The sequence below is a fragment of the Netta rufina genome, assembly GCF_964035555.1.
Source record: "Netta rufina genome assembly, chromosome: 2".
Classification (NCBI taxonomy): Eukaryota; Metazoa; Chordata; class Aves; order Anseriformes; family Anatidae; genus Netta; species Netta rufina.
In genome coordinates this window covers 153,214,566-153,286,654 of record NC_140124.1, presented here as the reverse complement: position 1 = coordinate 153,286,654, position 72,089 = coordinate 153,214,566, and positions in this window count along the sequence as shown.

Below are 72,089 nucleotides of genomic sequence, written 5' to 3'. Positions count from 1 at the left end.
TACTTCAGTGTTTTAAGGATCTGATTTGTACACTCAGATGGACGAGCTCTTTTCACTCTTTGTAGGTCTTAGACAATGGGATTCTGGGACAGGAGATAATAGAATAAGCAGTAGTATGAAAATTTACCACTGCAAGAATAAACCCTAAAAATATTGCAGGGGTTATGGAAAACATTGGAAAGACAGTTGTTGCTTTTAGTGGGTTTTGAATTAATGCCTATCAGCCTGCATTGGCCTGCTGCTCTGCTGGAAGATCTGGGAACTTTGACCCAGCTAGTGGTAAACCCCAAGAAGTGAAAATGCTGTTCATACTGATTGTCTTGAGAAGGCTACAAATATATTTGCCATCATGGCAAATGAATTCTGACCGTACTAAGAAGGAACTTTCATGGAAGACCATTGTGTCAACTTTTTTTAATACCACCATTGTGAAAACAGATAGGAAAGTTGCAGTCTACTCATGCTACTAGAACATCTATATACTTTGTAGATAAATCCTTCCAAGAAAGCTGGCATTGTATATGCTGACCTTGTGAGTCCCACAGGAATCTCTCAATATGGTTAACATACATGTATGTTGGTAGCTAGATTTGCCTTATAACTATTTCAAGCCTTCTCTGACAAACTTTGTCTTCAGAGACATTGTTAGTGCATTGTACTGCTCTGAAATTAAGGTGACTATATTAGCCACTGTTATGGTATATATCTCTTCCAAATCTGTCACATAAAATATTGCCATAGTAACTGTGGGCAGAGCTTGGAAAACTTACCTGGAGCCCACCCAAAGGACCCACATACTCCAGAAAGCAGACTGTGGTAACATCTCCAGGATGTTACCACATTTCATATGCTGTATCATTATCATATTATATCATATGCTGCCCATTTCATATGTTGTATCATTACTTCATCCCTCAACAAAAATACGGTGGGATGTTCCTGCAGCAGTGATGCTTATTGGTCAGAGAGCAGACTGCACGGGCAGTAATGCCCCTCTATTCCTACACTCCTACTCCTGCACTCTACCATCCTTCTTCTTTTCATAGCAGTGTTCAAAGCCAAAAGAATTGTGGCCAGCTCTGTCTACAAGGGGATCAGGGATCTTGAGTCCTGTGTTTTATTTCATTTTGTTATACAGAGCAGTAACTGTCAGTTCTCTAGCTGGCAGTAGCATAAATCTGGAACTTTCTATATCACGGATCATAGACCAAACTGATTTGTGATTTGTTTACTTACAGGTGGAGGGGTTGGAAACAAAAGCATGTGTGTTCCATACTAAAAAAAATACACCAGCTTTCATCACTACTAGAGCTGTCTCTCCATATATTTGCAAGTAACTTTTTTAATGCAAGTAACTTTTTCCATAGTATAATTTGTATAGGCAGATCATTTTGATAGAATTTTTGTGGGTTAAAGATTCTTCATTGACTTCCAAGGAGAAAGTATCTTCTGTTTGTCTTTATGGCATTGATGGTTACAGGTCACAAGGGATTCATGTTTGAATGTCTGAACTGCATAATGTAAACCAAAGGAAAAACCCTGATTCTCTCACATTCCATGTGTACATCTATGAAAATTTTCAAATATATCAGATGAAAGGTAAAAGGAAATATATTTTCTTTATATTAGAAGACAATTTTTTATTTATTCTATTCAAAAGGCTCTCATCAGTGCATTAAGATTATGTGTTTTAAAGGTAAAATATTTTGTATTCTGTGGATGATACATTTCTTTCAGAAAAAATATTTGATATACATTTAAGAGAGAGAAAGAAAGAAAAAAAATCAGTTTGCAGAGGACTTTCACTACAAAACAGATTCATATCAATGAATTACTTGTTGTAATAAGTGTTTCATCCATTTCCGCTTGCATTTGATGAATAGAAATATTTGACTTGAGGCAGACTTATCTGTAAACATCACTGCAATGACTATCTCCTTTTTGTTTTTCTGCTCATTGTATTTATCAACATCAAATGCTTACACATCTGAATGTGCTTAAGTGTATTACTAAAATGAAGAAAGATTACAATGTAGGGTCTTGGAGGGAGTTCATATCTGATAGATGTAAAGTTCCTATTAAAAACAGGGAGTTTAACCAGTATATAGAGCCAAAAAGGTGTAAAGTCTGCCCGAAGACAAAATGTCATATCACATGTGAAGGGCAGTGGGAGCAGGAAGTGTTGACAGCCCCACAAGGCAATTCAAGCGTGCACTTCTGCTATTAAAGCTGACTGCGAGATGTTACTCTTGATGGTGCTAGATCTGCAAATCCTTTTCTAAAAGAAGGTGGAATAAGATCATCTCTATTGGATCGTGTAAGCTCTTCTGAAAGGATTTACTTCCCCGACCAGTATGAAAAGGACACTGGACCATTTTCTTCAGAACTCTCGTGTTAAAGAGTTTTTTACCTGTCAGGACATCCAACAGGTAGCACTTCAGTAACCTTGTGTTGTGACAACAACGTATTCTGCTGCTAAGCTGTATCAAGTGCCTGCAACCTCTGCCAATTTAATCTACCCGAGATAAAACTATCAGTAAAGTTGTTTGTGAAGGCTTTGTTTATAGCAGCACTGTGTTGACTGAATTTTGCTAAAAGACAAAGTCAAGTGACAAAATGACCAAACATCAGCTGTCTGTTCTTGGTACTACTTGCCAGAATATGTCTTTCAATTGTCTTTTTTTTTTTTTTTTTTTCTTTCCGGTCTTTAGGGAATATCTGTCCATCTTCTTAAGGTAGTCTGAAGATTTGTCTTCTTGATTCAGAGAAGCATCCTGTAATCTGATCCAGCATAATGAAAAAGTAATTGACTATTTTACTTTCATCACTATTTTGATTCACAGTAACTGTTTGTAATCAATTCTTCAGCATGTTAACCACCTATCCTGAAAATGTTTTACAATTAACAGACTTGATGAGAATGAGATAAGCAGTTTTGGGAAATATATTACTCATCCAAGAATATTCATTGGCTCTATTGCAAGCATTACAATGAACTATATATATATATATATGTATATATAAAACAAACAAACAAACAAACAAATCCATTCTGAATCAGACAGCACACTGGCAAGCTTGAGAAAAGAACATTAATTCTGGTGGCCAACAGCACCCAAAGGAACAATGTTACACTATTTGATAGTCTAACATGAAAGATAAGGTATCCATTTATTGTTGGGTCAGCTGGGATAGCATTGCATTTGATAGAACTCAAGCTTTAGAATCTTAGAATTAATCTCTGAATTTCAATGTGAATATTTAGACTTCCAGTATGCCATACTGACTATTTTTCACAGCATCGCTGTAATGCATTTTGCTTTACCCTACTGCTTGGGAAAAAAAAAAAAAAAAAGAGCTTTAGTAAATAATATAGAATGTCTGAATATCCATTCTTTTAAACAGGGAGATTACCAAGATATAGGCAGTACAATGGATTTGTTTTTAAAGAAAAAAATCATCATACTTATTGTTAAAAAATAAAACAATAAAAATTGTCTCTAAGGGTGGCAAGTGGCTTTGCTCTGTCACTTAAAAATCCCCAAATCAAAAACAGGAACAAAATCCTCAAGCAACTGTGCTAGAATAACAGTATGTCACTTGGGAATAAAAATTTAAAATCCTTGTGAAAATTCATTTTTCAGAACAAAGATAAAAGAACAAAATATGATTTTTTTTTTCTAATTCATACATGAAATTCCTAAGAATATATCTTACCAGATTGTTAAGAAATCCTGAAATTGTTTTGCTAAGTTAGAAAGCAAACTCTTACTAGTTGTGACAACATATACAAACATTCTGTATTTTTTATGAGGACTCTTATTTTAAATAAAATGGATGAGTTCTGTAACAATAATCATGACTAAATATTGTTAATCATCGAAAAGCGCATTTAATGTTGTAAAAAATAAAGCAATACGAGCTGTAGACATGTTCAGCATGGAAATAATTACGTCTTCACTGATTCCTGTGTAATACACAATAAATGTTGTTTTGCCAGTGGAAACAGTTATGTTGTGATGTCTCTGGTGTTACTAATTAATAAAAGCTACCAAACAAAACAAGGTGGATAATTGAATAAGAAGAAATTATGACTGCTTTGTAGAGAAAAACTGTCTTGATGAAGGGATTCTTTGCTGAAATGAAAGAGACAAAACCTGATAACCTAAGTGTGCTTCTTCTTAACACGACTGTGTTGCTTTGAGAACCAGAGCTGCTGTCTCTGCCTGGCATTTGCATAAGAACAGCCTGTGCCTGCACACACATGTATATATCAGAGATGCCCTGGTATTCCTTTATAGTCTGTGAAAGTTCCTGTTGACAGAGGCAAAAGCATTCATGCTATAATTCACATGATGGCTTACAGACCTGACGTTCAAGCAGAATAAATTGCTCTCTAGACTCCCTTGACTCTGCATTAATTATAAATGCTGTTTAGGTTTATTTCTGATATTTTCACTGGATACAACCACTAAACCAGATGGATCCTACCCTTTGTTTAAACGTTCTTCCATCCTCTCTTTAATAATTGTATGAAAGAGATCTTTCTGACTTGGATTACAAATTGCATCCATTCTTCAGGATCTTCTGTGAACCTTTATCAAAGCATGGACACTGGCTGTAAATATTATGGGCATAATTACAGTTAATTGAGGAGTGAGAAAAAAAAAAAAAAGATCCTTTCATGATTTTATGACTTATTTGTGGTGGTTCCATAGTGTAGTGGTTATCACATCTGCTTTACACACAGAAGGTCCTGAGTTCGAGCCTCAGTGGAACCAGCAGCACTAATCTTTAGTCCAAATGCTACGTCTCCACTGAGGAGAGGTTGAGATAAGGGGGGACTCTTAAGCTTGGTAAAGCAAAAGGTAAAGGGGGATCTTATCAATGTCTATGAATATCCAAAGGGACGGGGGGTACAAATGAGATGGACAACACTCTTTTCAGTGGTGCTAAGGTCACAATACAACAGAAGAAAACGGGAGCACAGGAGGTTCCTTATGGACCTCAGGAAGCCAGCAAAGGAGGCTGGGGTTGCACGAAACAATGGGAGGGGGCAGAACCAGGACAGCTGACCACAACAGGGCAAAGGGATGTCCATTATCATACAGTGTGAGAACACTCCTCTGGAAGTAGCTGGGCATCAGTCAGCGGGTGGTTAGCAATTGCAATGTGCATCAGTTGCTTTATACATTCTTTTATTCTTTTGTTGTTGTTATTATTATTATTATTATCATTATCATTATCAGTATCATTATTATTATTGAACTGTCTTTCAACTCACAAGTTTTAACCTTTTTTTTTTTTTTCTTTTTCTTCTGATTCTCTTCCCCATCTTGCTTGGGGGAGCCAGCAAACAGCTTTGTGGTGCTTAGTTGCCTGCCAGGTTAAACTACAGTATCCTGGTTGAGCAGGGGCTGGAGCATATGACCTTCAGAGGTCCCTTCCAACCTCAAACATTCTGCAATTCTGTGATCTCATCTTAAACAAGACACTTAAAATAGGTCAGAAGAATCCCAGCTGCCCCATATCTTTCCACTGACAATAAAGAAACTTAAAAGAGACTATATGAGATGTTGATCTTTGTTACAGGTATTTTAAAAGGAGATTCAATTTCCTAAATACAGAAAATCAATGTAACCTGAGATAAGCACTGCATATCCCTGGCCTGTATCTTGTTCCACAAAAGGGCTCAGGTCCCTTGTAGGTACTGTAGGTCCAAATTGATGAAGATGCCTCTGATATCCAAAAACATCTCAAGAGTCTCTGGATGCCGATATTTAGGCAGTTTAATTCTGGCCCTGAATAATGAACAAAATCCATTCAAAGCAGTTTCGAGATTACTTTGACAGTACTTTGCAGAGCAAAAAGTCTCTCCAGTTTCCCCTTGTGTTCTTAAGACACTCCAATATGAGAGGCACGGGAAATGTGCATCTTGGAGTTCCTTCTTTAAAAATTTACCTTCTAGCTTTTTATACTATTCTTTTGCTGCTACCAGAAATGTTGCTTAAAGGGACAGTTAGGCAATATCATCTGCAGTAGTTTATTGTTGTAATCCTTTGGGTCAATTATAAGAGGAAGAGAACATTTTGTCTAAGATTTTTAACATTAGTAAAGCATTTAATCTTAATTTATTTATTTTTAGAAATAAAATCTCAGCTTAATTCTTTTCAGAATACATTTAATTGTCTGAACACCCTTTCACAACAAAGGAAAATGCCATATAATTAGTATTAGAGATTCAAAAGAGAAGTATCTGCTTAATCAGAAGTAGATATTCTGTCTGTTGGGCTTTTAAATAGAGATGCCAATGGCAAATGATTAGTTAATTATGATAGGAATCATATCTAATCTCTACTGATTTATGAGAGTCTGAGGATGCTTAATTCTTGATCTCTGTCATTAAAAATCTGCATAAAGTTGAAGCTCAGTTGCTTTCTTGCATCTTGGCTTGTATAAGAAATAGTGTGACCAGCAGGGCTAGGGAGGTGATCGTCCCCCTGTACTCAGCTCTGGTGAGGCCGCACCTCGAGTACTGTGTTCAGTTTTGGGCCCCTCGCTACAAGAAGGACATCGAGGTGCTTGAGCGGGTGCAGAGAAGGGCGACGAAGCTGGTGAGGGGTCTGGAGAACAAGTCCTACGAGGAGCGGCTGAGGGAGCTGGGCTTGTTCAGCCTGGAGAAGAGAAGGCTCAGGGGCGACCTTATCGCTCTTTATAAGTACATTAAAGGAGGCTGTAGTGAGGTGGGGGTTGGTCTGTTCTCCCACGTGCCTGGTGACAGGACGAGGGGGAATGGGCTTATGTTGAGCCAGGGGAGTTTTAGGTTAGATGTTAGGAAGAACTTCTTCACTGAAAGGGTTGTGAGGCATTGGAACAGGCTGCCCAGGGAAGTGGTGGAGTCACCATCCCTGGAAGTCTTTAAAAGACGTTTAGATGTAGAGCTTAGGGATATGGTTTAGTGGGGACTGTTAGTGTTAGGTCAGAGGTTGGACTCGATGATCTTGAGGTCTCTTCCAACCTAGAAATTCTGTGATTCTGTGATTCTGTAATGCAGATTCAACTTCCAAAAGTCATTTTGTTAGTTCCACATTAGAGCTGACAGATATTGCTTAAAGTATTTAGGCTTTTATTGTAAAATAATATTTATTTAGTTGTTTATTTTTATTTATTTTTATTCCAAATTGGATAGCTAGCTAAGCTTAAGACAATGATATGCTTAGAGTTCCCTAAACCAAAATATTTGACAGTCATATAAACCATCTCTTCAGACACAGTTAATAGATCCTGCAGTGCATTAATCTTACAGCAGAATTTCTACTCCATTTGGGTATTGGGAGCATTGGGTAGGGGCAGGGGTGAAAAACAGGATGGTTGTAGATAACATGATTGGGAAATAAATAGAGAAGCTTGTTTGGTGCCTCTGAGGATGACAACGTAGCTGAGGACAGCTGTCCCACTGTGGTCTGATCAGTCACCCACAGCGAGGTGGTGACAGCAAGTGTTAAGTGAAGTGAATTAGGTGGCAAGAAGTCTAATCTTGACAATGATTTATACATTAGGGAGATTAATCAAGGTTCCAGTGATCATCAGCAACACTGTGTTTACTTAATCCCTACATCAGCCATTAGTTAGTGAGACTTTTTCTGTATTTAACTGCAATATAGAAACACACATGGTTAATTTTAGCTTCTGAAAACTAGCCATACAGTTTTAAAGGTATTGTAAAAATCAATATAATAAAAAAGTCTGCAGACATAGCAATACATTCCAAACTATGAAGTGAAAAAAGGCCAAACCAAAAATGACAATAACATAGCCTTCCATAGATGCCATTTTCTGGAAATAAGTGTTTGAACTGAACAAGAACATGGCATCTCCATTTACTATTTTAGCTAGGTGTACTAGGACCATATTAGCTACATTAATCAGAGCAGAAATATGAGATAGATACCTTCTAAAGATAGCACTTTATCTGTCATTTTACTAGAACAACCTAGCTTGCATTAAAACAAGATTCTTCATTTGTATTTACCATGTTTGGCACTTTCCAAGTATTTTCACATCTCAGCTCTGGCTTCTTGGTCAAATAGATGTTGTAGAATGAATTGCAGAGTTATGACAAGATTGTTCTAGATGTCTGTTCTGATTTTTTTGACTTTTAATTTTCTAGTATCACCTGCAAATCTAATGCTATTGCACTCATATGTGTGTGAGAATATGTGCATACATATATATGTAAACACATATATCATCATAAAACATGGAAACTATAAGTACAATGTAAATATTTACAAATAGTATGTATATAAGTAGATATATATATCATAAATTCATACATATATTTGAATACAATTATACACCTCTCTCTCTCCAAATATACATGTATGTAGAAAAGCCCTGTGTTTTGGTCCAGCTGGGTTTTTCTACCTACCTACAGATTAACAAAGTTTGTGAGCAACAGCCACTTGTAAGACTTAGATAAATTAAGGTCTATGTCTTACATAACATTTATAAAGGTTTTTTGATGATGTCTAACAATGACTTAGCAATTTGTTTTCTCCCTTTTTCAGTTTTACCCTTGCAAAAGTGTCTAACCTGTGTGATTGATAACCATTGGTCCTTAAATCAGAGATAACAAGAGAAGTAAGAGATAAAAATATCACAATGTTTATTTCTCAGCTTTTTTAGTGCCACTAGTTTTGTCATTTCAGATTGCATAAACCTGACAATTAAACACACTGACTTTCCTGTCAGTGCATAATCTACTGACAGGCAGCCCAATCAGCAGAGGATTATTAGTATTCTGATGTTTTTATTAGGCCATAAGTATACTTAGCAGTTAGCTTCAAACTTTCCTAATAGCAAAAATAAAATAATAGCAGTAATATAAAATCCTAGAATTATTTATGATATATTTGTTTGTTTCACTAACATTTCATTCTGTTCATGTTAACACTTCTCTGGTTCAAGAATCATAATGCACTTGAGCATCTTAGCAAAGCTCTGCTGTGATCATTTGTGGTAAGTTATCCTCATTAGCTCACTTTATAAATCTCTTCAAGGAGACAACATATATTTGTCTCACAGTGTCAGACAGACTGGCATCATTTGTGCCTGCTGGACCACCTTGACTATTACTGCAGCCATTGGATATATTTCTGCAATTTGTCTGCTTTTTTCATAACCCTCTGCTTCCCATTTTGATAAGTGAAATCAATGAATTATTGAGTGGTATTTTATAACTTGACACAAGGACTTGATTTTGTGGTGTTGGGCACTGGTGGCATCACAGAGGTGTGATGCCACATAGAGCTTGGTGCTTCCACCACCCTAGAAGACATAATGCATAATCTCTGCTATTAAATCCAACCAGACTACAAGATACAAAAATGAGTTCAAAAGTTATACCAACTTCTTCTACCCTGTAATAAAGTAAATAATATTACTGACATCCAATACACACTCATTAGGAGAAAAACTTCTCCAAATAGTTGAGGAATTGCACTGGCAGGAATACTTGTGGAAAAACTTTAATGTCGTTAGTACTACAGAAGACCAGTCAAGGACTGACATCACTATGCCATGTACTATAAGGCCATGCAGCATAGCACTCAGCAAAGTGGGTGGAGGATATGCTGAAGATTTGTTTTTTTCCCCTCTGGAAATTACCAGTTTGTCTAAACTGAGCAATTATGCTGCTTTCACTAATCACAACTTTTCTCAAGATGTTTTAAATATCAGCCTTTCACTTTATAATGACATTTTGGAATGTAAACTAGCAACTAATTACAGCAAAAATACATGAAAGGTATCGCTCCAGTTACTGCTTCAGTTACTGCTTCAGTTACTCCAAATCATCTGTTAAAAAGTTTTTACTATATGCATGTTTCTGATAGTTTAACTTTTTATACTAATTTTGGAAGAAATTGTTTTGAAATTGCAAATATTTCCTAAGGTAAGAAAACTGATTAGCATTCACCTTTGTAAGTCAGTCTCTGCCAGCATTCACATTTCTTCCTTAGAGATTAATTAATTAATTAATGCAAAATTAGGATCTGTGGTCAAGGGCTCAGTGTAGCTTTGGTGAAATGGTTATATTAGAAAATTTTGAATATCTGTTCATTTCTGAAGATAATATTTTCTGCATGTGCTTTTAAATTAGTAGATACATATATGCATATTCTAATATTCTCGCATGAGTCAATCTCTATGGTAATATATGCACACAAGGAGAAAAGCTTAAGCAAAGATTACAGAAGGAAAGTCACAGTTATGTAGGAGAGCAATTACAATAAAATACATTGTCATCATGTTTTATTAAAATAGATAACCTACTGAATTTATGTAATCATTTCTTAATTTTATTTATAATTCCTGGTTTCATACACCTTGCTCAGACTTTTTTTTTAAACTTTCAGGAATATTCAATTACACACACCTTAATAATTTAAGATCTACCAAGGAATGACATAAAAATTTGATAAGTAGCAGCTAGCTTTTTTATTACTATTATTTATTTATTTTTATTTTTAAGCAAGCCAAAATAATTTGCTAGTTTACCGTGAAACAATTTTGTTATAATGGTAATATTTAAAATTTATTTTATTTATTATTTCTTAAAATTTAATCTTCCTAACTCTGATTTTTGTCTTTAAATTTACTATCATAATTAACCCTCCGTTGCTGAAGGGACTTACAGATTTACAACTGATACTGATTTTTGAAGTTCTCATTGAGTAAAGATCATGATCAATATTAACTGCATGCTTTTATCCACTTGTTTAAAACTTAACAGGTTTGTATTCAACCTGAAATGATTTGGCATGATAAACTTCAATATGGCATGATATGTATTTAAGTGTCTCAAGTCATAAAGTCATATCACCTCTTTTTTTTTTTTTTTTTTTTTTTTTTTTTTCAGGCCACTGCTCTAATTTACCAAGATTGTTTTGAATTATAATCCTCTCATCCACCACACTTGCAGTGCCTTTCAGTTTTGTGTCAGGTGAAAACTTAACATACATATCCTGTATTTTTTCATTCAAGTTATTAACAAAATGACTTAATATTAGCAGACCCAGGAAAAAAACAAACAGAACATCAATCAGCATATTCTGACAACTAACCATTAGTGATAAACTTTTGCATGGGAATATCGAATTGAACTAAATTCTGCCTTTGTGCCAAAGACCATCATATTCAGACAATATATAATTCTCAAGAACATCCTTCACTGGTCTGAGTACACCGTGTTCACCTACATGAAAGTAGGTGAAATTACTCTTTTCATTGGTGCCCAGCAACACGACAAGAAGCAACGGGAACTAAAAGTTTTGAACAGAAAGTCAGCTGAACATGAGAAAACACTTCTTTACCGTGAGGATGACAGAGCACTGAAACGGGTTGCCCAGAGAGGCTGTGGAGTCTCCTCTGGAGATATTCAGTGTAACTTTTTGGCTGAGCAAGGACCTGCTGGTCAAATGGAGATACAAGAAGGAAATGCACAGGCAATGGAAGCAGGGACATGTGGCCTGGAAAGAGAACAGGGATGCTGTTCAGATGTGTAGGGATGGGATCAGGAAAGCCAAGGCACAGACGGAACTGAATTTGGCAAGGGATGCAAATAATAACAAGAAGGGATTTTACAGGTATATTGGCCAGAAAATAAATGCCAAGGAGAGTGTACCCTCCCTGATGCATGAAAAGGGAGAACTGGCAACAACAAACATGGAGGTACGCACAAAGTTCTTTGCTTCAGTCTTCACTTCCCACATCTCTCGAATCCCTAGGCAAAGGCTAGGTGAGCAAAGGCTCTCCCACTACAAGAGAAGAACAGGTTTGAGACCACCTGATGAAACTGAACAGGTACAAGTCTAAAGGGCATGATGACATACAGCCCAGGAGAATCCCCACCTGAAGTACTGCGTCCAGGTTTGGGGCCACCAGCCCCAGTTGATCAGAGGGCTGCAGCATCTCTCCTATGAAGAAAGGCTGAGAGACCTGGGGGGATGTTCAGTCTGTAGAAGAGAAGGCTCAGGACCTTCTCAGAAGCCTCATTGTGGCCTTTCAGTACTTAAGAGAGGGTCATAAAAAAGACAGGGAGAAGTTTTTTACACAGACAGATAGTAATAGGACAAGGGGGGGGAGGGGGACGGTTTGAGATTTCAGCCTCAGAGGTAGCTACGGACAGATGTACTCTGTGCATGTGCATATATATTTTCATATATTTATGCATATGATTTATGCATATGATTCTGAACACATTTCAGAATCCATTCCTAATATCAAGGTATTTGATTCAGAGCAACTGTTGCCAACATAACTGAAGGAAACTTAATTAGCTTGAGATACCAACTTATGCCCCAGACAAATTCAAACAGAGGATTTGAGCTCATTGTTCCCTGGATATTACTTTTTTATATCATGAATCTGATTTATTATATACTGTATCATGAGACTACCATTTACATTGCAATGAGATGAGATTCATACAGGCATACAGCTCCTTTATCTAGCTATCTGTATGCTGTTTCTATATTTATATTCAGGGGATGCTATTAATTTGAGTGTAAGAATTTGCTGAACATTACTGATGGAAAATTTTCTTGTGTAGCAAACACCGTTTTTCAAAGGAGTTCTTTTAAATTTTCTATACTTTTTTTTTTTTTTTTTTTTTTTTCTCCAAAGCATGACATTCATGCTTGAATGAAGGATTCCATTCAACCCACAGCCATCCACCTGACTGATCACCTTGCTCAAAGACACAACAAGAGGTGGTACAGATCTAGTAGAGAAGTTAAATGACAGAAAAATCAAAGCTCTAGTAAATCCCTTGGTTAAGCAATTTGAGAGGTCAAAACTCCTTGGGTATGTTTCCTAGTAATTAGTTTCATGTTATTTCTAGACTTTTTATAACTTTATGGAGCTAATAGGTGACAAAATAAACATTTGAAAATAGTTGAGGGGAAAAAAAGGAAAAGCACAACAGTTAATGTTATTATAGCTCCGCTTACAAACATTATATTAAGTTCAGTAGCAACATTGCTTTTGAAATATTATACTGCAACAAATTATTTTCTGTGGGAGAATAATAACCTTGTAATACAGATCTGAGACAGTGTTCATTATGCTCACCCTGAAAATGGAAGGCTTTTCCCAGCAGTGCAAATTCTAGTGTTTCATCCAAACTAATTTTGGAAGTTTCAAATCACTGAGTTGCCAAGACCCCCTTGGAGATTTCCTTCTCAAGCTGAGGAGTTGTAAATATCAGAATATTGATATTTGAGCCAATTTTCCCCTTTCTGTGTTTCATTGCACTGCTAAAGATTATCCCTTTTCATACAAAGGGATGGATGTTAATGTCAGGCAGAATCAGATTAGGAAAAAATAAAAAAGCCACAAAAATAGAAGTAATTAAGCATTGCAATCAATATCCAAACAGGGTGGAAGGTGGTCTCTGTAAAAGAGTTACTTAACCAGATCAAAATTAGTAGGCTGAATACCAGGATGGACTTTTACCAACTCCTGAGGAAGTCACAGGAACTTTGAGAGGATGTGCCAATTAGCACAGGACAAAATCAGTTCTAGTTTAACAACATTGAAAGTTAAGTTCCACTGCCTGGAATACTCCCGGGAACTGTTTAATTTACTGTTATGAATGTAATCATTACATCCTGTTTGGTACTCTGTGCTGTACGAGAGGTCAGGTTAGATTAGTTTGTTGTCCTTTCTGAATTTTAGATCTGTGATACTCAATTCCTAATGGAGATCACTGTGGAGATGTCTTTGAAAATCTGACGGTATCGAATAGTGTTGTGAAGAGTTTTACTCCTTACTGAGTTCTACACAGAAGTAAAATACTGAACACACTGAAAAAAGAGACCTGAGAGGAAGGCAATTTAGAACGTCTGTACAAGTGATACATTTCAAAATGCTACTGCTTCTGGTTTATCTCAGTTTTCTGCCATTCTGATCTCCTTTATCAGTGCTTCTTTTCCTTCATGAACCACATGATGTATGAGAGCTACATTTTTGATGTCAAAGGTTTTCCTTGAAATAAATGCAATCATTTGCACAATAATTTCTTATGCTCGACCCCAAGCCATAGGGCACCGGTTATCTGAAATGTCAAGTGGCATAATATAATGAATGGAGAATCAGTGTGAAGTAAAACCAGTCACTGTAGTTAGCAAGAAGGGCTACACACCATACTGACAGCTTTGTGAAAGTACTCTGCCAGGTACACTCTGCCCTGATGATAACACCAGCATCATGGTAACAGAAGGAGTATAGCCAAGCCTGATTAGAGATGACATTTTTGTATGAAGGAGGTGGTGATCAGCTATAAAAAGTGAAAACAACAACAACAACAAAAGAGGGGAAAAAAGAGGAAGAGATTAGGCAAATATTGGCAAAGTAATAACACATCAAAGCTTTGTCTTTCTGGTCCGTGAGGTCAAGAATGCAACAGTGCACCATTGTCACAGTACTTTAATTAGCTTTAATTCTCACCTCTCTTCATTAATCTATGCTCTCCCGTTCAATCCAGAAACAATCAACAGAGCACTATTATTATTACTATGATTATCACTACACCAATAGCAGCACAGCACATTGTTGAGTTGCAAATTTCAAAACCTTTTAAGTTAATTAAATTAAATGAAGCTTACAATGTTGCAGACTGAATCACTTCTGCTGTTCTCACACTACCTCCCCTGCCAGATTTTAAAATTTTCTAAAGAAATGTGGGAGTCATATTTTGGGGTAATAAATTAAAATTTTAACCTCTAAATTGATTTTTAAACAAGATCTGTCTCCATCTGTTCCAGTGAGGCTCTTATATTAAAACCCTAACGAACCTTTCTAGATACAAAATTTTGAATTAATTAATCAATTAATTAAATTATGTATAGCATAGCTTAAGTTTTGATAAAATTTAACCCAGGACAGAGACAGACAGAGAGAGATTTGCAATTCCAGTTCTTCTTCCTTCAAACACTTACTCATATTTAACTTTAAGAGTAATAGTAATGTCTTTGTATGTATTCTATGCATGCATGAAGTTAGAGAGAAATACGTGGCTTGGTTAATAAAGAGATAAAGAAAAACAGAAATTCAGAATGGCCCCTTGTTTCTCAGCATCCTTTCAGGACAAGAGTTTATCCATGAGGGATATCCCACCTGCTAACCCTACTGCAAGCACAGAAAATGAAAGAAATAAAAACCTCATTCATAAAATTCATTAAACTTGGCTGAACTGAAAGGAAGCTTTCACTGTTCCCCATCTTCATTTCCTGGCTTTTATTTTTTTGGGTACATACCAGAAAATAGACTTTCAACAAGTTGTTCTATCAAATAGTAAATAACTCCGGATCTGCTACTGTTACATCTCTGTACCTTCCCAGTTACCTGAGAAAAAGAACATGCAGTTCTGGGTCTGAACATAGTGGCTGTTATAACCATCTGTTCACAATTTTTACCAGACTACTCCGAAAGGATTATAATAGCTCTTCATTAATGTACTAACTCATCCTAAAGTAAAGATGAAAGCTAACTTACATGTACAATTCTTTATTTTTGTTTTCCCAGGCAATAAAAAGAAAGCACCAATTCCTAAGACTATCTGATCTATTTATATTTCTATGCAATTATAACAGTAAAATTACTTCTCAATATATAATGTATGTGTTATTTTTACCTATTATTGTTACCGAGGTTGTATAGATGTCTTAGATGCAAAAATACAAAAGTCTTAGACTAACCCTCTCCTGTAAAAAGTCTAAGGGCAAGACATCATTCTCAAGGTTTTTCCATCTGAATTTCAGAAACCTTAGAAGGAGATAGAAAAAATGATAGAACATGAAAGAAGCCATCGGATAATATAACGGGCAATAATTAGAAGTAATACCCCTTAAGAGGCATGGGAAAACTCATCTGCCACTTGAGTGACTCAATTTGCAAGAAGAAAGAGGAAGATAAGCACAAGGAAAAGCAAATAGGCAGGATATCCTGCACACTAAACAAAAAGCATGACTAGAAAACCCCATAACAAAGGGAGCTCTGTCAGCAGATCTACCTTTGGTGGGGTATAAAAATATCAGGAATGAGCAAAGAGAATATCGAAAGAAGACATCTACTTTTGTTCTGAATATCTTTATGAAAGAGCTCTCAAGTCTGGTCACTTTGGCCTAGGAGACCAAGAATCATCAAAGACTGTAGCCATCAGTGCTACCTACACAGCATCTCTTTCACGGTAATGCATGGTCACAGTTAATTAGTAGCGAAAGTGTCAAAGATTAACAGTTTCAATGATAAGTACAGATAGAGATTAGCCATCTCTAAAAGTATGTTACTACTGAATGAATCTAGTGAAATTGACTTTAAAATTTGAGACTGACTGTATTTGTCTGTCTTCTAAATACTTCTATCTCAGTGATTTCTAGTTGCCCAATTGATAAATACATATATATGCACATATAAATAGATTCAGTTACAACACAGCCTGGATGCATCTTCACGGTGTCTCTGTGAAGTAGGATTAGTCACAAATACTGACTTTTCAAAGGGGTTAGATGTTCTGTAAATACTAAGCAGTTTGCTTATGGATAATTTATCTTTATTCAAATTCATCTGTGCTTATACTCCCCACCACTTTTGCGTATCCAGTTGTCCAGACTGGGAGTCTGATAGAGCTTATTATAGCTGCTGTGCAACTTGTGCTTCCTTTGCAAAGAATATGGTAGACATCCAGTTTTCACTTTGATATACATAAAAAAGTCAGCATAAACATTCCAATCAAGGAGAAATATAGTTTTAATATTAATTATTTGTATTCTTAAGGGCACAGGTTTTTAGTGAAAAAAAAAAAAAAAAAAGAATTTTAAAATATGGACTGGTACTGCTGTTAAGGTTCATAGAATTATAGATTCATGGAACCATTAGGGTTGGAAAAGACCTCCAAGGTCATCTGGTCACCCTACTACCAATGTCACCCACTAAACCATGTCCCTAAACACCAAATCCAACTTTCCTTTAAACATCACCAGGGGTGGTTACGGAACTGTTAAGGTAGAGGTCTTAAAGAAATACACAATTTGTTCTGAAAGCCAAAAAACAAAACAAAAGGTAGTTCAAACTAAAAAGGTTTTTAGAATCTGAACTAATTATGAATCTGTTAATCCCTGGCTTGACTCAAAGCTTCATTTGTTTTCACTGAATTCTGGTCTCAGGTTTCTGTACTTAGTATAAAGAACATTTTGTCATTTTGCACAATAAAGGACCAAAAGATATGGCCAGCTTAAAAACAGAGGAATGTTATAAAGAAAAGAGTCTAAGAGACCACTTTTTTTTTTTCAGACTTGACTAATAAACCCAATTATACCAATCATACCTTAGATCCTAATTTATTTCATTAGACAGAAATATCTCTACCCATATTGGAAGTAATAATCGAGGGCAAAAACACATTTCCACACTTCCACTAACCAAGAATTTTAAGATATTTCATAAAAATAGCTTGGCAGTGAATGAGACTTAGAAATATAAAAAATATTTGGACCTGTAATTGTGTATGAGACATGACATTTAATTCTCTGCAACACGTATTTTATTAAATACTTTGGCATGTTTGTGTGTTTGATTGATCAATTGCTTCCTTCCTTTTTTAATAGAAGAGAAGGCACTATGGTAGGATGAAGGAAATCTAAAATATCTTCTTGGACTTCTTTGATATACTTGTGAAATTATGATGCTTTCCTGTGGCACTGTTTCTCTCATCATTGTATCTAGGTTTATCCAATTACTTTATGAACTTTAGTAGTAAGGATTTTAGCTTATTCTCTCACAGAATCATAGATTATGTAATAATATTATATTACATATAATTATGTAATTCTAAGTTGAAAGGGCTCCACAAGGATCACCCAGTCCAAATCCCAGGTCCACACAGGACAACCCAAAAATCAAACCATATATCTGAGAGTGCCGTCCAAACACTTGTTGAACTCCACCAGGCTTGGTGCCCTGGGGAGCCTGTCCCAGTGCCCGACCACCCTCCGGGTGCAGAACCTTTCCCAGTTTGACCCTCCCCTGTCACAGCTCCATGCCGTTCCCTTGGGTCCTGTCGCTGTCCCTACAAGAGCAGAGCTCAGCGCCTGCCCCTCCGCTCCCCTTGTGAGGCCTACATGAGGTCTCCCCTCAGCCTCCTCTGCTCTAGGCTGAAGAAACCAAGGAACTTCAGGTACTAGAACCTTCTCTAGCTTTGCAGCTCTCCTTTGGACACTGTAATAGTTTTATATCCTCCTAATATTTTGGCGCCCCAAACCGCAAACAGTACTCAAGGTGAGGCTACACCACTGCAGCATAGATCAGATCATTTCCCTTGACTAGCTAGCAATGCTGTTCTTGATTCACCCCAGAATATGGTTGGCTCTTTTGGCTGCTGCTTGTTGTTGTTGTTGTTGTTGTTGTTTTTGCTAGTTTTTTCCCCACAGAATCTAAGACAGTGAAAAAGTAATCTCTGTGTGGCTAGGAACTAGTGATTTCTGCAATGATTGTTTTGTAGACAGTTTCATGATAAACAGGTTATAAATTCACAATAGAACAGTTTCATGGTAAATTTTAGTTCAGATGCTGAGAGATTATTTTATGTAAATGAAAATAGATCACAGAAATAAGCATTTACATGTATTGTATAGCTACTGTTCGAGCAGGAAGAACTAAAAGGTAAAGTATTCTAATGACAGAAATTATAGAAATTACCAGTGGAGTTAAGCAATCATTGCTTTAACTTGTTTATTATCCTTTGGTAATGATCTCATCACCATGAAATAAATAAATAAATAAATAAAATAAAGGCTCTGGCAAGAATGAATTAAAAAAAAAAATAGCACTTGCAATACAAAGTATTGCACAAAGCTCTATCCACAGGGTTCATAGGGTTCATTGCTGATGACATACAGATACTTTAAAATGACCCTTGGAGAAAACAAAACAAAACAAAACAAAACAAACAAACAAACAAAAAACATAAACAAAACACTTTTCACTGAGACCAGCTCAATATGGCAAATATGCCTAGTGCTTGCTGTGGCTTATGATGCCATTTGTGTCTTGTGCTTGTGGCAGTCATTTCCCATGAGGCCACACCATCCTAACGTTATCTGGGCTTGCAGGTGCAATGCTGTGAACATAACAATAGTACAACATCATGAAGCCCCAAGGAAAGAAACTGCCATAGAGACATTAAAAACGGCCTTAAGAATTAAGGGAAGGGTTCAGGAGTTGCAAGCCAAATGCAGGCTACAGAACTGCAGGTGGAAGCCCTTAATATCACAAAGATTAAGGTACATAGAACACTTTGCGAAAAGGACTAGGATTTCACCATAAACAACTGCAGGACCACAAGAACTAAAATTCATATTAATTCAGTACTACAGAATTTCAGTAATATGTTTATGAGAAACCATCTGACCAGCTAGTCATCTCAATTACATTTGCATTCAAAAGAAAAGAATGTGCACTTCTGTGACACATTTTCCTCATCCTAAAGTAGACATTGAAATAGATCAGATGAATTATTTCCTGAATACATCTGTTTATTCCTACTGAGTATCAAAGAACTCCAGTGTGATTACTTCAGATGCAGTCATCTCCACTAAGGTTCATGTAGAAGGTTCCCAGCTTTGGAGACAAATAGCAAAATATTGCCCCAGAATTTGGTATCTCTTTCATTAAAATTAATCCAGAAATAGACAGGTGAATGCATTTAAAGGCTGGCACATACTAATTGGGTTCACCAATGCATAACACACAAAATCTTACTTTTGGACAATTAAAAAACACATAAATATATAAAGTCAAATAATTTATTGTTGGTGTAATCTGAAATCTAAGGAACCTAATGTTACTAATCCAGATTTATTTTTTACAGCAAACGGAAAAATTAGAGTTAAATTTTATTTACATGCACTTTTTATTTGCTATTTCATTTCCCTGTTATTATCCTTATCCTCTCACTTTTCCTCCACTATGATAGTGGTTTTATTCTGATGCTGGTAATGGGGATGTTATGGTGAGACATCTTCATCTGAAGTCCTTTGCAGGAAACAATGTGGTGGTTTCCTTTTCCTAGAGTTATGGGCTCAGTTAGGGTCATTTAGGGTGTTTGCTAACATGCTTTTACACTTTTGTTTTCTTTACTGTTGTGCAGCTCCACATTACATCCAAATTTACCATATATAGTTCTTTTTATATATGTTAGATACTACTTCTGTGTTCTCTTTGTTACTCCTAAAACCATTTTTTTCCAGCTTCATGCCTGCATTTCTTTAACTAATCACAGGTGAGTTTCTTACATGTGTAAGAAAGTTGTGTACAGGTGTGTAAAACAGTGGAAGTATCGTACAACAATAAGGAGAGTAAAACAAATAAATAGCCACCCATCCAAAACAAAACAAACCAAACCAACCAACCAAACAAAAACTTTTAATAGGCAAACCAAGTTAAAACAAACAGATAGGTCAAGAAAAGTTCACACAGGGTAAAACTGACAAGCTTCCATCCAAGCCTTGCAAAATCAGCACAAAGCTTAGCAGTGTATTACAGGACTACATGGTAACAAAAGTGATACAGCAAAGAGAAATGCAAATGCAAGGTATTTACCTGGAAAGTATTTACCTATTAATATCAGTGTGAAATCTTAGTTCAGGGACTTTCTGGAAAATGTGTGCAAATTCTTTTCAATATTTTTAATAAATACTAATTGAAATGCAGAAATGAATTCCTCGGGTAATCAAGTGAATGAAGAGCCTATGTTGCATGAGTAAATGAGAAGAGTATGACTTGATTACTTTAGTAAAACAAAGGCTAAGAAGGAATGTGATTACTAATGATAAATGTGGTTAGAAAGAAGGATGTGTAGGAGTGCACATAAAGAGAGAGCTACCTGAGATATACAGCTGTGGCAAAAGAGCACATAAAAACAATGTATTTGGAAATCAGAACAAAATGCCAAAATTTCCATGCTGTGGCACTTGGGAACAGTGTTTCAGAAGACAAGAGATGGAGACAAGAAATGTAATTTCTTCTGAAATAACATTATATGCTGGGACTTCATGGGACAGAGCTGCATCGGTCACTGTGCTCCCAGTCTGCAACTCCTCAGTTCCTATGACAGAGAAAATAATGGTTTTAACACGGACAGCTAATGAGATTTCACAGAAATTAAAAATGAATGAAGGGTTGAGAAAAAGATCCCCATGGAAACAGGACAGTTCTTAGAAGAGATTTATCTGGGGGAGAGTTAATGAACTCATTTCCGATGCTGTCCTTTGAATTACTTAAGGTCATAATAATTTTAAAATATTTTAAGGGAAATTGTTTGATTTGTTTTGGTGTTGATTGTTGTCTTAATTTATAACAGGGATTAGAATGGCTGCATTTTTAAATGTAACTGGATTTTAATTGAAAAAAAGATGCAATAAAAAGATTGTTTTAATGTCTTTATTTAAAATGGTTAGTTAAAACCTCAGTAATTAAAACAAAACCTTTACGCTTTATTTTCTTATATTATTTACTCTATGAATAACTTGCTGACCCATCATGATAGTATTTTAGCAAGTCTATTCTATTTCATTCTGACATTTAACTTATTGCAAATAGCTCTCTGGTGTTACCGGCTGACAAAGCTTATCTTTTCTTTTTGTATCACTATGCTTCTTGACTTTGACACTGACAAAAATGAAAGGAAATTACATTTTTCAGGTCTGTTTAAAATATATTCACTTAGGCCATAAATTACATCACTATGTAATAATATATCTAATCTTCCAGCCAAATCACAATTAAAAAAAAAAAAAAAAAAAAAAGATTTCAAATATAAGGACAGTGAGATACAAAGTGAGATGCTCAGATGTTCTGGTAATGTAGTAAATATGTAACAGAGGCAGTCAGGTAGAGAAGATGCACTTTTAGATGCTTATGTTACATTTTAATATGTAACTGAAATCATAGTAGTATCGTACATCATACTTGTTTTTTTTTGCAGTATTATACACTAAATGGCAAATCTTATTAGGAGTAACAAACTCATCTACTAATACTTGTATGGGAAATACTACAATGTAGAGAAGAAATAATGTTTTAATTAATGCAGAGTTGCACCCACACATTCTGATCTAATAAATAAAACATTTCAAAGGAGAGTATATTGTCCTGTCAGTAATACAGCTGGTATAAAAAAATAAGAAAAAATAAGAATTTACTGTAACATTTTAAATGACGTTGAAATTCCAGAGTAAAATATTCATATGTGATTTTTCTTTAAAGCTATATATTGTGGAAATTCTGTTTTTCAGGCAATTTTAAAAAGATTAATTAGCTCTTATTTGGAAGCAAAATGTCAATTCTTTATGGCATATTTTAAATTTATTTCACCTCTGATTTACATGTGTTTCTAAAGAGTTTTTCTCAATAACTTTTGTTAATATATTATATTAATATATTAAGGTTATAATTGTTTTCTCATAGTTCTTGGCAAAGATAATGTTTTTATATATAGTAGATGTAAAATTATACAATGATGTATAATACTTCTTCCTTTCATTGAAGCATAATTTATTTAACCAAGCTTTTATTACTGCTTGTAGTTTTCTTTTCATATCACATTGCCATCTGTGCTGGGTTTAACTTTCACGGTATGAATTCAATTTCTGAATCACCAAAAGTAACCAAGAGTTTGAGTGTCACTCTTGGTTATCCACAGCCACAGTCACTTCAAGGTGTACCTGCAGCCTTCTCCATTAGCCACAGTCTCTTCAAAGGTCCATTCAGACACCTGCTGTGTATTGGTCTTCTCCACGGCCCCAGATGCTTTGAGGCATTCTGACATGCCCTTATCCCCAGATATGACCACTGCAAGGTGTATCTGCTACTGCACAGACTTCTCCATGGCTACAGATGCTTTGAGGTGTACTTACTACAGTGTGGACTTATCTATGGCCACAGATACTTTGTAGTGTGTGTGCTTCCACGTGCATTTTTCCACAGGTCACAGTCGATCCAACTTGAGGTCAGTCTGGAGTTCCAGCCTGTCTGGAACAGCAGCACAGGAACAGCAGTGATGCCCTGGTCATCTGTCAACCCAGGCTCATGGCTGTAATTGTTATCAAAATGTTCCCAGGCGCAGTAAAGCAAGATCACAGAATCACAGAATCATAGAATCATAGAATGGCTTGGGTTGGAAGGGACCTCAAAGATCATCCAGCCACCCCAGCCATAGGCAGGGATGCCACCCATTAGATCAGGTTGGCCAGGGCCCCATCCAGCCTGGCCTTGAACGCCTTCAGGGATAGGGCATCCACAATTTCTCTTGGCAAACTATGCCAGTGCTTCACCATGTTCTGAGTAAAGAATTTCCTCCTAAACACTAATCTAAATTTCCCCTCTTTTAGTTTAAAACCATTTCCTTTTGTCCTATCATTATCTGACTGAGGAAAACGTTGTTCTTCATGTTTTTTATGAGCTTCCTTTTAAGTACTGAAAGGCAATGGCAGCAATGAGGTCTCCCCTAAGCCTTCTCCTGTGCAGGCAGCACATCCCCAGCTCTCTCAGACTTTCTTCATGCTCCCGCCCTCTGATCAACTTCGTGTCCCTCCTTTGTATCGGTCTAACAGATCAACATCCTTGTGCTGGAGGCCCCAGCTCCAAGTGAGGCCCCTCAAGAACAGAGCAGAAGGGGACAATCACCTCCTTCCACATGCTGGACACTTCTCTGTTGATGCAACCCAGGATGCAGTTGGTTTCTGGGCTGCTAGCATGCACTGCTGGCTCTTGTCAAACTTCTCATCCACCAGAACACCCAAGTCCTCTGCAGGGCTGCACCTTCTCAAAGGCTAGCTGAAATTTAAGAGCTGTAATGAAGAACTTTATGAGAAAGGCTTGTACATTTTGGACATTTCTCAACACTGCTTAGTTATGTCTTCAGTGAGGGAGATCTGGGGTGCTTTCTTACTGAAGTAGTAAGATCAGCCATTGTGTCCTTCATAAAATAGTTCTCTCTCCTTTTTTTTTTTTTTTTTTTTTTTTTTTACCCTTTTTTCTTTCTCTCTCTTTTTATTTTATTTTATTTTATTTTATTTTATTTTATTTTATTTTATTTTATTTTGTTTTGTTTTGTTTTGTTTTGTTTTGTTTTGTTTTATTTTAATTTTTTACTTCCGATTCTATCAGAAGTTTTTATGGCTACTTTTATGTCTTGGGTAAACAAGATGACCTCTTTATATACTTCCCTTGCTTTCAGGTGCTCTTTGTGCTTGAAATAGTTGATAGAGCACTCTAACCTTTTTCAAGATTATAGTTCTCGGCTGAATAAAACTGGGACCCTAAACTACCTCTTCTCCTACCTTTTTTGTTGTTGTTGTTGTTTCTTCCCTCCGGAGTTAACCTGAATTGCAGCCTCAAACTTCCATTGTAACATTTAGAAAAGTACATACCAGAAGACCTTTTTGGCATCATGTATGCATTGTAATTGGCTTTTATTTTATTCTGCCCAGACATCATAGACAACAACAGAAGACTTTTTACAGCTTTATAACTTAACACTTTCATATTTAACAACAACAATAATAATAGTAATAATAATAATTATGCAGCACATTTTACAGTCTCAACATTAGAATTATGATGTGAGTTTCTGTAGAGACCCTTTATGACACATTAGTGGCACAGATGACTGTTTGGGCACTCCACTTCCTTGTTAGTTTTAGATGACTGTTCATAGCTGTACTGTTATCTCTGTACTGCCATGGCTACACTGCTACTAGCAAATAAAGCCATTGCCTTAAAGCCATGTCTGAAATACACTGTAATCTCCCTGACAATAGTAAAAACATAAATTTTGGTACCTAGGTGGTCGAAGGCCTGGAGTAATGCTACAGAAGAGAATGAAGTCCCACAGAGGTGCTGTTTCTCTTGTGACTCGAATAGATTTTAGTGACTTGGCCACAATCAAAACAAAGAAGTGCCAATTGTAAGAATAAAGCACATCATGTAACAAAACCTGAGTTGATGCGTTTATGGAGAGGAGAAGAGGCTTTCATGGCTGCACAGATGTAACAGGCACAGATAGGGAATGCTAGACCATGGAAGGGAACTCTGCCCTGTGGGATTAGGATTAGAAAATTGAAGAGGTATCTGTGCAGTAAAACCACAAAAGGAAGCAACAACCAGAACTGGATGCTGATCTTAGCTGAAATGAGGAACAGATTAAGGGGTGGTATGAGGTGAGGACAAATTCTGCCTTAAACATGTCAGAATAAATGTAACTGCTCTGACCAAGCACCACATTTAAATGTACATAAAAAAGATAATATTATAGGCAGCATCTGACCAAAATTTACTGGCAGAAGTAAGTTTACACAACCAGGAAGACAGTTTTAGCCCCACCAAAGTCAAGGCTATTTTCATACCTGCATTCTGAACAACTACTGCAGTTAGAAACAACTACTGTGTGTTTCTGTTACCATAATGGAAGTGAGGTCACCAAAGCTTCTTGTCCACAGATCCAGCCAGTTTATTTTCTTAATTATTGTATTGCATGTCAGTGCCCGGGTGTTGCAAGAGAGCAAGGCCTCCTACAGCCGGGCACTGCCCCTTGCTGGACCCAGATTATTCCAGCCAGCTCCAATGGCCCCACGGCAGATCAGAGCTGAGCCCAGCACTAAGCTGGCGGCGCTCGGGGAAAACAGATTTCCAAACGGGCAGAGCAGGCACAGGCCGAGGAGGAGGCCCAGGGCGAGGGAGAAGCAGCAGAGGGCCTAGGCCCCAGGAGGAGGAGGGCAGGAGGGGCTCCAGGCCCACAGGCAGCAGGGATTCCCTGGCAGCCCTGCAGAGCCCCCGCTGGAGCAGATCTCCACCCTGCATCCCGGGGAGGGCCCACGCCGCAGCAGGGGGACATTTCCTGAGGGAGCTGCGGCCGTGGGGAGCCCCCGTGGGAGCAGGGTGTTCCTGAAGGGCTGCAGCCCAGGGAGCTGGAGCAGGGCCACGGATGAGGAAGAAGGGGCGGCTCAGTGCCTTTCTTTCTGACTACTCAAATTTATTTTAATTGACAATAAATACAGTTAAATTCTACATGTGTATATATATATATATATATTATTTTTTTTTTTCTGTGTAACAAATTTTTTTTTCTGGTTTAAGTACTACTCTGCAATTTAAAATAGAACATAGCTTTGTTTGCTGTTTCTCTTGAGTTTAATGTACATATTTTAATGCTTTAATTATTTTTAGACTTAAAAAAGAAGAATTTTGGGTAATGATATGTTTACTTTCAACAACTCATACCAGCACTGACTGAATTATTCCCAAATTGGAATGGAATCTGATTCAAGGTGCTTTTATACTCTTAACAACATTATATTGCACTGAAGAAAACACTATGGTGAGTGAAGCAATGGGTGATGGTTCATATATATGAATGCCTGAATCTGGCCTGACCAGAACATACGTGGGAGAGAAAGCTATTTGTTCACAATGTATGAAATGAAAGTCTCTGACCCCAGGAAACTGAGGGATGAAAATCAGATGGTGATGATTAATATTATGCAAACTATTTTACCAGTAAACCAAGAGCAGTGCAAACTGCTTGTCTTGCAGATTGAGGCCAGGGTGAACTGTGGGAAGGAGTTTTATGACATATAAGTCACATAGTTTTGTTGTTGTTGTTGTTTTACATTCTGTAAAGTCTTGTTGCTTCATGTTGCTTTGCTGTGGCTTCCAAGACTCTGCTCTTGAAAGTAGTCATATAAGCAAAGCAGTCTGATTCGCAGCAGAAGAAAAAGGATTAAGTCAGAGTTAAATCTGATGCCTAATTTTATTCTACTTTTTCCACTCTACTGGTAGAACAAGATAATAGTAACGGGGATCTAAAAGTAGGCATGAAATTGATATGTGGAGTTTCTTGAAAGTTCTCATGCACTCATTGTCTTTTATTTTTTTAAGAAAGTATTACTTTGCCATTGCTAGACAGGCATCCTCAGATAAGATAACCAAATAGAAAGCAAAATTCTTTCAGTTATCTGATCCTTCAAATATTTGCTCAAATGTTGGGTCAACATTAGTTAATTCATACCATTAAAAAATAAAAAACAAAAATCTGTTAGTGTTGCTGTTATAAAATAGGGCTCTTTTATACAAATTCTTTAGAGAAAATGCTTGTGCGCTATATTAACAGGTTTTTTCTTTTAGAAAGAAAAGTAAGAGAGTGAAGACATAAGCTAGAAAGGACCACCTAGTGTGATGAAAAGATGAGATCACTTCTGATTTTTTTCTGCAGATCTCGAATGACTTTTTTTTTTCATGCTGTGGGAATATGTGGTAAAAGTACTGCTTCTGTTAAAAGCAAATATTTGTGTCTGCTTCAAATTGTTATTCAATGACAAATCATATACCTCCCTCATTGCCTGTGTTATGTTTTTAGAGTTGAAAACAGCAGTGGGAAATGACTATTGATTTGCTGCACAATTTCTTCTTGCATTTCTACTTCATCATGTTTATATACTACATAACCTGTGTGTGTATCCCTTCTTGGGCCATTACAGAACTTCTGTATCAGTTCTCTCTCTCAACCCCAGAGAAAAATTCATCAGAATATTGAACAAACAACTCACACTTTCCAGTAGATTCACTTTCCAAGGGATATCTGTAGGGAATTACAACATAAGTTATAATGGTCAGGTGCTCAGATGGTCTAAATCACCATAGGTCTACTTAGTGTCGCAGCCATATTAATTTACAGTACCTGGATATCTTGCCTATAGACCATCAATAATGTTTATTTCTACCAAACCAAAGCCAGTCCTGAAACTGTAAGTAAAACAGTTTCCAACAGAAACTACATCTTTCTGAATTGCCTAAATCAAAGGGTCCTATCTGCTAAACTGGCTTATTTTGATAATAATGTGCTGAAGTAAATTAGATGAAAAATCTGAGGGAGGATAGGGTGCAAAGCCTCATAAAGTCTGTAGAAGAATACTACAGATTAAGATAATTTCTTTGTCACTGGTCAAAGAGGAGCAATCAAGGGAATGGCTTTTCTTTGTTTATGTGCCCCATGAAGAGAAGAGAGACATTAAATGAAAAAGAAGTAATAATAATATCTAAAGATCATGGGTGCTATGTGAGCTAGACCTGATAAAGTACCTCAGTTTTGTCATGCTTCACTTCTAACTGTGCATCTTTCAATATGCTGTTTTAAGCATGACTTTTTTTGGGGATGCAATTATGTAGATGACATAAAGAGCACTGAAGCCTGGAATATCCCCAGCCCTCCTTTAAACTCAGACATCTAACACAGAGGTGTGATACTGTCCACTTGAACACTGACAGCTGGAATCAAAGCATTTAACAGGACTCATTTTTAGCAAGGAATCACATTGGTAAGGGCAATTGCCAGGCATTTTTCCTGTCGAGGAAATGATGCTATAAGTACCTGCTGTGAGGAGTCACATCCTCTCAGTGCATTAGAACAGCTAAGACACTTACTTGGATGGACAGGAGAATCCATAGCATCAGAGATCCTGAATGGGCCTGTATGGGATTGTTTGCGGAAAGCTGTTCAGAAATAGGATGATCTGTCATGCACAGAAGCTCAATAGGAGATCTTAAAACCATTGTTCAACAAGGAAGTTTGTTAGTAACATACAACGTAGGCTGCAAAGCAGCCACTGCTACCTGAACCCAGCAATGGTGAGATGGGAAGTAGGGTTTGGTTTTATGTACCAAAATCCTCTATAGTATCTAGCCCTCAGCACTAGGGTCTTCTGAACACTGGGAGGAGGATGAAGGAAGGCTTTTTGCTATCTTTTGATCTTTGCCTTTCCATACAGGAAACAGCCACTGTGTGGTCCAAAGAAGATCTGCAACTTTACTTAAATTTTCCCGGTAAAGAATAATGCTGTGAGATCTTGGAAGAGGCCCCAGTTTCTCTACCATAACTTTGAGTTACCAATTTCTTCTGAAGATTTGCACTAAAACTCTGTAAGGTCTGCATGAAGGGTTGAAAACAAAAGGATACTCCATTTCTGCAGTATCTTTGAAGTAGCATCTTCAATTTCTGCAGTATCTGTGAAGGTCATAAGAATGCTTTTTGAGTGGAAGGAGAATGCTAGTTGTAGATACCTCACAGACATCTGAGTAACTGCAGAAGTTTCTGTAGAAAGAAATTGAGTAAGGATTTAATTTTCAGAGGTTCTGATCTTCCACTCGGTGCCTCTAATGAATTTTATTCTAAAGTAGTTTCCCATAATCACAAAGCCTATGGCATATAACAGAATCACAGTCCTACAGTTTTATGGTCAGATGCTGTTAGCATAAATCTCTGCCTGCCTTCAGTGAAACTCACAGTATTTTTCTTGCTCACATGACTACAGAATTCACATGTAGGTACAGAAACAGGCAGATATAAGCAAAAATGTCAACTGAAATGAGTAAGAAGGAGCTTTTAGAAATGATGGTCCTTGATACCATCTGTACTTATTGTACTTAGTCCCACTGTACTTATTTTTAAGCACCAAATTTCTGTTTCTCTTTAGAGAGGTGTAGAAAAACAAAGCAATAACTTTACTGGCCAAATTCATTTGGGGATTATATTTGTTTGTTCCACAGCTGCAAGTATCTGCATCAATTATATGAATTATGTTAATGGATTAGGCAAAGGAGAACACAGTTGGTAATAACAATAAAACCAAGAGCTTTTTGCCTAGTTAATTTCTAGACAGATACGTTAAGTTACTGAAAAACAAGTGAGACGTGTAAAACATAAATATTTAGCATCCTCAAACAATATGCATATTACTTATTAATTATACTGAAGTTATATTTCTAATTAGTTTAATAGCAAACTTGTATGTAATTGTCATAAGCAGAAACCTAGAGTAATTCACCCAGCTACTTAGTTTTCTGTATTTGAAAAAAAATGAAATAAAAAATTGAGTCTAGGCTGAAAAATTTATGGCAATTTACTGAAAGTAAAAGACATATTTGAAATGTGTCCTCTTGTCTATATTATCTATTCAGTATGTGTATTTTTTTCAGTATGAGCTGATGTCAGCAATGTTTTTGAACCATGGAAGACAAAAAAACTTCTCACTCATTTTGAATCAAGGTAATTGATTGTGTTTTTTATTAAAGACAGAGTGGTATCTGTTTTCAGTAGTGGGGATTCCCTGAGTCCATCTCAATAGCAATGCAACTAACTGTTGTTTAGAGTGTTTTTTTTTGTTTGTTTGTTTGTTTGTCTGTTTATTTTATTTATTTATTTATTTGTTTTGGCATGCTGGTGTCTTTATAGAATCAGCTATGAAACAGATATATTTTTATTTTTTTTTCTTGTTCACCCACAAAAAGGTCTGTCAATGAAACCCAAATCTGATTTTTTATTCTTCTGTCCCTTCTATCTTTTTGTCGCGTTAAGGGATGTAGCCAGTTAACCATTATGGGTCCGCTCGGATTCAGGGTACTGAACTATCACAATCACAGGTTCATCAATAACACATTAACCTTCACCAATAATGCATTAACCATTATGGGTTTGGTCGGATTCAGAGCACTGAACTACCACGGTCACGGATTCACCAATAATGTATAACCACCCTTACTCTAGTCATGTTTAATGAGAACTATCATGGCTAGGACAGCAACAGGTACACAGGTTCTTTAGATTGCTGGCGATAGTTACTGTCTACAAAAGCAAGCTAGCATGCATGAAATACACGTGTGACACAGGTGTGCAGCCTGGAAATTAACGTGTTAAAAGGCACGAAGACTCTATAGAGATTTCTAAGTTTCTGCGGAGACACACAGTATAACCAAGTGTTCAAATCTCACCCAAAGGCATCCCAATGGTGGGGGCATCCCAAAGAGAGGCTCAGCCCGTCGACTGATCCCAGGGGTCAGAAGGTCCTCGGGATGGTGTATTCCCTCAGGATGGTATCTCCCCTGATGGTGGTATCTTCCCTAATGATGGCATCTTCCCTGACATCCCCTCTCTCTTAGGGCAATTTATATTATTTTCTATATTTTAGGTTGTGCTTGAGTGACTCTAGTCAAGCATATCTTAGTAATGATTGGTGAAATATTCTCCCGTCTCCATTTAAAGTAATAGGCTCCGACAAATTCAGAGCGCATGCTCAGTGAGGGGTGGTCGCACCTTGGAGGTGGGTAGCTTTTGGGATGGAGGTATTTTTTGGTATTATAATGATATTATAACAAGCAAAAGTACAATAGGATAAAGCATTTGTCAAAACATGACAGGTCCTTGGTGCAGGGTAGCAAAAAGTGCGACTTACCGGTCTCGGTGTGCACAAGAAAAATTGAGTCCCCACCTGGTCACAGAGCATAGCTGTGGTGTCTCCAATCCACTCTATGCTCCATACTGTTCCGTAGAGCAAGCACACCAGGTTCCTTCAGTGTGATAGCATCTAAGGTTGGAAGTCTAGGGAACGCTTAGGTAATGCAGCTACACCCTACCCTGAAAGCCTCTTCAATGCTGTACATTTTCTTTAAAATGTGAATGTTAGTTTTATTTTCCTAGTTACTTCAAGCAATTGCATCACACCTTTCCAACCAAGTGTTATCATTTTCAAACATACTTCCCACTAGAAAAGGTGAAAAAGCAACAAGAAAGGGTAGAGCGTAAAAATAAAACAAAAACTTTGATTTTCTGGAGAACCACAGAATAACAATGATATTACATGAAAATAATTTCTTAAGTAACTCTTGAGAAATAATTATTTCAAAATTCCCAGTTGCCCTCTGTAATGACGGACTGCTGTATTGGTGTTAGTAAAGCAATATGACCACCTCAGCATTTACCAGTCTTATAATATTAGTCTTCCCTAAGAGATCAGCTCTACAAACAAGTCTGGAGAGAATATGACCTTTTGTTGAAGAGATAAGGAAATGATACTATGACAGCAGGTACAATATGAAAGCCTAAATTGAAAGTGAGTTTGAGATTAGCTAGAGTAAGCATACTTAGATTAAATTGGAAACTGGAAAACAGTTTACAAATTCAACTGCTAGAAGTAATTAGAATTTGTTCTTTAATTTTCTTTAGTGCAGGATCCAATCAAACTAGAGATATTTTTGTATTCATGATATGATTTTGAAATAATCAGTGTCATGTTTATGCAAATACTGCCTGATTAACATGATCTTCTCTCCAATTAGAGATTAATAAAGTTACTAATGAGATTTGCATCTCCTGTTTTTAAATTAAACATTTATGTGAATTCCAATGTAACCCCAGAAACAGGCATCTAGGACCCCTGAATGTTAACAGAAGAATAGTTCAATAGAATGAAGAATAAAACCTAGACTGTGAGTGAAAGCTGCAAGGGGAAACACATGATGTATCTGAAGTCCTAATCCTTTTGGGGGGGGTTGACTTCAAGAGAGGTACTTCTGTTCAAACCTTTAAATTCAGTCTTCAAAGTAGGCGTCTACAAGTGTTCCCTGGTAAAAATGAACCAAGTCAACTCTTGAAAATGCAAACAGAGAAGGAAGCATGGCTGATGCTCAGCTTTTGCCTATTAGTCAAACTGAGGGGTACTCAGATCTTCCCTGATCTAAGTACTTCCATCAATATAGTGATATCTGCCTCTTAAAAATGAGTTATCTTTTATTTGGTGGAAGGCATCAGCCATTTGGTTCATTTTCAATGAGCTCATGGGAATAAGACCCAAATGTGCCTGCCTTTATGAAGATGGGCAGGCTATTTTACTTGGATGCTTTTGGTTCTTCTTTTGAGGTTCTGTTGTGTTATTACCATGTCTAGGCAGCTTTTGAAGCAGGGAGATTCCACAACCTCCCTGGGCAACCAGTGCTCTGTTTCCCACAGAGTAAAGAAGTGATTCCCCAGATAAATGCCTAAGATTTGTAGATAAACAGTTAAAATCTTCTCCAGCTAAGTTCAGATATGCAGGTAAAATATACTCCCAGATAATGGGAAAATATCAAAATTAGGAAAAAAACAAAAACAAAACAAACAAACAAAAACCACCACCAACAAAAAACTATAAAAGTAGGTAGGAGAAAAAGAGTAAAATGGAAGAAATAGAGAGGAAGTTACATTTCCTTTTCAAATTATGTATAACATTAGCTTAAAGGAACAGAACAGTTGGAAGGTAACTACAGTTTTAGGTGTTCCAACTGTTAGCTGCAAAATGGCATCATATTCTGGACTATTCATCCTGAATTTTTACTGTCATTGTTCTACACTTCCTGATTTTGACAGAGAAGAACACTGGTTTCTAAGGTTGATGGAAGTTAGTAGCACTGAAGAAAGGTATCAGGCCCAGAAGCAAGTTGTTTATCTGTCTATCTAATTTATCATAGAATCATAGAATGGGTTGGGTTGGATCAAATAACATCTGATTCCAACACCCCCTGCCATGGGCAGGGACACCTCCCATTAGACCGGGTTGCTCAAAGCCGCATCCAACCTAGCTTTTGATGTTGGGTAGCACTTCCCAACATCATACAGAAGATATGATACAGAAGACAGAGTAGTACTAATGTGTGGTAAAATTAGGTCACATAGTAATACAGAAAATATTATTTTCACATTTTTAAATGTACATCTTTTAGTCTAATTCGTTCAGTAAACTTAGTTCCAAATTTTTTAAGGTAACAACAGGAATCTCTATCTGAGGGCCAAATTTGTAAAGTTCATTGTTGTAATTATTGCATATAATTTTAGTATATTTTTAAAGAAAACTGGACAGATTACAATGATTCAAACAGGACAGAAATTCCATTTAAACTTTATTTTCAATATACATAGTTACCAGGAATTGCAGATGATCTTCTTTTTCAAGCCAGTGTGGGAATTCTGTGATTCCCAACAGCACTGAATTAAATTATAGTTTGCTTGGTTTAGACACTGATTTTCTTACAGTTTCAGCATTTCAGTATTCACTATTTAAATATCTATATATATGTTGATCACTTAGATCAAAGAAGTGAAGACATGTTCAGTAATTCTGTATTCATAACTGCAATATAATTCAGCATATTTCCTTTCTCCTAGATTGAATGATTCTTGGGGTGAAACATGAAAGAAACTGCTATATTTAAGTGTTTTCATTTTGCAAATAGGTTGGCTGCTGTTTTTTTTTTTTTTTTTTTTTCATTTTAGAAATACATCAGAACTAGGAAGTATTTCAAAAATAGACAGGAAAGCATAAGAATCCAAGAACAATGTAAGTTTGCACTTACAGGTGTGAAAATGCACAGTATTTATAAAGCATAACACTATGACCCTGTCCATGAAATCCTATGTTCAAGAAGGAAAAATATATTATGTACTCTTCAGGTATAATTAGTGATGGACATTTCAGAAAATATCTGTCTGGAAATGCTACTAGCTTCAGAATGCGTGTAATAGTATCTGCTAATTTTGGGTTTATTTCAAGCCAAGGTCAGGATCACCTGTACAATTTGGATTTGTTCCCAAAACACCTGCATATATCTGTACCACCACCATCTTACAAGGATGAAACAATGAGAGGAGAACAGATGAGTGTCCTTAACTTAAGTGAGAATGTCCACTGGTTCCTGCATCACAGCAGGTTATTGTGTTTCTGTACATGTTATAAGGCATTACACCAGGGAATTTAAATGATCATATTTATATATTTTTTTCTTAATTCTTCTGGTCCCACTCTCTTTGAGATGCATTTTTGAGATGTGAATAAACCTGACATGAAGATATAATTATAGCAGGGAAATAAAAAACAATCTCCACAGATGCTAACGACGAGTAAGAGGTAGTACACCACGAAGATAAGGCACTGGGCAGGATAACAGGAAGCAGGGTTCTACACACCTGCTCTGTGTTACCCATGCATGCATGTGGTTAATAGAAAACTCTGTATCAGACTGTACTTGTCACACTAAGCTTAATTCTTAAGTCACTTTTGGTGGGATGTGAAAACCCTAAGGAATAAAGTATAAAATAAACTTCCTCTGGTCTGCTTTTCTCTAGGACATGGGTAATGTGAAATCAGCAGGCACACGGAAAAGTTTATTCATTTATCTGGTTCTAGAATAGGTTTGTGAATCCAGACCTCATCTGTAGGACCAAAAATATTTCCTGAATATGTTGTATGTACATGTGTTCTTTGATGAAATCCATTCAAGAATTTTGATCCCTGCATACTATATATCACATCATCCATTTTATGAATGGATTTGTGGGCTGTAAAATGCGTAACAGATTTGGATTAGTAATCAAAAAACTTCCTCCCAGTAATAAGGTGAGAATTAAGGTAAATCTTGCCTGTAATATATTGCTGATGAATGCTGCCCTAAAGCCTTGGGTACTACAAATGGCAAAATACTAGCAAGAAAATGAACTTTACTAGTTTGGAAATTCTTCTGCCTACTCTTGCTGTTGTTTTATAGCTGTTATTTTGCTTCAAAATAATAGTTGTTAAAAGTCTGCCTTGTTTCACTTTTTGTTTTCTGACAAACTGATATGGTAACAAATCATCTGATGGAGAGTTTATCCAAGTGTAGCATTAAATGATAAGCCAAAGCCTTTGACATTGCTCAATAGAAACATAAGGTGCAATTCCTAACTGGAGAAGCTGCTGTGCACAGTTAGATGCTTACACAACCCAACAATGACACAAATTCAGTTAGTAATGGAGGCTGGCAGAGTTTGGAAGATGGCAACAGGAGTTCAGAGTAATAGTATGTGGTGATGGCAGCTTGCTGAAAAATTAACTGCCCTGGTGCCTGCACTGACATAATCCAAGAGACACAGTTCAAAGGCACAAGCTGATCTCAGCAACACCCAGGTCTGGACTAATACAGTCACTTGGTAACATTATTGGTGTTTGGCTTGAAGCTGTTTGCTGTTCATTGGAAGGACTTAGCATCAATTAGAATGATCTTGCATTTAACTAGCAGAAAAATGCCTCAGCTGCTAAAAGAATGAAACTTCTGAAAGCATGCTATTATGAATCAGGATCATTCCAGCTCTAGCCGGGCATTTAGAGTTCTCTGGTGTGTGTATTATTGGCATCAATATCCTGATTATCAATGTCTACTTGGCTCATTTATCTGTGGATATAAATCCATGTGATTATGCTGAGTACTCACTGAGCATACAGGAAGATTTCAGTGCATAAAATTTGGCCAATCACTTTTGAAAGTTTAAAAAAACATTTTAAAATGACTAGTTCACTTCCCCAAACGATCACATTAAAAAAGCATGCAAATTTCCTGTAATTTGAAATATCCACTGGTCAGAAGCTTCAAAAACTGTAGACTACATACTTCATCCAGATTTTTATGCTGTGACCATGTATCTGAGGGCTGACTATGATTTACAGGCAGGATTGCTTACAGAGGGCTCGCACCTGTTCCACAACAGGAGACTGAACACTGCAAGTTACACTTGCTGCAGTAAGGAAAATAATTGATGTGTTGAATTTTGCTATTTTTATTGTAGGGAAGTGGAGGTGCTCCTTCATAAGCACTACTGAAGTCTCCATGTTGAAGCAGCAATGTGTGAAAAAAGGTTTAGATGCATAGTTGGGGGATCTTTGATTCTTGGCTGTTGTCTTGGTTTCAGCTGGGATAGAGTTAATTTTCTTCTTAGTAGCTGGTCTGGTGCTGTGTTTTGGACTGAGGATGAGAATAATGCTGATAACATGTTGTTTACTAAAATGTTATGTTTTAATTGTTGCTTAGCAGTACACTCTGTAAAGGACTTTTCATCTTTTCACACTGCCCTGCCAGTGAGGAGGCTGGGGGTGCACAAGAAGCTGGGAAGGGACACAACCACAACAATTGACGCCAACTGGCCAAATGGATATTCCATACTGTATGAAATCATGTTGAAAATAAAACTGGGTGGAGTTGGACAGGGACACCAACTGTGATCATCATTTTTGAGTGAGGCTTTTGTTGAATAGAATTTTTTATAATACCACGATGTCCAAGATCCCAGGTCCTGGATATCTCTTTTTATTCTCTATAGAAGAACAAACCAACAAGCAGCAAAGACAGCAGTGACAATGAAACAAACAAACAAAACCCACCATCCCAACACTCTTTAATAATAATTTATTTTCTAATTCTGTCTACAAAATGGTAACAGATCATTTCAAATTGATATCATAGATTGTGAATGTTTTTTGTAGGTTGTTGTTTTCAAGTTCTAATGAGAGTCTTCCTACATTGTCATCTTTGGTAAAAGGATTGGGAAATGATAACAGGTTGCAAAATGTTTTATGTATTTAGCATCACAGAACTTGGTCATGCTTTATAGATTTCTTAGTGCTGCATTTCATAGTGAGTAGCTGTCCTAGTTGCAACTCACCAAGTTTTACGGAGTGGAATTTCATTCTATCACAACCTCACTTCTCTGGGTAGAATGAGTAGAATCACAGAATCACGGAATGGTTTGGGTTGGAAGGGACCTTTAAATCATCAAGTCCCCTGCCATGGGTATGGACATCTTTCAATAGATCACTTTGTTCAAAGGGAGTAAGGATTTCAATGTTTTTCAGGTGCATTGATGATCTGTGAGAAGAAAGCAAAAGGATTATGTTCTTAAAGCATAAGAATAATACTTGGCTTATACTGCAAACACACACACACACAAAGCAAAAGTAAACAAACAAGGGAAAGCTCAGATATTCCTAGTAAAAACAGAAAATCCTGTCCTGGTTTCAGCTAGGATAGAGTTAATTTTCCTCCTAGTAGCTGGTAGGGTGCTATGTTTTGGATTAGGATGAGAAGAGTGTTGATAACATGCTGATGTTTTAATTTTTGCAGAGCAGTGCTTACACTAAGCCAAGGACTTTGCAGCTTCTCACTTTGTCCTGCCAGTGGGCAGGCTGGGGGTGCAGCAGGAGTAGGGGGGGGACAGACCCAGGACAACTGACCCAAACTAGCCAAAGGGGTATTCCATACCATCTGACGTCATGCTAAACATCAGATATTTGTGGCTAGCTGTGGTGGGGGAGCCGGCTGCTTGGGGATAGCCTGGGCATCGGTCAGCAGGTGGTGAGCAATTGCATTGTGCATAACTTGTTATGTACGCATTATTAGTAGTAGAACTATTATCATTATTATTATTATTATTTTTCTGTCTTAATAAACAGTTCCTATCTCAACCCACAGGATTCATTTTCCCGTTTCTCTCCCCCATCCCAGAGAGGGAAGGAGGAGGGTGAGCTAATGGCTGTGTGGTGCTTAGCTGCCGGACGGGTTAAACCAAAACATTTAATTATGGAAAAAATATATATATATATATGTATATATATATGTATATATATGTATTCTCAGAATGGAATAAAATAAGAAAAGTTGAAGAGGAAATTTTCTCTGAATGTGTGTATAATGTAATTGTAGTTGATGTAGTCTGTGCAGAACCATAGAAAAAGTTGATGATGATAGAAATTAAATGTTTTCTGAAAATGTTGGGATCACCAAGCTGACAAATGTAAGGTGTTGTAGGTCTCCATTCATTTGCTGTTTAACTGAGCTATTAGCCTTCTCTTAGTGATCAAATTTCTGTTTTTAAAATAAATCCTTTTTGCTGTTGTGCTAGTTGCCATTGCTTTTCTTAACTTCCTCTATCGCTGCAGCATAAAGATTTGGACCTCTTTGAGCTACACTTGTGGTTCAGTTTCATCCTTTCCAAATTGACTAATAACCTTTTGTAACTCCTCAGATCTGCATGACAACAAGCCTTTGTCAACAGAAACCTAGCTGGATCCCCAATTTACACATTTGCTATCTGGATAAATCCCTGAGCAACTAAATTCTAATCCCATAGCTCACCCTTTGAGCAGGAATTTGGACAAGAAACTTCTGGAGGTCATATCTATCCTATAGGTTCCTGTGTTCTCCAGACAGCTTTTTTAAAGGATTTCATGTAAAGCACTTGCAACAGGAAGAAAATATCCACAGATTATGGATGAAGTACTTGTCTGCATTGTGGAAACTGCTATTCAGATCATGCAACTATTATATGTTTATAAGGATGTGGGCACTTATAGACTTCTTCAGATGAAAGCTGTCTGTGTTTACCTGGGACAAAGAGCATGGAGAGACATTTGTCGGGGAACAGGCACTTACTCCATCTTTTGAAGTAAGAGTAACTTTGTAATGTCCACTGCACATACATTCTATATAAACAGTCTTTTTTTTTATTATTATTTTTTTCTTGCTATAGAAGTGGCATTAGCAACACAATAGTAATTGAAAATTTCTTTTGTGAGTATAAGCCTCATCCCAAACTGTACCCATAAAGGGAGGATGCTGATGCTTACCATTTCCTTACTGTACAGTACTTGCATTAGAGATTAAAGGTATTACTTAGCCATTCTATTTTTAAAGCAAAGTTTTTCTCTTATTTCTTTTTCACAGACAAATCTAATTTCAGAAAATGAACTAAATTAACTAATTTAACCATTAGTTAAAACTTTAATTATAGAAGTTAGCCCAAAGTTTTAGTCTTAGTCAACTTTTAGAGTTTCAAGCAGTGTAAAATCAGAAAATTTAGACAATCGTTCTAAACTAAGTAACAGTGTGAAGAATACAAATAGCTTACTGATTAAACTGCTAAGTCACAATGTAAAGGTTTGATGGCTGATGTTCACATATAGATCAGTAAGTTGATCAGACAAAATGATGACCTGGGAAATAATATAATAGAAAAAGTGACTCGAGTCTCTTCTCTGGTTTCTAAAGCAATAACCCAAGGGATAGACATTGGTTTATGAGACCCTCTGAGTGGTTTATAACTGGTCCAAAGAACGAAGCAATGCAACTAAAAATGATATAACATCAAGGCTGAGAGATTAAGCTTGATATGGCACTTTGTCAGCCATATTGAGTGTTGCTGTGCTTCTTGTGGTATAAACAGAGAGACTGGAAGTTATGAGTTTACATATCCTCTGTCTGGCACACTATCTTCCACACTGCTTGTGAATGTTGACTCTGCATAAATCTGTTCTGCACCTCTTTTCCTCAAGTTTCTGGGAGACATTACTCTTTTCAGATAAAAGGATAAAATAATCTGTAATACTGTTACACTGAAAATGAAGGTGGTAAGAATCAGTAATTGTAAAAGAAAGAAAACATACTATACAAATATACAAACTATAAAAGAAAGAAAACAGATTTTTTTTTTTTTTTTAAACATGGGACTACTTGTGTATGTGTATGTGTTTTCTACATCTTTCATGGAAGAAAAGAAAACAAACAAACAAACAGGTCCTTATAACTATTTCCAGAAATATCTTGCAGTACTGTGTCCAATTCAATCATACTGTGCTTAGGAAGCAGAAGTTCCAGGTTTCCTGCTATATTTGTGAGTCAGAGACCAAAATGCCAAAATGCCTAAGACATGCCACAAGAGTACATGTACATACAAGATACATATATATTGATATATGTTATTGATATATTGATATATTGATACAATATGATATTGATATATTGATACATATGTCACATAAAGTTCAGATTTTCAAAGAATGATGCTGATTATTTTTTTTGGTCATCTTCACTTCTACTTCACTGTTATTATATTGTGCTTTAGGTCAGTGATATGGAGGATATAAATGCTACCATTTATATCCAAAATAAAATGATGGGAGAGTCAAAAGAAGGCAATGAAGACATTGAAGACAATCATCTTTTCCTTAGGGAGAAATATGACTTTTTATCAAAGATTTTTGGTTACAACAAGAAACAGTAAAATGCCATTTTGCCTTAGGCATAAGGACAGTATTGGACTTGGTCTTTGCACCATGAGGCTAGAGGAATGCATTCTGTATGAAGTGTTTTAATATTGTTGTTCTGTTTTCTCTACTTGTCCACTGTACACAGCAGTCTAGTTGCCTTATTCATGGGCTATATAGGTTGTAGATGACAACCAATGATCAAAGGGCTATGCAGGCTATAAAGAGATTTATGAATTAATTTTTAAATTATTTTATCTACAAGAAATCTATTTCATTTTCAGGTATTAATGTTTATATTTATCATATCACAGAGAGAGAACAGATTTTGCTAAATCATTTTCTTAACTGAAGAGAGTGAGAGAGAAAGCCTTATGTGCTGGATAGACTTTTATCTGTAGGCAGCTTTTTATTCTAGTCTGTTCTGTAACGTGGTGCCTATTCTAAGTTCTAAGACCAAATCTATTAAGCGCTTTTTCACACACACACACATATACACACACACACACACAAAAAAGGAAACTGAAAACTAAAAACAGATTATTAAATGTCTGTGTTGCCTGGGCTCCATCCCATAAAGCCACTGTGTAGCAGACATCAGAATCCCTAAAAATGGTTATTTGCTGTGAGTGCTTGACAGTTTGAACCATGACCTTTCACTTTGAAATTACTTGTTGTTGCTTCTTGTCATAAAGACGTGAATGTCACTCTCCACACCATTTCAGTTTTATTACAGGTGGATGGCATACCTGTAAACAGCTTTCTGTACTATGTGTTTTCATTAGATTCACTCTGAGGTATATAGAATGGATAATACATTTCTGAACCAATTACAGAGTTCTAAAAAAAAAAAAAAAAAAAAAAAAGAGAAAAAACCTCTCAGGCTTTTTCCCCGTAGAATTCTAATTTAAGCTTAGTTTTGATAGCTCAGATTCTTGGTTCAAAATATTGTAGAAAGCTGTGCCTGCAGCTCCCTAATCTAAGCACACACTTTCTTGCTAGTGATTGAAACCTTACTTACCAAGAAAATTGTTTCTAACTATGAAATTAAAAGAGATATGAACACTATTTCCCATCATCCAACCACATTCCGAAGTATTTGGTGTGAAGTACAGAGCACCTTTCTGGTGGAAGCGCTTCATGTTTATTTTAAAGCTCAAATATATATTGAAGCAGCAACATAAATATTCGGATATGACCACTAAGATTAAATACAATTTTTGTTCTCCTTTCGAATATTTTGTGCTGCGCAAAAGTTGGAGTGGTGCCTTCATGCCACCACAGCACTATCCTATTCATCAATGATTGATGATTCTGGTCATGAAATGTGGTTAAAAAATTTTATTAGGGAAGGAAACTGGTAGTTTGAAAATGCTTACCTGAGGATGAGTCCTTCTCTAATATACCTTGATTTGGGGCTGTTAAATTAAAAGGTGTCATGCAAAAAGATGGAAAGGGAAGGGAAGGGAAGGGAAGGGAAGGGAAGGGAAGGGAAGGGAAGGGAAGGGAAGGGAAGGGAAGGGAAGGGAAGGGAAGGGAAGGGAAGGGAAGGGAAGGGAAGGGAAGGGAAGGGAAGGGAAGGGAAGGGAAGGGAAGGGAAGGGAAGGGAAGGGAAGGGAAGGGAAGGGAAGGGAAGGGAAAAAAAAAAAGAGAAAAAAGAAATAGTATAATGTGATATGTCCCAAATTTGTGAGTGAGATCTAACTGAATAGCATGGGTTAGCCATTGTATCAATCTGTCTGATCTCCAGTTTCACTGCAACAGGGGGAAATGTTCCAGAAGTGTGAACTTTAAGTTACTTGCAGCAATGTTAACAGCCTGTGCCATACAGTAAGTGCCCACATTGACACACAAACAGCATTTGCTACTCAAGGCAACACTTTTTCAGAGACATTTATGTTGTTCAGTCTGACCTCACTTATACTGATATACTTGGAAAAATATAGAGTAACATACAAGTGACTTAACGCAGATGCATAGGTATCCCACCTTTGATAATCCCAGCTGAATATCAAAGAAACATAGGATAGAGATTGACGAGTTTAATAAAGAGATCTCTGAAGAATAAAGTGTTCTTTAAACCACAATTTTCCAGCAGAAAAATATCAAGCAGAAAAGGACATATTTGGGATAAAAACTGGAACTGCTTGAAAATACATAAGTGAACTTCCTAAGAAGAAATAAAAAAAAAAAAAAAAAAAAGAAAAAAATAGAATATTGAACTGCTTGCAATAATTCCAAAGTGAAGTAGAATTTCTTTTATAACAATGGTTTGTATAATATGTTGCTGTGAATATTCACTCCTATATTTGTTAAGGTAACACGTGCTCAAAATATTACATTCTTATTTAAGACCTGCTCTTTGCTGGACTTTTTCCATACCATTTTGTCTCTAACTTCTTTTTTCTCCGTATTTTTGCTATGTCCCAGAATAATGTTGTCTTTCTTTGTCCTTTCTCAGTTTCCATTTTCAGAGCCTTGCCTACATGGGTCACAAGCCCAAGCATATAATCCTCTGCTATCTGAGCAAGGTCAAAATTAAGCAACATAAATTTCCTGTGATTAGAATTAGCTTCCTTTGCTTCAAGCCAGATCTCTTGAGGGCAATCAAAACTGTTAAAAAGAATTGCTGCAAAATTAATACTATGGAGAAGGGATTTTTTTGAAAAATAAAAATAAAAAATCACCACAGTCTATATTTGAAACTCCCCACTGCCTTCTACAAACCTTTGTATCTTTCTCCTGAATGTAGAGCGTTTGTAAAGAATCAGCTATCCACTCCATTTCTTTAATTCAGTAATACCCAGGGGGTTCACTTAGTTCTATTCATGCTAAATAGTTATTTCTTCTACCCAAAGAAATTAGTGAGACTGATTTCAGTCTTGCAGTGAAAATTGTGTGCAAGGGTATCAGAATGTGACCCCCCAGAAGTGCTTAATCCTAAATTGCTTCCCTAAGTCAAGAGCAATTTCAAACCATTCCCCAACACCTACCATTTTCCAAACACCAATCTGGTTCCTTTTGACCAAATACCATGCAGGGCTCTAAACAAGCAGAGGACTTGGTGGTAAGAGGGGCACTGCTGTGGAGCTGTATCTTCACTGCAATCTCTGCCTTCTTTCATCCTCTGCATTTTCTGCTGTTGTCATCTCCCACTGGGTCACATTTTGCCTTTAAACATTACACTAATCCTGCTCTTTACATGCTGGTACAGTCATGTGGAGCACTGTCGAATCCAGCAAGACCACATATCTCATGTTTATTGTCAGGGAATTTTGATTACAAAATATATAGGACAGCCACAAGGGAGCCCCAGTGAGAGAGAGACAGTGGGAAGAAAAGTGATGGGAACTTAACCACTTAATTTCATGGAGACTAAGTCTTTTCTTACTAAGTAAAAGCATAGGTAACTTCAGAGCTGTATACAGACATGAAGTATTTGTAGATCCTTGCTGGGCAGGGTAGATTTGGTGTCTGAAATTTATTGAAAAATATATTTTTCAATACGTGGCATAGTATAGTGAAACAGAACCAGCAGCTCCAGTCTCTGAGTAACTGCAGGAAGACTGGATATATAGGCATACCTGTGAGATACAGATGACAAAGATACCAAGAAAGTTAAAGATTTAAATCTTGCATTTTCTGTTTCATCCCTGCTTAAACAAGTTGTTCTTCATTTTAATGCAAAAAGTTTCAGTACAGTGTCATTAGAGCAGTTAAGTGGTATTTTTGAGTAGTTTTCCAGATGGAATTCTACCAAGAGTGAAGTTCATTTTGGTGTTTCCTCACTTATTCAACCAAGAAAGAGAGAAAGAGAGAAAGAGAGAAAGAGAGAAAGAGAGAAAGAGAGAGAGAGAGAGAGAGAGAGAGAGAGAAGGAAAGAAAGAAGGAAAGAAAGAAGGAAAGAAAGAAAGAAAGAAAGAAAGAAAGAAAGAAAGAAAGAAAGAAAGAAAGAAAGAAAGAAAGAAAGAAAAGGAAAGAAAGGGAGAAAGGGAGAAAGAAGGAAATGTCAATATGTACAGTCATGTTCTTTTCACCACAGGAGGAAAGAAAACAAAACTTTAAAATGTAAAAACTAAACTAAAAATCCTTAAAATTCTTTCTGGACCATCCTCCCATGTCTTTCACATCTGTAAACTCAATAATGAGTTTGGTTTTACCGTTTCCTCCTAAAGTCTAATTTACATGACAGGGAGAACCCACTTAGGCTCTTTTAGGGAGGTTCTAGAAAAGCCATGTGTTCCTCAGGCAGTCCTTCTTCCCTGAAAATGCTATGACATAAAGGTTTTGACTACTGCTTCCAATTAATCTGAAGGGAAATGTTTGTTATCTTTCACAAAATGTGGAAGTATTTTGAGATCAGAGGCCTCCATCATGGCAGCTGCCAGCATCTTTTGACAAAAAATTGATAAAATTTTGACATTCTGACATCTAGACAGACAGAGAGGTGGATGCAGTATCCAAACACAATTTTAAACTGATGTGACACCTGAGGATAAGGGCATCAGCAAAGACTTGTGAGCTGATTCATATTCACTGAAATGATGACTGTGCCAAAGATCTGTTAACACAAAGTGATCATTTTTCCCCCCAGTTTCAAAGCACCCTGTTTTCTTCACAGATTTTACTTGCTAAAAACAGGAAGTCAGTGTATTATCATATAATTCTTTAAGCAGCAAGGCCAGGGTGTTTAATAGAGATGATTAATTTTAGAGGAAAATATATTGTGCCAGATCCAACAGACTAAGAGAGGTGATGCTTCCTCATCTCCATAGCTCCAGGTCTGACTGAGCATGTGTTCCCAGTGGGTACACGGATACACCACTTATATAGACAGCTGGCCATGCAGATCACACACAGAACACCTACACAAAAACAGACAGCCCCAACATCCTGCTCTCCCTTCTGGCTGAGCAGGGTGGAGGTATGCTAGTGAGAATATAGAGATACACATATACAGGGTGGATCTCTCCAGCTCCTGAATCCCAGTCTCCTTGGTTGCTCACATCTGTATATAGGAGGCCCAGAGTCCACAGCTCCTCTCTGCTTGCTGAGAAGCCCTTGGTTCCCAGGCCATGTCCTACTCAACAGCTACTCCAACTTGGTCTTCACTGGCACTTCACAGATTTTAATACATGCTAATTTATAGTTGTACTTCACAACTTGCTGAATGTTATGTGTTAGATCCCAAGTCCATCACAGGAATCATCAGGGAGGGGACCCAGACAGAATGTCCTTCCTTCAGAGTCTTTAATTCAGGTTCTCACCTGCTCCAGTGCCCCTGTGCACCTTTGGGCCTGTGCAGATGGGCTTTTGGTGGTCTATTGGATCCCATGACAGGCCCAGGAGCAGCTGGACAAGGCTTTGCCTGTTATTATTGCCTCTCTGTGCTCATTTGCAGGTCTACACAACAGCTTTTATCACATAACCTAACATCTAACATTTAGCAACTTGTGAAATACAATAATAAATTAACATGTGTTAAAGTTTGTAAATATTTGTTAATCTCTGTTTATTTAAATCTTGAAGAAGATTAATGTTTTGCCACTTACAGAAAGTTCATCATCTCTAGTTGTACCTTGTGGCTCTGGGAAATAAAAAAGCGGAGTGCCCCCAACTATAATATTAGGAAGATTGTGCTGTAATGGAGCTCTGCTAGACTATCAGAAAGCTTATCTGAGTAAACAAAAGCTGGGCAAGTTATGGGATAAGTGATTACCAAAATAGTGGTATTTAATGCAAAATGACCTAACAATTATCTTTATCTTGAGATTTCCCTCTTTAATTCTACATTTAACTTAAATATGAATGTATTTTTTCTGTTCAATCTCCTTTCCAATCAACATCAAACATGAAAAATGAATGTGTTTAGTTCCTCTTGCATATGTCTCTTTTTGTCTTTTTGACTTACCATTGCTCCTCTTTCCCACTTTTCATTTCCCTCCCCCCTTTCCCCTCTCCCCCCCCCCCCCCCCCCCCCCTCCCCCAAGAAATCCCAAGAAATTAGTGTAACAAGAAACACTACACTTGATCTGGGCAAAAAGTCTTTCTGGAGATGGCATCTTTTCTTCATTGAATAAATAAAGATCCTAATACAAGACATCTCTTAATATAATCATCACAGTTAAATACAGATAAATACTGGATGTTCATTCATGTCTACTTGACATTTGTGCTTTGTCCTGCATACTCTCTGAGTAGCCTACCTGTTCTTATTCAAAGATTGTGTAACTGTTTTAAAACGTTATAATGTAATAAGATGTAAAATGTCTTCTAGTCTTTTTGCAGTACATTTTGGTGAAAGCAATGCATTACAATTAAAATAACTGATTGGTTTCATGTTTACAACTGCTTGTATTTGGCTCAGAGATCAAAGAGGTTGTACTTGGAAAAGAAAAAGAGGTGACTGTTCTGTTGAAGAATTGACATATAAACAATCCAAAATACATAGATTACAAAAGGATAAATAAATAAATAAATAGATAGATAAATATGAGGAAGTAAGTAACTGGAGTCCCGTAAGATGACTGGTAGCAGATAGGTATAATGAAGCCCAGACCTCCGAATTCCTGGACCACAGGTCCCAGGACCAGGGATATTCCTTTCCATACTGTGTTTTCACAAACATATACCATGTTAATCCTTCTGTAATTCCTTCATTTAACACAAAGGTGAGGGAAACTAGGATTTAAAAACTCAAGAAGGGTATTGTACTGGACTGGACATGCTGAACAGGGAAGGGAAATTAGTTGACAACTCTATGATACCCCTGAGAGTCATTTCCAGTGAGTAGAATTGTATTGGTCTCTAAAGGTAACCTACTCATCCTTAGCTGATATAGAAAAAGAAAGAACAGGATAAAACACAAACACATTAATTAATTATGATCTGGTCCTTATTTATATATTTATAAAAGTATTTTTCTTTTAAAAAGTATTATTAAGCAAATACAGTTCTCCAGTATCCTTTTCTGTCAACCAAATTTTGATTTTCTTTTGTCTTATTTACAAAGGATATCAGACTCATTTTCCATTTTATCAACAAGAAAAGCAAACATTAAAATAGACACCAGAAATTCCTTTCTGGAAAAAAATAATAATTAAAAAAAAATCAAATATTTTCCTTTAGAAGTCTTTTCAAAATGTATGATTTCATTGTATGAAATCATTTGCAAAATATAAGTCATATAATTAAGAGCATATAGTGAGTTTTACACAAACAAGATATCTTCAGGTTAGCATGAAACCTTCAAGTATTTTTGTCTAAACTCTTTCCCATTTTTCACCACCTCCTCCCCAAACAAGTAGATCATCTCTAAATTTGTCATTGTATCAACAAAAAATAGATGTTTTCCTTTTTTAGATGGTAATTACAGGAGTATTTAAAAGTTGATAAAAATAGTCCTTCTTGTCTCACATCTGTGATCGTTTCAGAAGTTTTGATATGAATAAATATATAGATATGCAGTCTCTGTTCCTCATACTCAATCTTTTTATGGTTCATCTATACCATATTTATAAGACTGACATGATTTTTAAATTGGGGCTCAGGAGCATTCAGAGAGTAAGGTTTATAACGGGCAGTGACATATTAATATTAAAGAAGTCATTGAATGTTTTCTTCTCTAGCTGTAATTTAATTTTTATTTTATTTTATTTTATTTTATTTTATTTTATTTTATTTTATTTTATTTTATTTTATTTTATTTTATTTTATTTTATTTTATTTTATTTTTAATGTGAGACATTTTTTCTTCCTATGCTATTTGTAGTGAGTTTTTCCTTTTCAAACAGGCTTAGACAGACTTTACTTAAGGAAATTTGACAGCCTAAGATAAGCCAGAGGCAGGCATCACTATTAGAAAGAACATCATTTTGGAAATTTGAATATATTAGACAAGTCAGAGTAGGCCAAAAAAAAAAAAAAGGCAAAAACAAAATAAAAGCTAGGGTGGGGATAAAGGGCTTGGACAGAGTGTGGGAAATGGCCTTAGAAATGTGAGGGAAAGGGAAGAACAAGACACTTTCACAGCTATGTGCTAGTTCATCTTCTCTCCCATTAATCATTAACATTCTGGCATGAGCCCTGTGATCTGACTGCTGTGGTCTTCAGATCCTGTACAATCTTTTTATTATTACTCATCCCTTTTCCAGTTCACACTTTTCTTTCCAGCATATTTTGTGAATCACAGATCTGACTGCAGAAGCAGCTGGATGTGAGGAGTGGGAGTTGGGCAGATGAGCTATAAAGATCATGTGTTTATCTCAAGAAATTAAGAAATTAATCTCTTAAGACATGAGAAACACACAGAATGACTGTAGACTTGGCCAATGTCATAGCTGTACTCACTCGTTCATTTTGCTGTCTTCTGGGATAGAAATGTCAATACAGAAACAGCAAGAAGCAGTGAAGGTCCAGTGCTCCTAATGGAAGTGGGCCCCTCTTCTGTCTGTATTTGCATTCTCACTTTCGTGTCACTGTCCTTGAGCACATCCCATTGTCCCAGACCCAGTTTCAGATACAGCCTTTTTTCCACAGTTGGCACTTAAGAAAAACTCAGCACTATAAATAACTGCATAACACTATTCAAGCTCTGCATTTTTTTCCTGTCATTCTTGTCCCTAAAAGATGGTTGGTTATGTGTATACAAATAAATTAAAATAAAAAGTAATATTCATATCCAATAAATATTCTGCAAGCCAACTGGATGATTTGTGTGTTCCACATTCTAGTTGAAAGATAAAAAGGCAATAGAAATAGTAAATAAATGCCATGAGGTACTTAACCTTGTTTTACTTTTCAATTATCATTAGGACAGAGTATGATTAGAAAAACAATAGTGTTTTTTTGTTTGTTTGTTTGTTTGTTTGTTTGTTTTTTTAATAGATACATTATGATCTCCACCAAACTCCCTTCATTATGCAAATAACCACTGTGTCTCTTTGTTGTTGTTTTCTGTTTGTTTGTATTCCAGCTATATTAAAGAATATTTTGGCATATTTTGGAAGCTGCATGTCTTCTAGCAGTCGTATGCTCTTGATTAATCACGCATAATGGGCAAACTGTGTGTGGGGTAAAGTAATTTCATACCAATCACTACCCATTATTTAAGAATGCTTTTACATAATGCCTTGTCTGTCCCATCAGAGACCCCAGGTTGATGAAGAGAAAGTTCATTCTGATATGATTTGCAAGAAACAATCGAAATCACTGGCAAATAGCACAGGAGCATAGAAATGAAACTTTAGCAGAGAAGCTTGCATTTCCTTTTCCTTAAAAGCAATGTGGACTGATGAATCTATATCAGTAAAACTTTGGGTTTTGAATGAATTATCATTATTTCTTTCATGAAGAATTCTCCTTCTGTGACAACTAGATGCAGGATTCAGACTTAACAACTTTACTGCTGGAAGACTGCATAAACCTTCCAATCTTATGTGGGGTCAAATACTGCCCTGCCCTCACTCACCATCTCACAACTCTTGTTAAACAGTTAAACAATGTTAAATGGGCATGTTAAATAGTACCAGATCAAGGAATAAACGATCTACCCATTTCACCTCCAAATTGGTCATGGCTTGGTTTCCTCTTTGGGTAGGTCCAAACTCATTATGCTCGAGTCCATCTATTTCACAAGGGGAGTGATCTGGCCTGGGAAGAAAAGTCGTAGGACAAGTAGACACATCACATATATTATGGGAGAGTGGTAATGAGGGGATACAAGTGGGAAGAAGAAAAAAAAAAAAGTATAATCAGTGATATGGGTGAGTTTTGCTTTGGATGAGTTTTGCTTTGGCAATATATCATGGAAAAACTACCATAGTAAACATCCTGCATCCTGGTAGACCTAAAGGAGATGGCTAGGTAGGGCTTCACTCTAGGACTTCATTCAGCTTCCCAGCTCTGCTTAAGAATGCACAGTAAATCATCATTAGCTCTGGTGCAGGCAACTAGTAACTTCTACTTGATACTAGGAACATGAAGGCATCTGTGAAAGAATTGGCTTCATTGAGGGTTCTTTCCCTTGTTCAGTAATGAAGGTAGTGGTACCTTCCAGACCTACATGACCAGCTAATCCATCTGAATGGACAGTGTATATATATATATATATGCACATAAGTATATATGTACATGTATGCATATGTTCTAAACTGTAGTTCTAAACTGTAGTTACTGAAGAACATTTTTGAGGCATAAGTACTTTTTTTTTTTTTTTTTTTTTTTTTTTTTTTCAGGACTAGTTTACTGACTGAATGCATATACCATGAAATTTTTGTCATTGGTTGACTTCATGGATGTGTTCCAAGACTAAGCATAGTAAAAAGTAATTGTTTTCACCAGCACAAACATGAAATTAATTTGCTTTTTTGTTCACTAGATTTTTGCAATAAAACCTAAATGAACTACTAACCTCTCAGCTTTCACAAGAGTTGCTGGAATCGATGGGATCTGGTTTGCCACCCACAGATCATGAGTAATTTGTATCAAAAAGAAACATATTTAAGGAGAGCTTGAGTGGAACTAGCTGTGATGTGTCTGGCATTTTGTGATCCTGCCATTGGCTAAACCCTCTGACAATGTATCACTAGTTTAATCACATTAAAGCAGAAAGCAGAAAATGTCAGAAAATACTGAGATGGCTTAGCTGATGAATGGCAGACAGCTGGAGAAAAGGAGAGGGGATTTCTCTTTTCAGTGATTTGCCATCATTGTACAAACAAGAAATTCTCACAAAATTTGCAATCACCACCTGGAATAAACCCAATGCACAGAGGACATAAGTCCTGTAGATAAAACAGATATCAGGATGGAGAATCTGATCATTCATTTTCCTGCTTCAAACAGACTGACTTCTGAGAAGCCAATCTAAGTGCAAAGGCAGCACTCATTTTACAGAAACACTGAGTTTCAAATTTCCTGAAGAATTATGTTTCCTTTGCTTCTCCTGCCCACATTTTACTACATGGAGAATACAAAAAGAAATGAGTGAAAGAAACTTGGGAGTCTGCATGCATTCTTGTAAATGCACGCATTTTGGAAATGCCTACTTTTTGATTCAACTCAATACAGTTGAAAGGCTATACAAAAAGTGTTTGCCAGAATATACTTAAAGCTGTCTTCTGTGTGCTGTCATGTAATTTCTGCTAGGGTCGACAGTAGCAAAACTGTTGTACTCAGACAGACACAGCTGGCATTGTCTCTCCAGTTGTCTTTAGTGTTGCATGTTTCTATGCCATGATATTCTGAAGAACACTATATAAAACAGGTGTTGCCCTTACTATCTGCACTGAAAAGCAATAAGGGAGGTAGCCCTGTTTAAAAGACTTAGAAATTTCAGGGAGTAATTATCAATGGTTATGGGTGGGGATCCAATGCTGACAAATGTGACAAATGTGTACAACCAACCTGGAACACTTGGAATAAGAGTGAAACTATGTGCCATGTGAAACTATGTGCTATGTTACAGAATACTTCCTAATTTTGCAAGCTGCTGAGAAAGATCTTGGAATGAAATATTAGAAATAACTTATAAATTATAAAAGTAGCTAAATAAAGATTTCAAATAGTTGTTGTAGCAAAGGAGACTTCCTTGAATCTGGAATAGAGCAGCTGGAAGCATCAAGTAGGCGTAGCGAAATAAGCGAAATAATAATAAGATCATTCTGTAACTGATTTAGGGTCTGTGCAAAATAAATAAATAAATATTAATAATAATAAATAGGCTTGGTTAGAAAGAATTATAATCTTTAATGTTTAGAAAACTTAAGAAGTGAGCATTTACAAAGTCAACAAAATAGATGAGTGGATGACCTGGAAGATAAAGTTAGGTGGGCTAGAAGCAATACACCTACCTTTTACAGAATCACATAATGGTTAAGGTTGGAAGGGACTTCTGGAGATCATCTCGTCCAACCTCCCTGATCAAGGAGGGCTACCTAGAGCAAGTGGCTCAGGAACATGTCAGGACAGCTTTTGGAAATCTCCAGGGAAGGAGACTCCACTGACTCTCTGGGCAAGCTGAAAAAGCTTCTTTTACAGTGAGTAGGATTTTTCTGACTTGAAGTCTTTAAATCAAGAATTGATTATTTTTTAATTACTATTATTTTTTTCCTTTAGGTATGTATTTTATTTTAAGCAGACATACTCGGTAAAGAAATTACTATTTCATATTAACTGTGTTATATGAAGATGGAGGGTTACAGCAGTTCGTTCTTGGCTTAATATCTCAACTTGTATGGAATTATGGGTGAGCCAGTAGCTGGGCTTTAGCTAGCTGATATAAATTTGTTCAGTAACAATGACCCCAACTCATTCTGCTTGCTGGCAAGGTGGCTACGCTAACTTGCCCTTTTGGAACTGCAGTTTCTGTCAATTTCTCATTTCTATCACCTGAATAAAAAGTGTGTTGGAGATGGCAAAACATGCAAAGAAAGCTTTTTAACATTTCTTGAATGCATGAGAGAAACATGCAGAACTTTCTGCACTCTGATCATTGCACAACTATTTTATGCTGTCATTTTACAGCAGTGATAAACTTACTGGTGTTAATTATCAATTATCATACTTACACTACATCTAGTCCCCATGGCCAGATAAGCACCCTGTTCCCAGATCTTCTTCCTAGGGGAACCTGTCGAAGTGCCTGACCACCCTCTGAGTGAAGAACCTTTTCCTAATATCCAGCCTGAACCTCCCCTGACGCAGCTTCATGCCGTTCCCTTGGGTCCCATTGCTGATCACCAGAGATTATCCTGGCCCTCACTGAACACAGCTCTAGTTCTCCTGAAGTTGAGAAGTAGGAAAAGATTTTTTCCACATCTTGTGCCCTGTTTAAAAAAAAAAAAAAAAAAAAAAAAAGAGGAAATATAAGCTAAAAATCCAAGTTTATAAAATATTTCACCTTACCAAACTTTGGTAGAGGCTGTAGTGTCTCTGCTTACCCTATGTCATGTTCTTCTTCTGTGGCTCAAGAATTGGGGAATACAAGACTCTTCTTAGCAAAGCTGGGATTATTTTATTTATTTTTTTTTCCTCAGTGGAAGAGTACTAGCTTAATACTTGAGATAAGAAGTTCCAGTTTATTGAAACTACTTGCCATAAGTACCTGAGTGATTCCTGGAACAGCACAAACCTGAGTGCCTGAATATTTTGGCACTCATAAGATGAGTCAGCCAGATGTTAGCCTCACACCTCCGTCTATTTGAATAATATATATTGTACGATATCCAATTTGGCTATCCTCAGTCTCTCATTCAAGCTGCTGCTGCTGTTCACTCAGACAGCCATTCAATGCTAATGATGCAGCTTTAAATCAGGGACCGCTCTTAAACTGCAGCGTGCCTGCATCAGCATCTCTTTGGTGAATAGTTCTGAAGTGAATTTGGGCATGAGTGCTTATTTGAGGATACTGAAATGGAGCGTGTTCCTGCTGCTGCTACAGAATTTGTTACTAATTTTGAGAGAACATGTCTAGATCTTAAATATTTTACTCAATTCTAAATAAGAGACACTTGAAACAAACAAACAAACCATGAAGCCAGAAAAGGTTGGCTGTGCTCAATTACTTGCATAACAAAGTGATCTTAAAGCACCCCCTCCTAATGCATTCTTGCCTTACATATTATCTTCCTCAAAGATGAAAAGAAACATATATTGCACCCTGAACAACAACAACAACAACAACAACAATCAATCCCATATTGTTTTGATGAAGAAATAATAATTTCTGCCAGGAAGGTCACTAAAAAAATTATATGAAGAGTCAGAAATTGAAAAACATGAGAAAAGGCATATGAATCTGGCACGTGGACTGATTGTTTTGGGAATATTCAAGGTCACAAAGTTTTAAAGTCACCATGAAGAGAAGACGTAGTTCATTACCTGACTGTTTTACAAATACAGCCACCTGAATAAGGTTTCACCTGGCAGCTGGTGCTCTGAACAGAAGTAGGCATTAATATGGAAAGCACCTGTTACAACACTGTTGCTTATGCAGCATCAGTGGATAATCTAAAATTAAAGATTCAAATCTCCTGTCTAATTTAGGATCTAAATGTTTTGCTTTTCCATTCCTCTAATTTCTGTTGTCCTTTTTTTTTTTTTTTTTTTTTTTTCTCATGAAACACAGTGGAAAAAAATGATTATTATATATGACAAAAATCACTCTTTCAAAAGTAACAGTGAGAAAAATGTGTAAGTATCAAATGGAAAATGTTGCTCACACTATTTTAAGCTATAAAAGCTGATATATAATAGGGAGTAAATCTGTGTCTCCTAAGCATTGTCCCCATGTTTTGACCACATAAGCAAAAAGGTCTGAGATGAAATTCTATATCTGTAATGAAAAATATTACATAAGGTTTGTAAAAGTGTCCTCAGTAATCAAACAATGTGAATGATCCAGAAAATTTCCTTACGGAAAATGCTCAGTAATTTGAATTCTTTTTGAAAAGGCAGTTTGCTATTAGGTGGACAAAAAGATGCATCCAGGGATATAAAGAACTATCACTCTTCATTTTCCATATAATGCCTGAAAATTAGGATGATGATTACATTATACAGAAAGATAAAAAGGTACAGAAAAACAAAGAGCCAAAGTTTTAACTGGTATAAACCAATGCAAAACTTCCGGAACTAAAAGTTTAAAAATGACTCATAGCTATAGTTATTATTTTCATTTTAAATTTAATTTTCTTCTTTCATGCACTTTTAGTTCCATAGCTGTAGGCATCCCATGAGCAACATGATGAGCAATTTATTAGAACAGACAAGATCTTATCCAAACATTTACAATAAATAGCCAAATTACTTACTTGCTGGGATCAGGTTACAGATATTTTAATTTCTTCCCGTAAAGAATGTATGTTGACTTGTTAGTAAGGGTTAAAACCAATCCTTTCCACATAGGTTAAACATTTTATCTAGTAAAAGATAAGCTGTTCAAATTTAGGCTTTGAGAAAGAAAAAAAAAAATCCCTAAAAAGAACTATATATATATATATATATATATATTATATAGCTTGAGCATAAATTTCATTTGTATCTGGTTTAAGCATTTTTTTACACTCTTTTCTTAAGGGATTCACAATCTGTTCTGCTGACTTTCATCCTGTTACAGAGAAATGACATTTATTATCTCACCGATAAAATGTGAGATGATTCTTTATTATTGGTCATGAATAAATTTGGAATGGAAATTAGGAATTTTCTAACTATCACAGCTGTGAGGTCTCACTGAAAGCATAGACAAGGCCTGTTCCTTGCTTCTGAAGGTTAAAACTGTCTGCACTGCAGGGTTCAGCAGTTGTAACTAAATGTATCACTCAACTATCTGAAAATAGAATAGGAAAATAAGAAAAAGTAAACATGTCTAATAAATAACTATTTCAATATTTCACTGTTTTGGTATTTCAAAATGTAATTTGTAGGAAAACAAATTTTCTTGGGGAGAATTGAATTCCAACCTGCTTCTTAGTCATAGTTTTAATGGAAGAAGTCTTTAAAATCATGTATAAATTTGGATACAAAGTTCAGAAGAGAATCCAATACTCTGAAGAGTTTAAGCAGGTATCTCAGCATCTCAGATATTGGAAAGCAGGCACATTCCACCTTGTCATTGCATGGAGTCACAAAGAGCTACAAAAGCATTAAAATGACCTACAGATATAAAAAGAAAAACAAATCTATACAACAAGTTTATTATAAAGTAATCATGAATATATTCATATATTCAGCTGAATATTTAAGGGATATTTTTAGAGCATGATCAGCAATCTGGTATTCAAAGTCTGTCTCCTGTTTTGAGCCTTAGTTCTGCCATTGTCATTGCCACCCACATATCCCTGACTGTGTTTTTGTATTAAATTGTCATTTTTCCCCAGGGCAACTGCTGCATGAACACAGGACATGGCAGAATGACTTAGTTCAAACTCAGGAACTTGTTGACAGGAAAGAAAGCTACTTATAGTTGAAGGGAAAACAATCCTAAGTTTTACGTATATGATAAATATAACTTTTTATAAGTAATTCTGAGATACGTCAGAATATTTATATTAAATTGTATTAAAATATTTTCATTTAAAACATTTCAGAGTATTATTTTTTTTCTACATTCTAATTAGTTACCTAATGTGATGGAATCAAATACAAAATAGAACTATTCCACTGAGAGGAATATTAAAATTACAATATTAAGATCTCATTCAGTGCCTTTTCCTCAAAAATACATCAAATCTTGAAGCATATCATGTTGAATTAAAACCTATATAGAAATACCATTGATTTACACCCCTACTTCTGTTTCTATTTACACATTTTTTTCATATAGCATATATGGTATGTTTAAGTATTATTATTCTGCCACATTATAAGTGAAATCTTGAACGAGAACACTGAGGTTAAGAATTTAGAATTTAGCTAGCACTGCTGTTAGTTATTTCAGAGATGGAGAGGAGTCCAGATCTCAAGTACTAATCAGTGTAAAAACAAAACAATATTGGTGAAATATATTTAAACAAAGTAGACAGGATGAGTAAGACAATAAAGCAGTCTTTCAACCATGCTCCTAAATGTTTCTATACAATCACAAACTCTTCTGTGAAAAGAAAACAAACAAACAAACAAACAAAAGCAAACAAAAATACATTTTGAACTGTGTGGATCATGTTGGAGAAGCTTACAAGGTCAGGACTATACTCATTCTCCTTCTCCAAGATCAGAGAATGTAAATGGAACACCAAATCATTTTTTTCAGTCCTTGGGATTTATCTTCCTTGTTCAGTGATATCTTCTCAGTCCATAAGAGAAGGCAGACGTTTGGTCATCTTTTGCTGTCATTAGAAGGGTGGGCTGAAACCTTCCCCATTCCTTACCCTTCTCAGTAGAATTGTACTGCCTATGGGAAGGGATCCTTTTACTCCAGGGTCCTGTCTTCAACAACAGCCACAACGGGTGTTTATGAGAAATGCTAGGAAGTACCAAAACCACATATCACACACTTTGTATTGAATAGACTGTCCTCATGAATTATTTTTCTTTCTTCTTTTCAGGCATAATAAACTACCATTTGCTATTTTCTTTAGCACAACAAAAAGATATTCATAATGTATAATACAGATGAACTCCTGTTCTCTTAAGTAATGTCATAGGTCAACCTCTAGACAAAATCAGAGTATCTCCTTTCATATCTTTCACACAGCCAAATTATTTTGGTTCCAATTAGTTACACAACATGGGCCTTAATTTGATTTTTTTTCCAACTTTCAGATACTTTGTCTTTCAACCTTCATGATTCATTTATGTCTCTTTATTATTCTATAGCTGATAAAAAAAAGAAGTGTCTACCATCAGATATATGCATCCAGTATCCTTTCTATGTCATCTGTATTTGATATATGCGCATGTACGTGTGAATTGTAGCTGGTTTACCTGCCTGAAACACTAAATCAGAAGTTGATACACACAGAAAAACAATGTGATGTTTTCAGCCGTTATCATAAGTCAAACCTTAGATATGAGATTACTTCCCCCGATTTCAATAATATGGATATGTTTTCAATCCTCACACATGGGCTCAAAGTACATAAAAAAGACATTTCATTTTACAACCCACCATGCAGGCTCTCGTTCCCACATTTTCATGTGACTGGAATCTCCTTACCAACCAGCTGTTTCACCCAAGTGCTGTAGTTCACAGTGAAGGCTTGTAAACTAGGGCACATGACATAAATAACGAAAAAGAAAGGACCTTATCTGAAGGAGTAATTATACGGTTGTCGACGAAATCAAATCAATTAAGAAAGAAGAAAACCTGCCCCCGTGGGGCAGAGGGAGCACAGTCTGAAATGAAAGTTAGCTGTGTGTAAGCCAGGCTTATGAAGCAGTTGCATTGCCCTTCCACTCTTTGAAGAGGTTTTGTGGGTGAATTTCATCAGAAGAGATAGGCTCCATTTAATTTAGTACAAATCCTGTGCAAACAACAGATTTGAGTGCTTAATTTTGCATCACTAATTCTTTAAAATGTTGAATTTTCTTAAATGCAAGTTGTAGAAAATTCTGCCTCGAGGATGATTCAGTACACAGAAGACAGACATGTTACCAACTCACCCCACTTAACAGGGAATGGTAAATGCTTGGGATTTATGTGACGCAAATGACTTCTGCTTACTTTCTTCTTAGAGGGTAATGTGATCCAATGGTGCCAAATGAAAGGTAACTCATGCATAGAAAAATAGGAACACACAGATAGGGAAAAAAGCTTTCATTATAAGGGGAAAACAAAAACTGTAGAAACTATTTGATAATATTATGATATCACTCATGCATAGACCATGCATATCATGTTCTAGACACCTCCACTAACTTTATCCATGTAAATGTTCAGTTTCTGCTTGGAGAGAACTACAGCTGGTGGAAGCAAGGCAGCTCTGGGGGATGATAATTCCCACATTGAGATACACTTCTGATATGTGTGGGATATATGAACAATTAGAAGTGCCTCTATTCTGAAACATTAATTACTAAAGTGGCCAGATAAGTACTTTCCTTGTTCTATATATGGTACATAGAAAAGGGCCAGGGATTGTTCTCTGAATCCAAAAACAACTGACACCAACAGGTCATTTCCATACTGCATAACATTTGGCACTGCATCTCCTCTAGACTCCCTGGAGTGTTTCTTGGAAGTCATAATGAAACATATGAACATATTTTATTTTTTTTCAGTTCAGACTATCAAAAATAATGTAATGGCTATATAGAAACCTCTCACAATGGTGTTTTCACACCATGAAGATAAAAGTATGTGTTACAGGCCCTTGGGCATGGCAGATGGTAGTGTTTGAGAATGCATATTCTGACGGAACAGTGTTAGATGACTGTGTAGGGTGTAAAGAGCTAAACCTGGTGCATTATTGTCCAAACAGCCTGTTGAGACTTGTCTCTGGTGCATGGTACCCTCTGAACTGTCTGGACATTGTTCAAGAAAGTTCAAAATGGTTCAAAATGCTGATCATTTCAGGCTAACCACAGTCCAGAGCCCGAGCCTATGCCCTGGTCTTGCTTTATTTACCAATATAGATGCAGCCCCAGATGGCTGAAGTTAAGTGAGATGAGCAATTCAGACTCGTCACAACAATAGCCAAGAGCATAAATACACAACAGCCATACCCAAAAATGAAAAAAGAGATACTTGCACTATTTTCCTTGTATTTACTCCTGGAGAAATGCAAATATATATATATATATATAAAAGCTCACTCACCTCAGTATAAAACATTACATTTTTTTAAGGGTTGGTGTAATTTAATTTTCAACTTTAATTTCCAATTTTTACATCTTCTAAGACTGATTATTTTTCTAAATTAAAACATTTCAATTCATGCTGAATGAAACTTTTTTTTTTCTATTTGTTATTCTATTTCTTCAGACAAAATTATTCACTGCATTTAATTCAAACTCAAACTTTCATGGGTGATATTCAGTTAGAGATTAAAGGTTTGCTTCCATTTCCTAATACATCTCCAATGTACCATGTTCATCCCCTTAAAGGGTCAGAACTATCTGCATGGGGTTGGCACATAAGACACAAGATGTACAGGAAATACAAGTGAGATAACCTACTGTATTTCATATGGGACTAAATGCTTTTTCAGGTAACGAGCACATGATGTCCTCAGTATAGATGCCTGTAGTTTTGCCAAGGTAGGCAGTATACTTCATGAAGAGCTATTGACCAAAGATTTTATGCACAGTTTGTCTGGCCAAAGGTAGGCACCTACTTTACATGACTAGCACCCTAAGCTCTGCTAACTTTATTGAACTTTAAATAAAGGATCCCGGGCAATTAGCTCATCTACAGACACTTAAGCTTGTTGAAGTACATTTTGCCATATAGATCTAAAATCTCAAAGTATTCAATTTGCAGATGCAGGATGGAAACAATAAATGTGGTAATCACAATATAACAGTATTTTGATATTTTTTCTTTCACTTCTGAGGATACCAGTAGTGTTTGTTTTTGGTTTGTTTGTTTGTTTGTTTGTTTGTTTTCCTTCCAGTTCCTACTGGACAAGGCTGGACATTGTTCCCACATAACCATAACACTCTCATGACAGGCATCTGGTGACCGATTGTGCTATGGGAGAGAAAGATCAGTGCTACACTGAATTATACAACTGTTACTGATTAATGTGTCTTTAAGGCAAATTTACCCAGGGGAAATGCACAGAGATGACCTGTCTCAGAAGAAAATTCCCCCTGAATCATTTGGGCCTTACCAGACTTGACTGACAGTTTCAAACTTAAGGTGACAAACACTGTTTAAAAAAGTTGTAAAGGTATTTACAAGCAACATTTGATACCTGAGCAGTCAGCTACCAGAAGCCCTTACAATTTATTCTGGCTTTGTTTGGAGACTTTACTCTTAATCCCAACACATGGGTAAGGTAATTGGAAAGTAATGACAAATCTCAGGAAAGTGATTCAGATGCTGCTGGTTTGAGATTTTTTTCCTTTTAAGTCTTTCTGGTTGGTTTGATTTTCATCAGGCCACCCAGCACCACAGGTAATTAAGAAATATGCAGACACTAATGTTTCAATTCTGTTGAGCTTCCTCAGAGGTGTGGTTTCCTGGCTATGGATGTGGCTACACTTTCAAATATCAGGAAAATATCAGTATCAAAACATGTTCTTACTGTTTTCCCTTGGAGGTTGCAGAAAAGCATTTACTGTTTAAGATGATGTAAATGCAGATGATCCACTGGTTATCACTGCTTCTCTTTGCTCAAGTCTGTGTTTTTTAATAGCAGTGGTGTCTTTTTCCCAATTTGCTCCAACTCTGAGCAGCAATAAACAGAACTCTGTTTACTAACACAAAGCATTTCATTTCTTCACGGTGTCATGAATACAAAGCAAACACAGAACATTACACAACTGGTGACACTTAAATGTAAGTCAATTATGCAGGTTTAATGTATTATACACATAGCATCTGTACATGCAATGGCATGGGAGTGAAAAACTTAAATAATTAAGTTAATGGGAAAGTACTGGGTATTTAAAGGGCACATAGGAGAACAAATGGGATTTGTTTTGCGTGAGGGTTTATAGAGTCATGAAACAAGGGAGGCTGGCGTTTTTCGCAAAGCGATGGTCTGCCTCTCAGTTTACAAATAGGTAGTTGATGAGACCTTTCTCATCCCAGATTTGCTTTCTGGAATTATTTTAAAGTATTTTTATGGATTTGGTTATGTTCTTAAACTATAGTGGCATTGTCCCTGGTTTATACTAGAACCAAGGACAAAAAAAAAAAAAAAAAAAAAAAAAAGACACAAAAGCAATTTGGGATGAGGGAAAACAACTAAAAGTTAATTGCAGAGGGCTAAGAATGGGTATAGAGAAAAAAAAAAATCAAGAAATTACTAGCTCCCTGCTGCAGTTATGTCCATAAAACTTGGAGTATGTATGTTTCTTCTAATATAACCATCAATGAAATAGTCAATAAGGTTGCTATAAAATTGTACAGATTTGCTCTGTAAAGTAAGTATAAGAACATGTTGCCTTCTTACAATAGCAGACTTCACTCTGTGAAGCTAAAATCCTATCTTCTAATTGAAGTGTCAAACATAACTGTACCTGGCATATTGCCCTCCATCCAAACAGACTCACGCTGCTTTACAAACATTAAGGAAAAAATTATGCATGGTCAGACAGCTGGTGTGAGGTCTATACACCATTTATATCCTACTTAAGTCTTCACAGCACTCTTCCTGAGTGATAAGCAAACTTCATTAGGGCTGTTTAACAGAGAGAGGACCTTCTGTACAGAGGGGCTATATGACTTGCTTATATTTTAATTAGGAGAATAAAAATAGAAACATGTTTGTCACAGGATAATCTAAAAATTAAAATAAATATATATATATAAAAAGAGGATGAAAAAATAAATCCTGATTCTGATTCAAAGGTCTTTCTGGAAACAAGTGAAAATTTAACAAGGAGAAAGAGGAGCATACTTTATCTCTCCTTTCTTTTTTTTCTTGTCATAATGTATAAGAAGACATATCTCTACACTAGTAAAGTTCTGTAGTTTTTTCCTTCTGTCTTTCTGATAATCCTAGGGTGAATTTCACTTAGTGTTGATTGAGTCTATTTAAGCATATTTCTAGTAGTTCCATATAAATCTGATCCCCAAATGACTGTTTCTTAAGGACATTGAATAATTCTTTAATGAGAAAAAAAAAAAAAAAAGTATATCACAGCTATGTCATAATCCTTTGTTATTTGATTTACCTTCTTGCTCCAGTTTAGATTAGATTAGATTTCACAGTAGCCACTGTTGTAACCTTGCTCAAACACGTGGTTACTTTTCCTTCTATGCCAACACAAATTCCACTAAAATAAAAATGCAATTTATTCAATAGCCTAGAGAATAACACTAACACTTATTTAACAGAATACCAGACTATACATGCAAACCTGATTAAACATAGAACTATATTCTGATTTTTTTTCCTTTGCTGAAATATCTTTAGTTTCCATGGAACTTTGTGAAACAGAATATGTACTTAAATGGAAAGACAAAATATGCTGTATAGAAATATTTAGATATAAAAAGCAATACAGATAGGGGCAACTGCAGTTCATGTCCATTCACACTGACAGAAAATATGTGTTAACTGGTTTATGTCTTCATTTAGAAGGCTCATTTGATTCAAAGTTACCTCCTTTGACAGGAAAAACAGAGGAGGAAACTAATCACAGAATGGCAGCAATAGTTTCATAAATAGTGCACTGAGATATCCAAAATGAGACGTTCCTAAGTGTTCAATGCTATGGTTTAATTGTGCTCCTAGTGAAATCAGGGACAACTTCAGTGGAATAATGTAGAATACACCAGAAACTGCTTTCATTGAGTGCTTATAAAAACTAACAAACAAAAATGTAAGGAAAACAAATCTAAAGAAAATATGATAATATAAAGATTTCAATTATCTAAACTCAAGTCACTTAAAGAAAGTTGTTCAAGTCTCTCCAGGGAGTACAAAGAAAGCCTTTGGTTCATATGTAGGTGCCATTATATATATTACAGAGCTAATTGTATTTTGCTTCATTCTGAGTTCATCTCAGTACCATCTGAAAACAGTGATAAAGGTAAACTGAACATTCTTGATACTGTTCTCTTTCAGTAAGGTCAACTTACTGGCCTGGGACGACTTGTGTCCATCCTGTTAAACACTCTTATTCACTAGAACAGGGTGCAATCCACAGTATTTACTGGGAATATTCCCTGAACAGTGCTAGGTCCTGAAAGCTGTCTGGGAATTGACTGGGACACTGCTAGTTAATGAAAGACAAACTATGCCAAGAACTGCTCCATAAGCACCCAGTCTATATTTCAATGCCAAGTAACATTTTCTGTGCTCTCTTTAAGCGCAGTTGCAGCCCTGTCTCCTATGTGTGAAGGAGTCTGGACCTTCTTTGGGAGGAGGCTAGCAGATGTACCCCAAATCAGAGACTATTCTGATGAAGGATATGCGTGTACTAGACAATTCTAAGCAATACATACACATTTATATTTATGAGTTGTACATGACTACAGTTTCAGGGAAGAAAAAAAAAAAAAAGAAGAAAAAAAAAGAAAAAGAAATCAAGGCAAAGAACTTGTTAATGGATTGATAGCAGATCTCATTTACTCTTTCAGTCTGTATGAATGTCAGTAGTGTAAGAACACTGAACAATGTCATTTGAATTTGAATCCTACTTGTTACTGAGCTTCAGCTGTTCCTGAATATATGACAGATGGGCATGGTGAGTGGTTCATTCACCACCATTGTGTCCCTCGAAGTTATCCAGAAGAATAAGAAAATCTTTGTTCACTTTCATGATGCCCATTTTGGCTATAATTTTAAGAATGCAGAGAGTGAATTGATAATATTTATTACTCCCTTGGCAGAGTCTGGAGAACAACTGGTTCATTTGTAGTTAAGAAAAGATATCATCATAGTGTTCTTTCTTCCCTCTGTCTGACAGGATCGATGGATGATCATCATTTCAAAAACTCTTCTTTCATTTAATATATAAGATCTTAAATATTAAATTTCTCACCCTTTGCTTTCCAATGTTCCCTATACACTAGGTTCCATGTTCCCAGACATTCACTATTCATCAAGTTTTTCTCTTGCTCTGTGGGATTGTGTGCATGGGAAAATGTCCTCAATGACATTAATGGCTTTACCTCTAAAAACATATTTTACAAACAAACTGAGGACTGACAAACCAAGTACACTTCAAATGAAGACAAAACACAGATTTTGGACAAAATTTCTATTCATAACATCAAGCTAAGCCTTGATTCATGATGTATATGAGAACTCCCAGACTTATTTAAAGGATCTGAAGCAAGGAATCTGTTTCATATTACCCTGAAACAACTTCTGCATATGTAGTGGGTTTATGTGGCAATGTTTTGGTAGTGTGAGGCTGCAGGGGTGGCCTCTGCCACTAGAATCCAGAAGCTGCCCCATGCTAGATAAGGGCCAGTTTCAGTTGGCTCCAAAAGGGACCCACTGCTGTTCATAGCCAAACTAATAGGCAAGGTTGTTTGCACCTCTGGGAGAGCAGATTTAAGAAAGGGAAAAAAAACCTTATGTGCAACAGCAGCTGGGAGAGCAAGGAGTGAGAAACAGCCCTACAGCCCCCCAAGATGAGTGCAGAAGGAGGGCAGGAGGTGCTCCAGGCATGCAGCAGCAGTTCCCTGCAGCCTGTGGAGATGCCCCTGGTGGAGCAGGCTGTCCCCCTGCAGCCCATGGGTCCCACATGGAGCAGATCTCCACGCTGCAGCCTGTGGAGGAGCCCCCGGTGGAGCAGGTGGATGTGGCCTGGAGGAGGCTGCGGCCCATGGAGAGACCCTGCAGGAGCAGGCCCCGGGCCGGAGCTGCAGCCCATGGAGAGGAGCCCACGCAGGAGCAGGGGGTCTGGGGGGAGCTGAAACCCACCCGTGGGGGACCCGTGCTGGAGCAGTTTGCTCCTGGTGGATGGACCCTGTGGGACGGAGCCATGTGCGAGCAGTTCCTAAAGAGCTGCTGCCTGTGGGCAGCCCCCGCAGACTCAGTTCGGGAAGGACGGCATCCCGTGGGAGGGAGCCCATGTGGACCAGCGGCAGAGAGGGACCATGAGGGAACGGCAGAGATGAAGCCTCAGGGACTGACCGCAGACCCCATTCCCTGTTCTCCTGCACTGCTTGGGGAGTGGGAGTTGGAAGAGGGTGGGGAGGAGGGGGAAGAAAGCCTTGATGCTGTGAAAACACTGTTCAGCAGTAGCTAGAACAGTATACATTGTCAACATTGTTTACAAATGCAGAACACAGTACCATACAAGCTGCTATGGAGAAAATAAACTGTCCTGGCTAGATCCTGTACAAAGAGACATGAATGGCTAAGGTATAATCTGACTCCTATATCCACAGTTGTAGCATGCAAAATTAAATGTTCTGTAATATGGTGAAATACATATTTCCTTTTAGAATAAAAATCTTACTTGGTCACATTGATCTCTCTTGCTATTGTTGTGAATGGGATACACACAAGCTCTGAATAAGAAAAAATTGCTCTGTAGCAGCACTGGTAGATTACCACAGAAGCTGTACGAATACTAAGGTAGCAATTCAATCTACAAAGAAGCTTTAAGAAAACAGTAAAAATAACAAATAAAAAGTTAGTGCCCTAAAATGTATCTGTGTCTGCCAAGTGCAATTTTTGCTCAAGTATTTTCAACTAAGATGGTCTTACTTAGTGTGGTACCATCTGTTGAATTTCACTTGCTTTTGTACTAGTAGAGAGCAAATGGAAACAAACAAGTGAGGCAACAACTTCTCAATTACAGTCATGAAAAGGTTCAGGTGGGCTCTTACACTACGGACAGCTGACTTCACATCTGGAAGACAGGTACTTAACCTTTGATATAGCCACTGTTCACACAGACTTTAACAGTGGAGGAAAATATTACTTCAGTCACTTTTTATTTGGCTGCTGCCAAGGTTGCACTAGCTCAAGAACTAGTTAAGGTAGTAATTCTTTATTTCCTGTTTGTTGGGGGTGTTTTGATTGTCAGAGAGCGGGGAGGAATAATGGTAAATTACGCATAATTTCAAGAAGTAATACATTTCACAATACTTGGGAATATTTTTTTTCCTACTTGTGTTTTGTATTCTCAATCAATTAAAGAAAATAAAAAGATCTGCTTGCTTCTCCTGCTAGTGTGATCAGATTTTTTTTTTTTTCCATCTCTTTGTGAATATCGGATGATGGTAATTCTCATTACCTGTTTTTTTTTTTTTTTTTTTTTTCTTTTTTTTTCAATACACTTCGTTGAAAGGTAATTCATGAACAAAAGGAAAGGTAATTCATGAAATAAAACACAGTGATAGTTGTAGAGTAGAGGTTTAGAATCATAGAACCATAGAATATCCTGAGCTGGAAGGGACCCACAAGGTTCATCGAGTCTAACTCCTGAGTCCACACAGGACCATGCAAAAATCAGACCATGTGTCTGAGAGTGTTGTCCAAACACTTGAATTCTGACAGGCTCGATCCTGTGACTGCTTCCCTGGGGAGCGTATTCCAGTGCCCAACCACCCTCTCAGTGCAGAACCTTTTCCTGATATCCACTCTGACCTTCCCCTGTCCCAGCTCTGTGCAGTTCCCTTGGGTCCTGTCGCTGTCTCCAGGGAGCGGAGCTCAGCATCTGCACCTCCACTCCCCTCGTGAGGGAGCTACAGGCTGCCATGAGGCCTCCCCTCGGCCTGCTCTGCTCTGGGCTGAACAAACCAAGGGACCTCAGCCACTCTTCATACGTCTTCCTCTCCAGACTCTTCACCATCTTCATAGCCCTCCTCTGGACACTGTCTAACAGTTTTATGTCCTTTTTATACTGTGGTGCCCCAAACTGCATGCGATACTCAAGGTACGGCCACACTAGTGCAGAGCAGATCGGTACAATCCCTTTCCTTGACCGGCTACCAATGCTGTGTTTGATGCACCCCAGGGTACAGCTGGCCCTTCTGGCTGCCAGCATTCACTGCTGGCTCATACTCAACTTGCTGTTGACCAAATACCCCAGATCATTTTCTGTGGGGCTGCTCTCCAGCCTCTCATTCCTCAGACTGTACATACAACCAGGCTTGACAATTCCCAGGTGCAGAATGTGGCACTTGCTCTTGTTAAACTTCATATGGTTGGTGATTGCCCAGCTCTCTTATTTGTCAAGATCTCTCTGCAAGGCCTCTCTACCCTCAAGGGAGTCAACAGCTCCTCCCAGTTAAGCATCATCCACAAAATTCCTCATTATACAGTCAAATCCCACCTCCAAGTCATTTATGAAAACATTAAAGAGAACTGGCCATAAAATGGAGCCCTGTGGAACCCCACTGGTGACTGGCTGCTAGCCTGATGTAACCCCATTTACTATAACCCTGCAAATACTAAAAACATGGGTGTGTTATCACCACTGTTTTCATAAAAAATCCAAAGCACAGCGTTGTGTGAGCCTCTATAAAGAAAATTAACTGTGTACCAGCCAAAGCCATGACACTCTACAATGTTGAACAGCATCTTTGTTGTTGTCTCATGCTGCCCATTTAGTATTTGTTAGAAGAAGAGATGTGTAGACAGATAAATGAGGTTTGAAATAGATTCCTCTTGACATAGGAATATAAATGGCATTTGTATATTCATTTGGGAAACTTAAAAAAAAAAAAAAAAAGAGGAACTGGGTGCCACAGAGCAGGACACGGGTTCATTGAGTAGGAAACTCTCAAACTATTTCTGTTATTTTCCACAAGCTGAAATGTTCCCACTTCAAGAAGTAAGAGCACAGCACTATCAGGAGACTTTCTCTAGAGTATGCTGATACATCTTTTAACCTGAATAAGGGTCAGGCCATGTGTTAGCTAATTTTTTTTTATGGAAGGAGTAATTTCATTTGATGAAGCTTTCCTTAAGCATAACTCTCCATTTGAGCTTGTTTCTCTGTGCAAAAAGATCAGATCACACAATGAGTTTAACCTACAAAGCTGCAGTTGTGAGTACTGCTACACAAGCACACAGATTAGAAAATTAGTTTTCTGAGAGGAAGAGCGCAAGATCACAGCACCAGAAGCTTCATCCCCAGACCCTGTAATGGGATACAAAACTACAAGAAATCAACCTCTTCAAATCAGATAATGTCTCTTTCAGACCTTCTTGAGCACCAGCTGCATCTTGCAGAAGAACATTTATCTCAATTAACATAAGTGGACTCTGAAGACGTGTCACATGGTTGTGCCGTCAATCTGGAGAGAGCACCAGTTTCTTGATGCTCCAACATGCAGTGATGAGGCAAGATAAACAGGAGGCTATTCCTGAGACTACATAATTGCAGCCCTCCTGAAATTTTTATTTTAAATTCTTGCAGCACCTCCAGGACTCAAGCTCTGATTATGATTATGAAAATATAGGTACTGAAGCTCGACATTCAGGTTAGCACCATGCAGGAAATGATATCTACCCACACAAATCAAGCAGCAGATGTGGTGCATCAAGCTCAAGTCCTGCTTCTAGGGCTTTACTTAGCAGACATTCATGATCGTACTTATATATGTATATATATATTCATTTTGAGCTGCCATTGGACTTAACACAAGGTAGAAGCCTGCCGGCATCAGGGAGCTAAATTATTCTGAAAATATAATTTTTTAAAGCTATTTTTGCCTAATAAGCAGTCCCAGGTACCCACAGTTCCTGTATTAATGTGAAGACCAGAGCTTTCCCAAAGTATTCTAACCATGGAAGTGTCAATTGCCATCCAAAGAAATAAATTTTGAATGTCTGATTTCAAGACACATCTTCAGCAGTCATCTCCACCTTGAATCAAATTGGCTTAGAGAGGAAAGTGAGGAGAATGCCTCTTTATTCTTGTTATATGAAGAGCATATACATATAAATATATGCATATGCATTTAGGCATAGATACACATACACATGCATACACGCACACATACATATTATATATATGTCCTTATTCTACTACAGTTACCTGTGCACTATTTGTTTTGCATGCCAATGTAAATTAAGGCAGCACGTTTTTGTCACACAGAAATTTAAGCATTTAGTTTCTTGTAGCCCTGAGTTGACTCTTTTAACTATCACCAGCTTGCAGTCTTGATTTCTAGTCTGTACCTTGCTGCAGTCATCACTACTGGGTTTATATTATCAGACAAGGGCATAGGGACTGCAGGACAGTTATTGATAACCTTTTGGAGGACCTTTGCCTCACTTGACCCTGCCCAAAGCATAATTCAACCTTTGGTATAGAAAATAGTGTTTGAGAACACCCATCAGGGAAAAGAAGTCTGAAAGAGGATAAGCTTGAAAAGGAGCCTTGAACTGGAGTTTAGCTAGAGTTGTTTAGGAATTACTAAAACCCCAAAGGGACTATGACTTTTTGACTGTAAAACTGAACCAGAAAGTGGGTTTTTAAAGTTGCTGTTTGACCAGACCCAGAAATTATTTATTTTATTTATTTATTTTCTCTCTCTCTCTCTTTTTTTTTTTTCTTTCTCCTTTCTTTTTTTCTTCTTTTCATTTTAAGTTTCTTTTAGATAGACTGTATATATATATATATATGTATATATATATATATATATTTTTTTTTTTCCCCCACTGGAAATATGCATGGATATCAAATAAAAACAGAATATAGTAAATAATAGTCATCTGCCTGGATAATACCTGATTTGCTTAGTAAGTGTAACTTGTAGAGACAATAAGAAAGCATATAAGAAATCACAAAATTTATATATGTATTCAAAAAAAATAAATATAGTGTCTCTCTGTTGATCTACTGCAAGAATGAATAGCAGAGGGGAAAACAAACGATAGAGTTAAGAAGTACCAATCAGTTTCCTTAAGTATTTTGCTCATTCATCTGACATCATGGGTTGAATACAGAAATAACATATCTGGGAAGAAATGTCTCATAGCTAGCTCGCCGAAATATCCTAATGGAGAAAGACTGCTAAAAGAGTTAGAGAAGGATCAGTCTTGCACAGATCAAAGCCATAGCTTGATTTGGAGAAGCTACCAGAAATCCTGATATTTCTGTGACACCTCATTTCACTTTTAACAAGTATGGAAAGAGTCTTTCATATCATGCATCCCTCTCCTTCAGCTGCCCTTGAAACTCTCACTCAAAATGCTACATAGTTTTTCTCTGTCTCTGTGGCTTTACATGGCACATTCAAAATTACCTGCTGTATCTTACAGTGATGTGCAGTGTGCAATCAGGCAGGCATGCTGTTGTGGTGGTTTGCAGGGGTGGACAGATGTCTGTCTGTCTCTGTAGTCCTTCTCAAACAATTGCCTCTAATGGCTATTTTTCTCCTTTTTTCATAACAAATTATCATGCCAACTTTTTGATTTGTTTTTCTTCTCTGCATTAAATAACCAGATCCTTTTATTCTAGCTTAGAATGTAAAGGAATGGACTGTTTTTAGCTGGAATATAGTTGATTTTCTGCATAGCAGTGGGTATGGTGGTGTGTTTTGGATTAAAGATGAAAATAGTGTTGATTCAGATGTTTTAGTTGTCACCGAGCAGCACTTGCACAGTGTTAAAGGTTTTTTTTTTTTTTCTGCCTCACACACTGCCCTGCCAGCAAGGAGGCTGGGGGTATGCAAGCAGCTGGGAATGGACACAGCCAGGACAGCTGATTCCAAATGACCAAAGGGATGTTCCATACCAGATGATGTTGTGTCCAGCAATAAAAACAGAGTGAAGGAGGAAGGAGGGCATGGTCAGAGTGGTGGTGTTTGTCTCCCCATGTTACTGTTATGCGTGATGAGCCCTGCTTTCCTGGAAATGGCTGAACATCTGCCTGCTGATGTAAAGTAGTGAATGATTTTTTTAAAATTTTGCTTTGCTTGCGCACGCACATTTTACTTTACCTGTTGGACTGCTTTTATTTCAGCCTATGAGTTTTCTCACTTTTACTTTGCCAATTCCCATCTGACTGAGGGGGAGTGAATGAACAGCTGTGTGATGCTCAGCTGCCTACCAGGGTTAACCCAAAACAAGCAACAAGGTCTATTATTTCACCTCAGCTTCTTAGTACCATACCCACTAGCCCTTGCTTTCTGAACATCGGAAAACTCATATCCATGTAGCAAGACTCATAGACTGTCCTATGGTTTATGAAGTGATCCTTCTGTTCCATGAAAGAGTTAACGATAAGAAAAATGGAGAACAGCGATTTTTAAGATTATTGCATGAGTTGCACTGAAGAGTCTGA